At 42.7% G+C, this 70,183-nt stretch overlaps 6 protein-coding genes across 10 annotated transcripts; 3 read left to right on the forward strand and 3 right to left on the reverse strand.

Moving 5' to 3' along the window:
• Positions 1-1,082: 1,082 nt before the first annotated feature.
• LOC308135279 (purine nucleoside phosphorylase-like) lies at positions 1,083-8,873 on the forward strand. The gene is made up of 6 exons (XM_080503179.1): positions 1,083-1,181; positions 4,243-4,412; positions 4,648-4,751; positions 5,551-5,726; positions 6,522-6,712; positions 8,023-8,873. The coding sequence occupies exons 1-6, from the start codon at positions 1,153-1,155 to the stop codon at positions 8,238-8,240; spliced, it is 888 nt and encodes a 295-aa protein (XP_080359305.1). The 5' UTR covers positions 1,083-1,152; the 3' UTR covers positions 8,241-8,873.
• A 4,623-nt stretch (positions 8,874-13,496) lies between these two features.
• On the reverse strand, positions 13,497-15,993 carry LOC308135105 (uncharacterized protein; the record flags this gene model as incomplete). The annotated part of the gene is made up of 3 exons (XM_080502979.1): positions 13,497-14,735; positions 14,818-14,911; positions 15,763-15,993. The coding sequence occupies 3 exons, from the start codon at positions 15,991-15,993 to the stop codon at positions 13,669-13,671; spliced, it is 1,392 nt and encodes a 463-aa protein (XP_080359105.1). The 3' UTR covers positions 13,497-13,668.
• Positions 15,994-23,676: 7,683 nt separating this feature from the next.
• On the reverse strand, positions 23,677-25,836 carry LOC308135106 (uncharacterized protein). Its single transcript, XM_080502980.1, has 2 exons — positions 25,570-25,836; positions 23,677-24,684 (listed from the first exon to the last, which is right to left on the reverse strand). Exons 1-2 carry the CDS (start codon positions 25,784-25,786, stop codon positions 23,735-23,737), a joined length of 1,167 nt encoding a protein of 388 aa, XP_080359106.1. The 5' UTR covers positions 25,787-25,836; the 3' UTR covers positions 23,677-23,734.
• Positions 25,837-28,824: 2,988 nt separating this feature from the next.
• calr3b (calreticulin 3b) lies at positions 28,825-32,490 on the forward strand. The gene is made up of 9 exons (XM_080503242.1): positions 28,825-29,001; positions 29,383-29,484; positions 30,111-30,314; positions 30,407-30,501; positions 30,588-30,797; positions 30,890-31,003; positions 31,101-31,244; positions 31,333-31,425; positions 31,537-32,490. Exons 1-9 carry the CDS (start codon positions 28,905-28,907, stop codon positions 31,744-31,746), a joined length of 1,269 nt encoding a protein of 422 aa, XP_080359368.1. The 5' UTR covers positions 28,825-28,904; the 3' UTR covers positions 31,747-32,490.
• Positions 32,491-35,438: 2,948 nt separating this feature from the next.
• Positions 35,439-53,759, forward strand: LOC308135027 (epidermal growth factor receptor substrate 15-like 1). Of its 5 annotated transcripts, XM_080502892.1 has the most exons (24): positions 35,440-35,471; positions 36,318-36,359; positions 36,465-36,554; positions 36,644-36,691; positions 36,779-36,874; positions 37,027-37,092; positions 37,172-37,297; positions 37,404-37,463; positions 37,595-37,861; positions 40,146-40,303; positions 41,449-41,608; positions 41,828-41,893; positions 43,171-43,256; positions 43,653-43,725; positions 43,846-44,007; positions 44,397-44,594; positions 45,298-45,462; positions 45,682-45,790; positions 46,128-46,267; positions 46,600-46,660; positions 49,085-49,155; positions 49,435-49,498; positions 50,768-50,877; positions 52,059-53,759. In XM_080502892.1, the coding sequence occupies exons 1-24, from the start codon at positions 35,445-35,447 to the stop codon at positions 52,203-52,205; spliced, it is 2,592 nt and encodes an 863-aa protein (XP_080359018.1). In that variant the 5' UTR covers positions 35,440-35,444; the 3' UTR covers positions 52,206-53,759. The 5 variants fall into 5 exon arrangements, with proteins under 5 accessions (XP_080359020.1, XP_080359021.1, XP_080359018.1 ...); XM_080502894.1 differs by having other exon boundaries at positions 35,439-35,471; positions 50,768-52,194; XM_080502895.1 differs by having other exon boundaries at positions 35,439-35,471; positions 41,831-41,893; positions 50,768-52,194.
• A 994-nt stretch (positions 53,760-54,753) lies between these two features.
• On the reverse strand, positions 54,754-57,152 carry LOC308135880 (Krueppel-like factor 2). The gene is made up of 3 exons (XM_080504022.1): positions 56,795-57,152; positions 55,728-56,640; positions 54,754-55,603 (listed from the first exon to the last, which is right to left on the reverse strand). The coding sequence occupies exons 1-3, from the start codon at positions 56,864-56,866 to the stop codon at positions 55,428-55,430; spliced, it is 1,161 nt and encodes a 386-aa protein (XP_080360148.1). The 5' UTR covers positions 56,867-57,152; the 3' UTR covers positions 54,754-55,427.
• Positions 57,153-70,183: the final 13,031 nt, after the last annotated feature.

Genomic DNA, 70,183 nt, shown 5'->3' on the forward strand with positions numbered 1-70,183 from the left:
TTAAGATATATAATTGTTCACTATACAAAAATAATACATTAATTTAAAAAGTCCATTGGATGTTCCACCTCACTGAAAACCATGCAGTCGTAGAAATGTTCACCAGTTCTGGTTTTATTCCTCGTGCACATGAAGTCCACCACATGGTGCTGGTGCGGTGCAGGCCGATTGCATCAGCACCAGGAGCACCACGTTGTGAGGATTGGTGGACTCCCGCTGCCTTCAAGGCACGTTGGTAAAATCAAACTCCCAGATAGTGACGATCTGTTTAGCTAAAACATTATGATGGACGAATAATAATTTTGCTCATTTCGCTTTGGATTTTTGCTTTGTGCTGGTTGTGCACTGAAGCAACTGTACCTAATGTGGAGGAAACGGCTGAAAATTAGACGTGTTGTGGTAGGTTTCAGTTATAACTGTCAGGATTTGAAATGATCACAATACTCGATTTAAAACAAGAAAATATCTTAATTCACTCATGTGCTCATGCCATCATTATAGGGCAACTTACATGATATTTGAAGTAAATCTTTTTAATAATAAAATATAATAGAATGCTTTTATTGTCATTATACAAGTACAACGAAAGTAATAACCAAAACTTACATTTAATCTAACTTTGGGCATACACGTTTTCTAGTAAACTTTAAATGAATACAGATACAAAATTAATCTTAATATGGCGGTCCAGGTGGCTTATAACCAGGAATGGGTGATATAATTTAGTTGAAAACAGTGACTGAACCACAGTTTCCTTCATCCTTTCCCTCTGTTTCCTTTTTTTTTTTTTTTTTATTAAAAATACACAGATAGTTGATGAACTTGAAATAAAAGGCTTTATAATCTTAAAAACTCTAAAAACCGCATGTTCATCAGGCCAGTTCTTGGCGCGCTCCGGATGCTCGTGAACGCAGCGCTCGTTGTCGGGACAACCAGCGCATCAAAGGCTCATCTGAACAACGCCCGCGCCTCGACCAATCGCGGCCTCTCCTGGACTGTGACGTCAGGGGGTGGCCGCTGTACTGCAACAGCGGGGGTAGGTAAGGGGGGGGGGGGCGTGGGTCTAAAAAGCGCAGCCTCCATCCGGAAACCCAGATAAAGCAGATAGACTCATTAAAATACGCACAAACTCCATTTGGATCTGATCCCAGCATGCTCTCCATGTCCGACTCCGTCTCCGGGTGAGTTCAAGATCTTTTTTTTTTTATTATTTGTTTAATACCAGCAATGACACGGATTAATAAAAAGGCTTAAAAGAATACAACTAAATGTATTTACCGGCATAATCAGACACCTGCAGGAGGACAGCGAGGAGAGTTCATTATTCATTCTCCATCGCTTCTATTCGGAGGGGAAGTGCGCGTGGAGGCTGTTTCACATCGATCTCATAGACCGGTCCACACACACACACACACACACACACACACACACACACGCACACACACGCACACACACACACTTTTGATTGAAGTGATTTTAGTCGCGGGGAAGCGCGTGTTAGGTCACGCGCCCGAAGACGTGTCTCGATTAATCCAGTTCTTGTAAAACGCAGAGTGTGTGCGTTTGTGCGCGTGGAGCCACGGTTTCCCCACTGATGGGACGGAAAAACCCGCATGTGACGTCAAAGTGCACCCGCTGAACCCCCCTCCTCTACCGGTCGCCGGAGGATGATGATTTATTTTGTGGCGACTCGGATATTCACAGTGACTGGCGCTGGCGGTGGTGGTGAGGGGGACGCTTTTATGCGCCACAGCCACGTGTGAGATGTCCGGGAAGGACCCGCAGTGCGTGTGGTCCAGACTCCCTCAGCGCGCTTTTACGCACGTTGGATCAGTGGCGAAACGCACATAGTCAGGCAACGGGTGAAGAAAACTCTCATAGTACGGTGGGAATGCAAAATAAAAAGAACGAGATAATTTATAAATTGCATACAATGATCAAAGTATTCAGACTACAAAAGACACAGAAGATCGTGTAATCTAATTGACAATAGTTATGAATGATGAAGATTTATTGTGTGATGGGCTGGCGACCTGTTCCAAGGTGTGACAGTGAATTGTATTTCAAGTTAGAGTCAGATTACATAGGATTCATTCTGGTCATAAAGTAAGAGGAACTGAACTTCAGTGTTAAAGTAGTTTGGGGGCAAATTGCAGAGAGGCTTGACTGAGCCTTTTGTTGTGTGAAAAGAGAAATATGAGATCAGAGCTTGTGACACTGACATGGTTAAAACCAGTGACATGTGGCGAGGTTCATGTGTGGTGAGGCACTGACTCCTCTGGACTCAGATTTACAATTGTAAGGAGTGAAAAGAGCATCTTATTTCACTATTCATCCAACAGCATCAACTGGTAATGCTTCATATCCATCAGCATTCCTCTTTCAATCACACTGACACAAACACAAACATACACACAGGAACATGTTTGTCATACAAAGAAAGTTTCTTTTATAGAAATGGATAGAGCACCTTTCTTGTGTCCAAGCAATTCATATTTACTGTAAACAAATTAAAGTATAGAGATGTGTGCAGCACAAATTTAATTTTGACCTTCAGTAAAAACTTCTGTTATTTTTCAAACTTTAAATTCTGGTGCTTTAATCAATTTAATAAAGGTTGTCTATCAAAATTATGAGAAAAAATATATAATTTTAGGCCAAAAGTTTAGTTATCACATACTTGATTTTTTTCTACTTATACCAATCCCATTAAAAAATACTCCAAGTCTCTTATGGCCAAAGTTCAGTTCACATATGCCCCCTTGAGGTGAGGCTGGGTATCTACCTGCCTCAGTGGCTTTATTTTCTCTGTGCTTTATTGTACAATCAGCAGGAACAATTCTCCCACACATACATTATAGACATTACACAGACTGTAGAGAGTCATGCTGTATAACAAATATTTCTGTAAAGTTCATATTGGCGATATGCTGAGGAACAGAAACGGGCAGCGTCATGTGACCCAGTTTGTTTTGGCTCACATTGAGACGTGATGCACAGCTCTCCCCTGCCTCACCTGCGATTTTGGCCCTGAATTTGATCACCGAATACTCATATTCAGCGATTTGTACTTAATAAAATGTCAAAAATGTGTAGAGTCGTACTGAAAATGCATCTTTAACACAAATCAGTCAAAAATATTCAGATTTATTTCATGTACGTTTTTTTCTTTTTTTTTCTTATTTTTCCAGCTTAGCAAGTGAGACACTGCCTCACCTGCCACCCCTGACTGCACGTCACTGGTTAAAACTGTAGAGTATATAGACGCTTTCAATTAAATTGTTTGTTTTTCTTTTATATTCAATATCGGAACTCCTGTTTGAATCCAGGTTATGACAGATGTGGTGGGAAAGCTACCGCATGCCAAGTCTAAGGTACAAGTTGTAATCACAGCCGCCCAATAGAAAAATCAACCTTTTATATATCATCCCTATTGCAGGTGTGTTGTTTAATCTTTGGTGAGTGATTAACAGGTATTTATTGCTTCAATAGTCAGTCCTTTGAAATTTTTTTGAAGTAGGATAATGTTGAAGGAGAGTATAGTTCATTTATCCTCAGGGTTGTGTTGTTGAGTTGAGGCCTGACTGATTTATGTTCATTTAAAATTAATATCTAAAGAAAGGGAACAGGTTAGACATGTAGTGGGAATAAAAAAAAGACTTAGGTGAATGTGACCCAAAAGAATATGTACTCGTTGTCAAGGTGTGTTTTAGTCTCATGCTCATTCACCTGACACAATGTTTGCACAATAACACCTAAATCCAGACACCTGACAGGATGTGATGTCGGTTAGTGTAAACATGACTCAAGTCATGGAGGAACCTTCACTCCAGTCAGAGCGAGTGAACAGGAAGCCCACTGACGTACAAATTCCACCCGAGTGATTCAGATATTTCTGGTAATTTCCAGGACTGAATGCTGCACGTCGACCACGTTTGCACACTTCAGACTTTCAGGATGAGCAAACACTGAGCAGACGTTGGGCTCTCACTTCATGTTGGGTTTTTTTTTTTTAACGGTTCTACAAAAACAGGTTGAAAGAGACACATGTTTGGTTTTATTTTCATTAATGACACCTAAAATGACCGACTCTCCCAGCATAGTGGGTTTGTGTGAAACTTTAATGAACGAGAGAGCTGTTTTCCTCTGAGTTTTAATGATCCTGTGTGTTCAAAATACAAGTTGTTCATGTCAATGCATGTGTGACTGAACCGTTTCACACCCCTCCTCTCTCTTTCTCAGCGACAGCTTTGAGGAATGCCGTGCCGCAGCTGACTGGCTGCTGTCCCACACGCAGGTGCGGCCAACAGTGGGCATCGTATGCGGCTCTGGCCTGGGGGGGCTGGCTGAGATGCTCAAGGACCCCCAGGTCTTTAAGTACAGCGACATTCCTAACTTTCCACGAAGTACAGGTATGAACTGCCTGCAGCGGTCTGGGGTGAAAGCACACCTGCTCAGATGTGTTCATGCATGTTTGTGGAAGCTAATAATAATAATGTGTGTGGTGTATATACGTGTGTGTGTGTGTGTGTGTGTGTGTGTGTGTGTGTGTGTGTGTGTGTGTGTGTGTGTGTGTGTGTGTGTGTGTGTGTGTGTGTGTGTGTGTGTGTGTGTGTGTGTGTGTGTGTGTGTGTGTGTGTGTTGCAGTGCATGGGCATGCTGGCCAGCTGGTGTTTGGGACACTAAAAGGGAAGCCATGCATTTGCATGCAGGGCAGATTCCACCTGTACGAGGGCTACCCCATCCAGAAGGTGAGCAGAGTGAAAATGAGCACAAAATGAGATTCATTCACCTCCAGGATGTCTTTAGGTTTAACTACGACCACAAGATTTTTTCTGACGTGTTTAATAACCAAACACAACACTGACTGTGGCGTTGATGTATTCAGTACCTTAATGATAACATGTGAAAATCATCTTATTCTGTGTGGAGTATTTTGTATCGGCCAGTTTTGCTGCTGAGTGAAGAATAAAGTCTAATCTAATCTAGCTGGCCTGTAAGATACAGTATATTTGATTTCCCTTGTGCTACAAGTATGACTGCAAATCTTGTCGTCATCTGTGCTCAGCTTCAGCCCCTGAAATGGATAAACCGCTATTGAAAACAGAATGGATTATCGAGATACACACACACATATGAGAGTCTCTTTGACACCAAGTCGTCCATGAAAAGTTCTAACTGAATGCTAACTAATGGCAGAAGTTTTTTGTTATTGTATGGACAGAATTAAATAAAATGTAATAATATTTGATATTCAAAAAAGTAATTTACAATAAATGAAATGGCTTGAGTCACATTCTTACAATACTCTTTTTATCTAAGGGTAAGACAGGTTTTTTTTCCTTTAATATCATTATGATCAGAGAATGAGGAAGGCCATATATTTAGGAAGGTGTTCATATGAAAACAATTTAGATCTCTAAATGCCTCAGCCAAAAAAACTTTAGACACAGTTCATCCATCAGCGGTTCTCACATCAGGTGCCACCCAGATACTCTGAGTTATTACACTAATACGTGTAAATAAACCACGGGTCCCTGTGGTTTCCAGATCACGCTGCCCATGCGCGTCTTCAAGCTGATGGGCGTAGAAACGGTGTTCCTGACAAATGCAGCTGGAGGCCTCAACCAGGACTACAAAGTCGGGGACGTCATGGTCATCAAGGATCACATTAACATGCCGGGCTTCGCTGGAAACAACCCGCTGGCTGGACCCAACGATGAGAGGTGACTCGAGGCGGCAGGGTGGGGGGTTGGGGGGATCAGAGCACAAATAATAAAGAACACGCTCCTTGAATGACTTCCAGGCTGTTTCAAGAGCAGGTTTGTGCATTCTCACAGTTAGCAACGGAAAATGCTGCAAAACCGGTAGAAAACGGGATTTTTTTTTTTAGTCTTGTTTTGCTTCAAGCCTAACCTTGCCTATTTTTACATTGCTAAAAACCAGTTTCCATCCATCAGTGTTTTATATTCACTTGGAGCTTGAGCTAAAAAAAAAAAACACTACTTGGATCAATTCCCCAAAACAATCCAATAATAGCGAGTCATTGTGTGACTTTTTCAATAAAACAATTGTTGTGTTGTCACAGTGCAGATGACTCAGGCAGTCTCACCCTCTCCTCTACCACACTCGATTGTGGAATCTATGTACATATTTCTGCCTCCTCCTCCTCTTGCCACAGAGCCACAATAAGGATCTGATGTCAGGGTCAACAGAAACGCCTTTTTGTTTGTGCTGGCTACAAGCTGAAGGTGTTACATGACACTTGGTTGCTTGCATTCGATCAGAAACCCTTTAGTCTGAGGGTAAAATCAGCTTTTTTTTTCATACTTATCAAGTGCAGAATCATGTAATTTAGTTAATATTTATGTTCACACAATGAATCTCTCATGGTGATTATCACGATTTTCTCAATGGGACATTACCTAATCTCAGAAACTTGTCTTATTTCAGCATTGAGTGATTTCCAACTTTCCACCCAGGGGAACTGAATCAACACTGACTGTACGTCTTTCTTCCAGGTTTGGCGTCCGCTTTCCCTGCATGTCTGACGCCTACGACCGCGAGCTCCGGCAGCTGGCCCTCGACGTGGCAGCAGAGCTGGGATACTGTGAATTCATGCAGGAGGGGGTGTACTGCGTCCTCGGTGGGCCCTCGTTCGAAACCATCGCAGAGTGTCGCATGCTGCACAGCTTGGGAGCCGACGCTGTTGGTGAGTTTTCGAATCTCAATGATTCCACCTCACACACATAGGTTGGTCTGCACTGCAAATTATTTGGCACTTGCCAAGATTTAAAGTCTTATTTTTAGACATGCTAATTTGGCTTGTTTTTAAAAAATGTACAGTATAATCCTAAATCTAGAATTAAAAAATCATATTTCAGTATTTCTAATCAAATAAAATGTACTTGCAGTAGTTTTAACTGCAGTAGTTTAAGTACCTTTCTTGATATATTTAGTTTTTGCATCTTATGTTTGGGGTACCCTTTTTTGCAGTGTGATTAGAGAAGGAGCCATTAGGCCAGACACTGTAAACAAACACATAAAGCAACTTGCTTTATGAGAAGCACAGGGGAAAGAGTGAGCGAGAAATCACAGGAACACAACCAAACCGACACCCAGCAAAGCAACCCGAACACACAAAAAGATGCCCATTTTATACCCGAGCCACCAGATGAACACAATCACGCACAGGTGAAACACATCAGAGCAGCAGTCAGACATGAGGGCGGGAAGTCCAGTCGTCACAATTTGTAAACAACACAAGAAACTAAATGTCAACCATGACAATGTTGCCTTTAAGGGGATTCCGCTATTCTTAAAGTTCTTGTAACAATCTACAAGATGCATTGAAATGGTATTTTCACCACCAAATTACTCTGAGTCCTTCATTCTGTGAAAACAAAACTGGCACTCCGCTGAGGAGAGAACCGGCACACAACTCCTCTAAAAATCTTTTCTAAATGGTTTAATCAGATTACATAAGCTGCTCCAGGAGGACAAATCTCAATGTACCCAGTAGATAGATGACAGCTAATGATACTGTTGTCAGTTTCCAAGGTTTCTTTCTTGCCAAGAGAGGATTATTTACCAGGGTGCCAAAGTCTTGCTCGTGTTTTTGTTCAATGCAGCATCTCCCAGTTCAGATAATGAGATTTACACTGTCGCCAGTGTGTGGTTGATTTGTATTTTAGTCTGTCTGGTGAGTTAACCTCATAAAATCTGCAGATCAGTATCAGTTGGATCTACACTGTGGCTATAAATAGATTTATTAGAATTATTGCTATATGAACTTAGTTTTGCCAGTACGGGGGGGATACAAGCCGGCGGCGAGCGCTCAAAATTCCCTGCGAAATGTTTCGAGTTAACAATTCATCATTCTTTAAATTCATAAAACATGTGTGTAAATGCAGTGCAACACTGTGCAAGCTGAGTGGATGTAACACGGTATGTGATGACTGCATCGTATGTCGAGGTGTCTCAGCTGGACGTCTGACCGCTGCTCTTTGTGTTTGCTGGCAGGGATGAGCACGGTGCACGAGGTGATCGTTGCGCGACACGCCGGAATGCGCTGCTTCGCCCTGTCGCTGATCAGCAACCGGTCGGTGATGGACTATGACAGCCAGGAGAAGGCCAACCACGAAGAGGTCCTGGAGACGGGCCGGCAGCGGGCCGAGCAGCTGGAGAAGCTGGTGTCCACCATGGTGGCTCGGCTGGAGCACAACAACAACTCCTTCTGAGGGACTTTATCACAGCATCTTTGCAAGAAATCTAAAAAGAGTTGCTTCAGCTTCTACTTGATAAATAAGTACCGACGCAAAATATTTTTTTAAACTAACTGACTGTTACTTTAAATCTGGTCTTATGATCCTGGAAGCTGGACGGCTATTTTTTTTTGTACACTCCTCGATCAGCTTTGTTTACATTTATTGCGGTGTTCAGATGATTTATATTATTCCTGCTGTAGTATATTGTTACCTTTCCAATTGTCTAATGTTTCAGTGAAACGGCGCTGTATTGAAATAACTTTATTTATTAACTCGGCTCTCTCACATTCCCCACTAACAAGTCATAAGTAAGGTTACAACACGCTTAAGGAAAAAAGGGCATTCATCACGACTAATAATTATTCGGAGGAAGAGCTGTATAACGGTGAAATATTTATAAAAGATATATTTAAGTGGTGTTTTTAATTGTTTTAATATAAGGGTAATTGAAGCGTTTAAAGGGACGCTTGTTCCCAAAGTATGTAGATTTGAAGAAAATGTGCTCGCCATGTTTTTATCATTGTGACAACTCATAGATTGGGTGATTGTCGGTCTGTACGCTCAGAGGTACTGCACTAAAAACTGTACGGAACAACTTTTACAATAAACTCCGCAACATGAAAGTGAAGCGTTTGTGTGCTCCAATTCAAACTCCATGTATGTTTGAGTGCATTGGTTGCATGTGCTTCTAAAGCTCTTAACAATCTGCATCCATCATGTCGTAAAATGGTGCTCGTGCCACATTGTCCCGGAAAAAAACCAAAAAAAGTATAATAAAAATCCCACAGACACATTAAATGCTGTCTAATACAGTCTGGAAGGACAATGCCACACACAGACATGCACACAAACTGTTATTTGATCCCTCCCCGGAACTTTACTTTGACTCACATTCCTCTCCTGCAGGCTTTGAGACTCAGCTGTAAATATTTGCTTGCATAACACCCCAACTACTGTCGAAAATGACAGCTGGTCTAAACCAGAAACGTTTATTAAATTGCCAAATAGGATACCCAAAAAAAGACAAATGTGTAAAATTTTCCCCCCTGCTTTGAGTGTTACATGTCTATTTATGTACCTCCCCTCATACCAGTTCCGATCAGGAAAATTCCGATCTCGTTTCCCAAACATTTGTCTCTGTGAGAAACAGCAAAAAAAACAAAACGGTCTGAATCAGGATGGTTGATAGTTTGACTCTCAGCTCACTGTATCGGACATGTTTATCCTCTTATCTCACTCTCAGCTTTCTCTCATAAGATACTTCCCACTACTCTGCGCTGTTCTCATTCTCCTCCCCAAAACAAATCCACTGTCACTTGTCCTCTTCCTTCTTCCACACTGAGAAGAAAAAAAAAAAAAAAGTGTTTTCCATGACGTTGAGCCGCCCACCGTCTGAAGCCTTACAAGGTCATGAGAAATTTTCTTAGTGGTTGGTTGTTTTTTTTTTTTTTACACACACACCGCCGGACCATCTCCCATATTTACCGCCATGGGGGTCAACTCCAGTCTGCTGTGCATCCAAACCCGGAGCCCCACTGTCCCCCCCCCCAGATCCGGGAGCGAGGCAGACCCAGAGCACGGCAGCAGGGGCCAACCCTACCCCAGCGGGGGGAGGGAGGCAGAGGGAGGACCCACCTCCTTAGTGGTTGATTTTGAATGCAGCAACCAGGGGAGTTCCAGGTGTCAGCAGAGAGCACTGATTTAAGCCAAGACTGCAGAGACACACTGGCGCACTAAATGCTTTCACCTCCAGGCTCTGCTGGATGCATTTATGACTCAATACACCACATAAATACTTGCTCCTAGGCCTAATTAGCCTTTCATGCATAGACTGTAAATTATGGTGTTATTATGAGGTTTTTCTGTACATGAAAGCGGCACCCTGTAGTAAAACGTACACATGCTGGTACTTGTTCATCAAAAGCAGACCTTCATTCAGACGAAAAGTTGCAATCTAGTTTTTTCTGGCATGAAATAAGGAACATTAATGAGTTGAAGAAATATAACCTAATTTAAGTTAAAAAAAAAGTCAAAAAATCAATATGTAATTCAAATGACTTGCCCTCATCAATTGCGATGTGATATTTTTCATTTCAAAGCCCGTTTAGAGTCAAAAACCTAAGAAGGTCATAATGGAAGATGGCTATGTGGGACAAATCAAATAAATTATAAAGATTATTCACATGAATTGTAAAAAGCAAGGGCCCTCATAGGGCACCTTGATGAACGCCCTATAAAACAGGACCGGAGGAAAAGGGAAACCCAATATTTCCATTGAGTGTTTTAAAGGCTTCTTGCTAACGTTGTTTCACGGGCTGTTTACAATTCCCGTTTAATATTAAACTCACTTCCTCATGTGCATCAATGATTTACTTTATCACAGGAGTGTCAAGCACATTTAAGTTCAGTGGCCTTATACAGCCAAATTTCATCTTGAGTGAACCAAACCGTTACAATAGTGCCATAATGACCTTTAAATTGAAAATCTTACAATTTATTTGCTGTGGCGCAGAGTTTACATTAAGAAAATGTCCATATTTTCTTCAACTTCAACCAAAAATGACAAAGATTTCGACATAAGGCCAATTTTAATGAAACCATCTGGTGCAAAATAGTGAAATGTCCCAAAAACTTATTTTCTAGCTGTTGTATTATGCATATTTTTACAAACTCACCCTGACAACATTTTTGAAATTCTCCCAATTTGCTCGTTGGTTTGACCGGATTGGAGCCTCGTGAGGGACGGTTTTGGCCCACAGCCCTCATGGTTGACACCCCTGCTCCACCGCCTTCAGCTGATCATCAGAGGAGCCTCTGTGCAAAGTGTGCCGCAAAGCGTTCCAACCAGACAGCCTCTCTTTCACCTTGACTTACAAAACCGAGAGCTGGTGTGTGTGTGTGCGTGCGTGTGTGTGAGGAAGCGCGTCATTTCAACACTCGTGAAAAGGACATACAGTTCCCCAATGGTTTACACATTTTACAACCTGAAAAACCTGTGCACCACCGAGTCGAACAGCGTCCAGGCTGCACCATTTAGACATTCTCAAGGGATTAATATCCATTAAAGAGGAGACCGAGTCTAACCGGCTCTTGCTTTAGTGGAGGTACACAAATCATTTTTGCAACTTGAACTTAAAAATTTTTATGCTGGATACCCAAAAATGATGAAGATACCCAACTGTAACTGATTGGACTCGAAGTGTTAGAAAGTCATGGACCTAGATATTTTGAAAAAGGCAATGTCATGAGTGATCTGTGACGCTCAGCCAGTATATTGTTGAATCTTGTCAGGGGACACAGAAAAAGCTTGGTGGTAGTTACAATGTGCAATTCAGTGGTATCTTATGAAAAGATCACCATTCCAACCCATCATGAGAGGGGTGCACAGCAAGTGTAATCCCAATTTATCAAAAGAAATGATCAGTTACTTATATTCATCATCTGTTGCATATGCATTTCTAAAGAAAACCTGCACCAGTATGTCAAGTAGTTTAGAGATGTTTGAGCCAAAGACGACAGCAAATTGCATCAATTAGCTTTAAGACATTCATTTAGTCATATTTTACTGTTTTAGATAAACATGAAACTCCAAATTATGATATTATCGTTGGAAAATGGTGAAACGCCAAGCCGGGGGCCACAGGGAAGAAGTCGCAATTGGTATTTTTATGACTGTCAAGCCCCTGGAATTTACTGTACAGCCAGGTGGTTATCATTATGTCTTACTACAAAACAGGAACTTCAATGAACCAGCTTCCTCTTTCTGCAGTGGAAAAACTCCACTTCTATGTCTGCCTCTGTAACAGAGGAAAAGATGAGAGACGCTGCCCTCTGGTGCAAATTCTTCTCCCTGAAGGACGACTTGGAACCACAAGGCAGAGATGAATTTAATTCATACTTTAATGGTTTTATATCGTTAAGTCTTTCTTCTTCTCCGGTCTGTCGGACACAAATAGAAGATGAGGGTACTATCAAACTAGTCTCAAAGCCATGCTGTCAGGGGGAGTTTGTAAAAATGTCCATATAAAAATAAATATTTCACTGCATTTTGCACCAAAAGTTTTCACTAAAATTGGATTTATGTTGAGACTGTAGTCATTTGCAGTAGTGATTGTTTGGTTTTGTGAAAATATAGACATTTCTATCATGTATTCTCTGAGCCACAACAAAGAAAATCATTATTTTAATTGTTATTTTATCAGTATGTGCCACTCAAGATGAAATTGAGCCTCTGAACTAAAATGCGTTTGACACTCTTGATATATAAACCATTAAGACTAGAAGCAACACTTGTATCCTTCAGGACGATTTGATTGTATATGTGAATAAACATGTTTTGTTTACAAACATGTTTAAAAACATATTGTTCTCGAAGCAATACAAACTTGAAATTCTCACTACTATTGCCAAAGCAAATGTATCAGAAAATGATGTTTCTGTCAACACAGATCATTTTGCAGAAGTTCTTAACCGCTTCTTCGTACCACCGTTTTTCTCTACTTTCTGACTGTTCAATATCTTTGAAATCTCAGTAATTAGAGACATTAACAGTGTTTTCGTTTTATCTCATGAAAAACACTTTGAGTACCTGAGTTATTGTCAATTTGCGATTGCTCTGTTTTCCCCGTGATGGACCAACGATTCATCCGTAGCGAGCAGCCAATCCATGAAGTGATGTAGAAGATTCAAGTTTCAATCAAAAGTAACAAAAAACAAGTTTTTGTGGGATTTTTTTATATATATATATATATATATATATGAAAAATAATAACAAGCAAAAGTCAAGCAGGATTTGTTTTTTTCTTCTTTTTTTTCCGAACCAATGTTTACATTAAAACATGGACCTGAGAGGTACTTTGATGGAGATGAATGGAAAAAAAACCTCCAGCCACAGTTCAGGGTGAAGTGGTGGGGAGGTAATGGTACTTTGTGCTTCGACGGTTTCAGTACTGAGACGGAGTAAGGCTCGTTTCTACATAGCTCAGACATGACAGCTGATGAGTGACAATCTGGATGGAAGCAGGTTACCGTGAAAGGACAGCTCTTGTTTGAAGACTCCACGTTTTTGTTTTTTGTTTATTTTTTTGTGTGGGATTTTTTGGGGGGATCTCTAGCTTTGGAAGTGTCCCACGAGTACAGACTTGTGTGAATGATGGGCCAACTGAATGTCGCATGTTGATCTTTTGTTTTTGTTGTTTTTTGTTTTTAAAAAGAAGCAAAACATCTTTAAAATCCATCCAGATGGATTTTGCATAGGAAAATATGCATTAATTACAAAGGTCGGCAGCAACGCTTTACCGAGATAAATATCGCAACCAAAGAAAGCTGCCCGTCGGTCGCCGCCGTTTTCATTTGGTTTTTGTCAAGTGTCAAGCGTGTCCCCTCCGCGCGTCTCGGGCCCTCAGCTGTACGTGTGGATGATTCGGTGGCGCTTCAAGTGGTGCATGAGGATGAAGGTCTTTCCACACTGGGAGCAGCTGTACGGCCGCTCCCCGCTGTGCGTGCGCTGGTGGACCCTCAGGCTGCTCTGCTGCGTGAAGCGCTTGCCGCACTGGCCGCAGCCGAACGGCTTCTCGCCCGTGTGCGTGCGGTGGTGGATGCTCAGGTGGGACGAGCACTGGAAGCTCTTCCCGCACACCGTGCACCAGAACGCCCGCTTCCTCTTGTGGCTCTGCTGGTGCAGCTTGTACTGGTGCAGGCGGCTGAACGTCTTCCCGCACTGCGAGCAGGCGTAGCCCCGGGCCACGCCGGAGAAGGGCCGGTGCGGGTTGAGGTGGTGGAAGCTGCTCGGCGTGAAGGCGTTGTGCGAGTGGGTCACCGCCGGCCGGTCGCCGCCGGCGCCGTCGCACTCGGAGTCTTCGTCTGGCTGCCTCGCGTGAGCGACTTGCGAAGGATTCCTCTGCGGGTAAATTTGCCCCTTCATCTTTTCCCGCTGCGAGAGGCCGTCTTGTTGTCTGGACTGAAAGCAGGACGACTGCGGGGCGTCCTTCTGGTAGTCGCTGTTGTAAACGCCGTTGCACAGCCGCTGGGAGGGCGACTGCTGGACGCCCGCCGACTTTGTGGTGTTGGAAACCGCGTTTGCGTCCGAATTGTCTCCGAACGTGTTGGAATACTCCTCCACCACACTGGAAAAGTCCGGGAAACCGCTTTCAATGTCATTACCTTCAATTATGGACGACCACAACTGACTCTCCCGCTCGTCCATGGAGAAGTCGGCGGCGAGCTGAGTCTGTTTGCCCGCGTTGTGCTGGCACCGCTCCTGTCCGAAGGCCAGTCGGCTCTCCTCCTTCTCCATCTTGACTGTGAACTGAAGGCCACTGATGTCGACTGCGTGCTGGGAGGAGCCGAACGAGTCGCCGAAGTCCGAAGCCTTCTGCCTCGACGCCTCCGACCGGGACAGCTGCTGGTTCTCGTCAAACTGCTGGCTCTCGGGAGCACCGGCGGGATTCGGATATGGCACAGCGGGGCCTGCGAGCGAGCGAGAGGCGTCAGCAGACTGAAGGCCGGTGGACGGAAGTCAAACCGTGGAAAGACGAGTTCTTTAACTCACCAATTGTTCCAGAAGGTTCGCTGATCCATAGGGCCTCATCGGGACTCTCTTCTTTAATTGAGAAGGAAACAGTGGCATCTTCGATTTCTGGGAACTAGATAAAAAAAATAAAATAAAGATATTTACTTTGAGGAGCAAAATATCAGGTCTGGGACACGACCCCTCACCGTGACAATCTCCTTGCAAAAACATGCATTTGTGGTCAATTAGTGACTTTAAATGTCCTGTAATGTGTTATTGTGATGGAGCCAAGTGGTTTATGTTAGTTCTGGAGTTTGCATGTTCTCCCCATGTATGTGTGGGTTTCTTTCCGACAGTCCATAAACATACATGTGAGGTTAATTAGTGACCCTAAATGTGAGTGGACTTGTACCCTGCTTCCGCCCATAGTTTTGCTGGGATTGGCTCCAGAGCAACGCGACCGTGAACAGAATAATAGAAGACGGAGATATGAACCTTAAGGACTGCACTTTTTCCAATTCTGGATAAACTGGGATTACAGCTATTCTGAGCCTACATAGATATTTTTCCTTGATTATATTCTCTATTTAATAATTTTGAGTGATATATGTATATACAATCCAGAAGGGCGAATGAGAAGAAATTTAAATTCTACTGTGTGTCTTGTATGTACAGTAGAATTAACAATAAAGCTCACTTCGACTTGCCTTTGTCTTCCTTCACCTGAAACCATCCAGAATTGTATAAAGCTGGTATAAACATTTGGACGGTGGAAGATCATCATGTACTATAATGTAGTTGTTGTAAGTTTCACTGCTGGGTGAAGAGACACAGACCTTCATATCTCCTGCAGGATGTGGACAGCCGCTGCCTCCACCACTTCCTCGATCCATGTAGTTTCCTAAATAAAACATAGAGAGATCAATGATGATTTTTTTTTTTTTTTCTGTGCAGTTTAAAGCCTGGGCAGGGTGGTGGTGTTACCACACAGAGGACATAAAGCAGCATCTCACCCAGCTGCAGCTGAGCGCTTCTCCTCTCCATCATCAGCAGCTTCCTCTTCAGCATCTCGTTCTCGCTCTGCTTGCGGGAGATTTCCAGATGCAGAAACGCACATTTGTCATCGACCAGCTTGGAGATCTCTGCCACGGCTGCCTTCACCAGGACCTCCATGATGGAGGATAACTGTGTCTGGAAGGGGATGCACGTCGCCATGTTGACTCATACAGGAGAAGGGAAACACATAAAAGCTCCTTTTGACTGGATAGTTCCAAAAGAAAGGCGAGAGGAACCGACGCAGTGTGTGCGGGGGGGAAAAAAGAGGGTTTACATCCCTGCGTGTTTTCTAGCTAGCTGAGCCTTTCTTCCGTATGGCGGAGGCTTTTACCGTAAATACGGAAGCAGAGGCGCAGCGAGAATTCAGCCGCCGCGGTACAGACGCTCCAATAATAATACTAATAATAATAATAATTATTATTATTATTTAAATCTATCGGTTATTATTATTAATATTATTATTACCTTCAGCTTCCATCAGTTTAACATTTGCGGAAAATCTTTCAATAAAAAAATATTTAAAATTCCAAGAACAAACATAGCAAGTGAAGCCATTTGTACTCAGATATTAGCTGTTACTTTATTTTTTTAACTATTTCAATACTTTATAATATAGATGAAAAAATTCATTAAAATAACCGAAGTCATTAATATTTTATTAGTAGTAATAGAAGTCGTATTTGTAGTTGTATATTATTAATATTAATTATTAACTGATTTTATGTATTTCTTTGTAAACAGTGAATTGACTGAATGTTGCTCTATAACATAAATTTGCCTTGCATCAGCATCATCAGTAGTAGAAGTTTTTAATATGACTAATAGTAATATCATCATTAGTAGCAGTAGCAGGGGTAGTCGTGAGTAAAACATCTGATATTGTGAAATATTGTAATATTTCTCATGAAATGAACATTGAACTCACCACAATTCTAGACCCATCCCTCACTAATGTGAGTTTATTCCATTTAAAAAAATACATATTAAAAAAAAAACAATTTTTATTGTATTCATCTTTTCAAACATAATGCAAAATACAATAATAACAGTGAACTGTGCTACACTGACTGTGGCTATCAGATTGACAGTAAAACTTGTAAAGTAATACATCTGAATGAAAAATAAGGGGAGGAAATAATTCTATCTCACAGTTTTGAACGGCACCATGGGAAAACTTTCCCATGAGAAAAATGTAGGCACTCACACTGGATCGGATCGAATTACAAGGCAAGAAACACAAAGCTTTCTTCTCAGAATCTTAATTGACTCTTCAAGTGTACAGGAGAGAGACAGTGAGCAGTGTGATTAAGAGTGCTTCATTGACTTAACAGGGTGGAGGTTTTAGTTTTACAGTTGTCCACACTGGAAATAAACTGATTTATTAACCGTCATCAAACTAAAACAGCATTTACTAACTTGTAAATGCTTATAAAATAAATATCAGTAATTTAACTTTTGACAGTTTTGTGTCCAAAGGCATCCCTGAGGGACTATGTTTGAAATCTTGGCATGATACAGAAATGACAACTTACCAGCCTTTATAAAAAAACTAAACAAAACAATATGTGTTCCCCAGCAGCTCTGGGTCTATTCTTAGGTATATTACAGGATTATGTTCATTCAGTCTTCAACATTATTGTTCATCATATTTCTTTTGAATTTGAAACAGCCTTTGCATTAAACTCAAAGTATTGTCCCTAAAACAGTAATGCTATGTGATTTGTCTGCATAAGCACAATAATGACAATCCATTCAAATCGGACTATGTGATGGTGATCGAGTGCCGTTTAAAACGACACTCCACATATTTGGTTTCTCATTGTATTAGTTGTGTGACAAACACTCGTGTTCACAGTCCCTGCCAATAACACTCAATCATTCTGAACAAAATAACTTTTTAATTCCCCCCCAAAGTGGCAAATGGAGCAGATTCAAGTAGCAGGAAAACATTTCATTCTTGAGAACTTAAAAGTCAGACCGATTCATAATTTCTATGGAAAATAAGAAAGAAAAAAATACACCTAACCAATACTGCAAATTAAATAAATATTACATAACATAATATCTTCATATCTACTGTGGAAATAGTGTTGAAAGATCATTTGTCCTGCTCTGGATGGTACAAATGGTTTTTGTGGACGTGCAGTTTAAGGTGCAGCTTCAGGATGCCCATTTGATTGAAAGTCTTTCCACAGATCTCGCAGCTGAGCGACTGCTCTGCCACTTTCTCGCAATGGTGCCTTTGGAACATATCGAAGCTCACAAAGCTTTGGCCGCAGTTGGCACAGATGAAACTGTTGTGCATGTCGGTGTCACAGTTGCCCTGCTGGTCGCCGGTCTCGGTTAAATTAAAGCTGAAGATGTCTCCGTGCTGAGTCCTGTCACCCAGGGCGCCGTAATCGTCCACGGCCGCTACGTGGAGGACGTTCTGTGCGTGTGGCTCCGCTGCCAGATTCATGTCGGAGGAGCTCGGCTGCATCCCCATGACGGAATACTGATCCTGTTCCTTGACGTCCACGAAAGTCAGATCTTTGGTGGGCGACATGTATCCCAGCTGCTCATTAGGATGATATTTGACGTCTTGTAGAAGCACGCAGACGGGTTGTTCAGGGACGCCGTTACTCTTCTCAGTCCCGGACGTCCACAGCTGGCTTTGGATGGCTGCTCCCCCGCTGGCCTCCGCGCCCGCCTGAGTCTGAAAAGCCTCCTTTGGTTCCAGTTTGACCAGCACCGCTTCTTCCGGGATCGTTTCGCGGTACGAATGGCCCGGTAACTGCTCCTCTAACGCCGTCAGTCGGGTGGCCGGTGCCGCCAGGGGGTCCAGCTGCTTATTATCGGGTATCGTAAACATCATGTGGTGCGTCTCCAGGACATCTGTGGATTCACCTTGTGAGAGGAAAGGAAAAGCGTATCAAAAGAGAGTATTCACTTCTTTCAGTAAACACACGATGAAGCATGAAACTCTTCTATGCAACTTTATCTTCAACTCAAGATCACAGTCTTTGCATGTTTTGAACATTGGGGAAATAAACTCGGGCTGTTTGATAGACTATAATAATATGATTTACAATAAACAAAAACACATTAGTAGATGTTAATATCTTCTCTTGGGATTTCTTCTTCCAGAACATTGAAGCTGCATCAGGGTTTATATTTTATATTTTGTGTGCTTCTGTATTTGTCTCTGTTACCTCTGCCTGGTGGCCACCAGATATAATTTGATTTTCCACGTTTTTCTTTTCATTTTCCTTGCTTGTTTTTGTTTTTTTCTTCCTACATGATGCTCTGTATGCCCTCTCTCTCTCGACACACATAAACATCGACCTCATGGACTGACATCAGAGGCTTCATCTGAATGACTAAATATGTTGACAAAGCAGAATTAATCCATCGAAACCAAATGTATGGTGGTTCAGTCAGTCGTTTGCAATGCTGATTATTGTGACAACAAGCAGATTTTAATTCTTTGCGTTCGGTCATTGAACCTCGGTTTGCCTCTCACCGTTTCTGTGCGTCTTCATGTGGCTCTTGAGGCTGCTCTTCTGGTTGAAGCACTTCCCGCAGATGTGGCAGCCGTACGGCTTCTCACCTGTGTGGATTCGTAAATGTCTCTCCAGGTGGCCGGCCCGCTCGAACACCTTGCTGCAATACGAGCAAACGAAGCATTTCTTTGGTTTGATCCTGGGAAAGGACCAACTTCTCTGTTGGGGGTGATTCAGCGAGGACTCTCCGATGCCGCACAGGTTCGCTTCGCTTGGCATCATCAGAGTGTCCGGCGGTCTGTAAGGCGTCTGTGGGATCACGTTGTTTTTCAGTTCCCCGTACGGCTTTCCAGGGAAAGAGAAAGTGCTGCAGGATGCCTCGACTGGCGGCGGGAGCAACGGAGTGATCCCAGGATACGACGTCCGACTTTGGAGAAAGTCTGCGCCACTCAGCTCCGGGTTGTTCTGTAATCTGGACATCCACTGCTGGTTGTCCCGCTGGAATGCCGAGAAGTTCTCGCCCAGGTTGCCGGCTGCTTCCCTTGTCTGCTCATTTCCTCCGTGGAACACTGGTTGTGTTATATTTTCCTCGTCGGGCTCGGACTTTATCTGCACGGGTGATGGGAGGGAGTCTTCCTTCTTTGGTGGAACAGCGTCATCGGCTTTGGCCTCGGATTTGGCCTCAGCTTGAGCCTGGCTCTCCTGCGCCGGGAGATCTGTGCTGATGTGAGGATTCACCTCGGGGATCTGCTTGTGTTCGGGCCGGGACTGATTCTGTCTTGTGTGAATATTCATGTGCTCCTTGAGGGTCGACTTCTGATTGAAGCGCTTCTCGCAGATCTCGCAGCGGTAAGGCTTTTCGCCCGTGTGGATTCGTTTGTGCCTCTCGAGGTGTCCGATGCGCTCGAAATATTTGCCGCAGTACGGACAGAAGAAGCCCTTCTTGAAGATGAGCCTCTTCGCCGTCCTCCTCCGCACCATGTTACGATGCACGCTGTAGCCCAGCAGCCCTCGGCTGAAGGGACCCTGCTGGGGCCCGCCGGCGCTGCCGCCGGAAACGCTCAGCCCATTCGCCAGCGAGGACTCGGGGACACATGATAGCGGGCTCTCCCCGAGATTCAAGTAGTCCATGTTGCTGCCCCCAGTGTCATTCGTCGCTGCCCATTGGCCTCCCTCATACAGAGTCAGACCGCCGCCGAATTTGCCGGGCGACCTCGGGGTCTCCTTGCTTCCTCCTTCAGCAGGTTCACATTTCACCTGCCCGGCGCTGCTGCTCTCCTCAGGAGGCACCTTCTCCAACAAGTTCCTCTCATCACCTGTGCAACTCGGAATTTCTGTGGAAACACAATACAGTTGTGAAATTGTAAGTCATTTCTGACTAACTGTTGGAAGTTCTCACATTCTGATTCAGTTCTGTGTTTTATATCAATCGTCATGTTAATATAAATTCATATAAATTAATGTTATTGTCAAGACTTGGTAATTAGCATTTATCTGGGGATTTTTGGTTTTGCATATTTACATCCAGCAAAGCATCATTGTTGACAAAGCATATATGCCAGTTATTAAAAATGCATATTGGTGAGTGTTTGCTTTGTATGCTGGTTTGACTTAACATGTTAGGACATTTTTGTTATGATAACTTTGTGGTCCATTTGTTTGATTATTATTGTTTCTTGTTGTAGGGCCACATACAGAAACAAACCCAAACACCCACATGCAATCTGCCTGTACCTCCCCCGGCCACCGTAAGTAAAGTTGTAACATGGTAGTCCTGAGAGTCATTTCTATTTCCTGACTGACATTTGTTGTTCTTGAATTCTGTGATTTTCTGCTTCTGCAAAAACTGCTATGCAAGAATTAGGGAATAAAATTTATGAATTAATCACAATTTATTCTAGTTTTCTTTCAAATTATGTCATGTTGTATTTAGAGAGTTCATCTTTTCAACCATGTATATTATGCATATTGATATTGCAATAATAAATGTGTATAGAGTGTGTGAAATACTTTTTTGTGATATTAAGCCATTTACAGTAAGAATTCTGCCTTAATTTCACAAACCATATTTGAATACAATGGCTACAATTGACAGGTCAATCACTGAAATGCACCAAAAGGTGCTTTAAAGTCAGTAACTAACCTAAATCACATATCTTTGGACAGTGAAAAGGGAGGAAATCCATGCATGCACATGCAGAACTTTCAAACTGGACACAGTAAGGTGATCAAGCCAGAGTAGCTGACCAAAGACTAGCTTGTGCAGGATTTTAGACAGAAAATGAGGAAAGAAATTCTATCTCTGGCCTTGTTACTGATGGAAAACATATGCTAGGAGATGCTGTCTGTGCACCTTGATGCCATTTATCTGATTAATATTGTTTACTTCTTTATTTTCTTTTTCTTGGTTAAGCTGCTGAACTGGGTGGACTGGTTGGTATTAATGGGAAATATTACATTATTTGCAACACTTTGCACATTCACTGAATGCACTTTATAGATGAAGTCCTGCAGCTTTCGGAAATCAAAGCATCTGAAAGGTGCTCTGCTGCTGGAGGATTAATCCCAACCTGGCAACACAGACGTCGTTCTCCTCATGTGTGCGTCAGAGATGCCATGGAAAGCACCATTTAATCCTACAATAATCCCTCTAGGAAAACGCTATTGCTTTATGCAAACATCTGAGTCCTCCGTCAGTGTATGAATGAGGATGAGACCTGTGTGTTCAGAGCTTGTTGCCGTGTTAACAGGGCGGATCTGCAGTGTTTTGGTGTAGTTTTGAGGAGTGTTTTGACTCACCGTCCCTCCCGTGCTGTGGTCGCAGGCTCCCCACGTGCTGCGTCGCCCGCAGCTCTTCGTGAAGCACCTCGATGTTGCCCTTCAGCTTCTTGATCTCGTTGTCCCGCTGACACATTTCCAGCCGTAACACCACCATGCCATCCTCCACGACCTGGGCGATCTCGGCCACGGCTGCCTTGGACAGGGCATCAATCACGGAGGCGATCTGGGCTCGCAGGGCGACGGCGCTCAACATGGTCGCAAGGCTGGGGGTGTCGAAGCAGTCGACGGGGCTCCAGCCCCCGGGGAGCGGCACGAAACTGATCCGTCGGGCCGCGGGCTGCACCCCCGATGCGGCCAGGTGTTTCAGCTGGGTGGTGTTATCAACACTCAGCCAGCAGCAGCTAAATGATGCAGACCGCGAGGTCAACCTCGGTATAAACGAACACACCTGGGCGCTGTTCATACAAGAGCTGTTTTTTTTCAAAAGGACAAACGTTACACATTGATTGTGTTTTGGCTGTTCGGGATGTTTCCGTGTCAACAGGAAGACGCAACTTTCTGAATCAAGGAGTACCGTGCATGCGCAGTACGCCCACAGTCTCTAAACCTATGCGCTTGCGCAACACGACTGTTCTGGCTTCATCACGAAAACACAAAGAACAGCGTCATCTTGCGGCCTGGCATGAGAATTACAGCGTCTTCAACATTTCTCAACCCTGAACATCGACGTTGGCATAATAGCACACTTAAATGTCTACAAATATATTTAAATAAAGTTGAAAAAGAGACACATCTTCATTATTACACAAAAAAATCCCCAAGAGTACAAGAGTAGCCTTAATAGTTTAGTTCAACTGGGGGAAAGCTAATCATCCATCTATATCGCATTTTTTTTTTTTTTTTGGGGGGGGGGGGGGTAAAGTACTCACAGGAGAGTTTTCCAAAGTCCATTTAGAATGACTAATTTGCCTAAACTGCATGTTTTTTTTTGGGAGGTGGGACATAGGTATGGAAGGAAACTGCAGAAAAGACACATGGAGAACATGCACATTTCAAATAGACCATCCTTCAGTTCTCTTGTTTCTGTCTGCCCAATGTAAGCTGTCAAGATTATAAAAAGTCATCAAGAACAAGGGAGCATGTTTATTGGTTTATTATATATATAAAAAAGACAATGCAAGATTCTTTCTCCATCAACAAACAATTCATTGGGAAATCTCCAGTGCATAAAGTGCACTGCAAAATAAATACAGAGACTGGAAGTGGACTGCAGCTCGTCTGCACAAAACAAGAAGCAGCAGGCACACAATAATGGGGAAAGTGTAGTTAGAGAGCATGAGCAAACCGACTATGTATACATTAAATAATCAAAACATGTAATTTTTATTAGCCACTTTATGGTTTTAGCAAAATATTCCTTTTTCATCATGTATACTCTGCACCACAACAAAGAAATTTTTTAAAATTTGAAGGTCTTTTGGGCACTATTTTACCGGTCCATCCCACTCAAGATTAAATTGGGACGCATGTGTCCTCTGAAATAAAATGTGTTTGACACCCCTGCTTCAGAGCAACGTGATCAAACAATATTTTCCATCAACAAGTTCAATGACTACAAGTGGAAAATCAATCGATATCTAATACCCCTGCAGGTGAATCTCCTGGTGTATTTTGAGGTTTCCCTGCACGGTGAAGCTCTTCCCACACTGCTTGCAGCTGTACGGCTTGGTGCCGCTGTGGAACCGCTCGTGTCTCAGGCAATTGTCCTGCCTGGAAAACATCTTGCCGCAGATCTTGCAGCTGAATGGCCTCTCCCCCGTGTGCACGCTCTGGTGCGTCTTCAGCCGCGTCTTCTGCGTGAAGGACTTCCCGCACTCCAGGCACCGGAAGGGTTTGACAGCCTGGTGGGAGGCCTTGTGTTCCTCCAGCTGAGACAAGCGGAGGAAACCCTTGTTGCACACAGAGCACAGAAAGAGTTTGTGACTGGATCGCCACACGCTTGTCGGCCTTTTCGCCCGCAGGTTGTTCCTGTGATGGCGGTAATCCTCGGTGTGAAAACTCAGTCTCTGTGCAGGAGGCATCGCTGGCGACGGGCCAGCCTGCTGCAACACAGACTGCAGGCACTTGTCCGGACTGAAGTGAGGATGCGAAACGTGTCTGAAAGGTTCATTTTGAGCCGACTCCGATGTGACGCTTTTCATGCACGGAGAGGAACTTCCCATTTCTAATTTGACAGGCACACTTAAGCAGTCGGCGATGATCTCCTGCGCTGTAATGGCCTGAGGGTCGAAGGAGCTGTCCGCGTTACCGGGAGCAGGGTACTGCCCGGCGTGAGAGGGGAACATCTGAACGTGCTGCGGCATCGCGGCCGAGGCAGCCCAGAGCGAGTCCTCCTGCTGGGCCGCTCCGAAGTCTGCCGTCACCGCGCAGTCTTTATTGGTTTCCATGGCGGCAACTTCGTCCGCCGGCTCGGGTTTTACCACCAGCCGGATGTTGACGCTCTCGTTTGATCCGTCCGGAGGCGGCCAGAGCGGATCAGCACTTCTGTGTTCGAAGTACATGGTGTTTGTCTCCTGGTCTACTTTTTCTGCAAAAGAAAGGAAAAAGAAACAGACAGAAGTCGTCAACACTGTTTACTGCTGGTTGGTTTCAAGCCTGAGAAGAAGGAGTTGCATATAACTTAAATTTATACATGGACCCACATCTGAACTGTAATGATGAAAGTATTTGATTTTTTTTAATCGTCAAAAAACTAACTAACTCACGTTGAAAGTCAGTGTTAAAGTATTTCTACTGGTTCAAAGAGGCAAGTGGATTACTTTTGTGAATGACTGATTTACACTGAGACTGATCCATGTGTGCTCATAAAAATCAGTTAATGTTCATCCCCAGACCAAAGAACACAGTTGATAGTCAATTATTATCACATACCAGCAGTGACTCAATTTACGGTTTTGTGAGAAATCGGGGACACAGAACTGCTTTGCACTCAGTCACCGAGGGCACATACTGCAATGTTCAGATGATATAAAAGGGCAGTGCTCTTCTGTACATGCTCTTATGACTGTAATCACATGCTGTGCATGATTCAGCAGTGAAATTTCATATATTGTTTGCATAAATCAGCCGATTTACAAGAGGAAACATGGTAGTCCCGGTGGCTCTGACTGTAATAAAAGACTGATTGCAGCTGTTAAAGAAGCTTTACCAAAACTACTTTATCTGAGTGGAAAAGTGCAAACAGTCCCAGTATTTGACTGAAGTGAAGATCCCAATTATCTATGGCTGCTGGAGTGACAGACACAGATTCCTTTATGAAAATGAGGTTATTGGATTCCGCTGGAGAAATGTCCTGAACAGATTCAAACCCGGTATTGTGTTAGTGTGAGGTGAGAGTGCTCACCACTCCTCTACTGTATCCCAAACACCCTGACCCTCAGTGTTGTTGGCTGGGCTTCCCGCTGGTCCTCACCTTTCTGCAGGATCTCGTCCTGAGCTTTGCAGAGTTCCTCCTCCACCATCTTCAGACTCCTCCTGAGCTCCTGGATCTCGCCGTCCCTCCGACAGATCTCCTTCCTCAGCACCAGCCCGCCATCCTCCACCAGCTTGGTGATTTCGACCACCGCGGCTTTTGCCAGCACGTCCATGATGGCAGCGAGATGCGAGCCGAAGGAGCCCGGGAAAGACATCCTGAGTCCGGTCAAACACTCCACGATCCGCCGCTGCTGGTGGCTCTGCGGCTCCGCGACGGTTTGTTTTAGAGTCACTTCTGTTAAAAGTCTTCTCTTAACGCTGTCATCCCAGCCAGGCCTTCTTCTTTGTGAAAAGCGATCATCTGAGCATAAACAACCTGCCTGGAAAAATTAAGCTTGACAAAACGGAAGTGACGTTGGGCCGTAAAACTCCTAATAAGCAGGAAACAAGATTTCTGTTGTAAACATCCGCCCATGAGCAAAAACAGCTACAACCATAATTCTACTCGCGAGTGCTGTGCTTTAATTGATCTTTTTCTTATTTTTGACTGGAAAGGGACCCAACTGCTCTGGCTTTTTTATTCGTTCGCTCCTTCCTCATTCGTTCGCTCCCTCCGTCCGCTAATTACACATTCATTACTTTTGATATGTTTCTTAATGCTTCACATTCTATATTTTAATTCAAATAGCATTAGTTGATCTTCGGTACTGAGCTCTCCAACCAAGAGTTTGTTTGTTTGTCTCTTGGTTAACAAGTATGTAGCATAAAACAATGTGACGTTTATTTATTTGTTTGTTTGTTTGTTTGTTTGTGTGGGTGCCACTTTGTCTGTCTGCCTGTCTGTCTGTCCTATCTATCTATTTGCATTGCAATACTTGTCCCTAATAATTTTCACGAGTGCTTTCCTTATTACTGATGAAGTAAAACATTACGAGGATGGATTAATAGTACTTAATCATTTAATATAAAAAAATCCTTTAATTGTGGAATACATTGGATTTTTACAGTGATTATAACTTAAGTGGTTTGTTTTACTAATTTCAAAAGTCACAATTTAATGAATTGACAACAATTGAGGCCCAAGAAATCTAAGAACCATCGAGTTTGTAAAATGTTGCATATAAAATTATGTTTTATGAAAGCAAGTAAGGAGCTTGTCAATTTGCTATCATCATAAAGGTTATTTTGAAGATGAATGGAGACTGTAAAATGGCGACCTTTGAAGATCGGATTGTGGCTGGAAGAATAAGAAATCTGGAGATGAAGACATTAATACATTTTTGACGGATGCAGGTTGTTATTCTTTACATGCACATCATGAAGTGACCTGAAGGGATGGAAACCGTAGGAATGACCGGTTTTATTTTGTCCGGAGAGCGTCCAAAAAACGTCAGCACAACATGTAAATAGGCAGTTTATTTATTGAGCACACTGAACACTGCCCTTTGCATACAGGGCAAAGAGGCAGAGAGCCCATTTTTGTGTGCACATCTCAGCTGACCTCACCTTAACGACAAACATCTCCCACCGAGTGAAGTAAAGCCAAAAGAGATTATCCAAGCTTCTGTTGGTCAGTCAGAGGGTCTTCTGATCAGCTCCTCCATTGTGAGGCAGTGGACGACATGATGGACCTGTAGCATCCAAACAAGACCTTTGCTACACCGACCCACTTCAGTGTCCAGCTGTGTATTGAGGAGATGCCTACCAGGGTGGGTGGGAGCGAATCTGATTTGTGCTTCTTCAATCATCATTGTTTCTTTCTGATGTTTAATCCATTAGTAAACTTCTCTCATTTTATGGTATTCCACAGACAAAAAGAGCAATCGAGCCCTGAAAGTAATCTAAGTGGAAATTCTAACGTTTGTATTTCTTTTTGTTTGTATATGTTAAAAAAAAAAAGAATAAATGGTCCATTAGGATAATTGTTTTCCTTATCTGACTCATCTTGTTGTTCAAACCCTGATCTGCCTACCCATAGTAACTTTGCACTCTTGCAGTATTGACATTTAAATGTCTCAAAGGTCAGGAAAAGATGTTCCGCCAGTGTTAATCTCTCTCACTTTAGGCATCAGATGAACCTGTTTTGTCAACTTCTTTAAACTAAAGCTGAAGAACCTCCTCCCTGTGCCACTTAATTTTCATACTGTGTTCATTATCATTTTCTTTTATGTCCTTGATGTTGTTAAGCTGGTTTTAGATATAAGGATAAACAGATATGAGTACCATCATTACTAATCAAAAAAAGCATTGTAAAAAGGTCAAAGTGTTTCTGTTTTCTGTCATTTAAGCTGATAATGTTTAATAGTCTGAAGTTAACTGAAGTAGTTTGAGTAAATGTTGAGTATAATTTAAAAGATTATGAGATTGCAGCTCTTTTATTTGAGGCGATTCTTATAACACACAAAAAGAGGCTCCCATGAAGATCCTCTGATATTTTTTTTTAATTTCTTAAATATTACATAACATATTTTCTCTATTGTGCTTCTGTCACATGGCTCAATATGCTCAACATGCATCAATACACACAGTTTTAAGACAAAAAAATGCCTATCTCCATTTGATTAAAAAAAACCATCACACATCTGATTCTATGTAAAATATCAACTTTTTACAGGGAAACTAAATATGAAGCTTTGAGAATCAATCAAGTATAAATTAGACTGTGTAAATTAAATATATTACAGATACTGTCATAACTTCTCACAGATGGTGAATTTGGTCTTGCTGGCAGGATTGGACTCTCTGGCAGGCCACTACGGGCTGGACGTTTGACACTCCTGAATTACACTTACAGGGAGGGCTTTTGGGTGTTTTATAATGTTTCTGTAATAGAATCCATGTATGTTCCTTCAAGCAGGATGCTATCATAACAATCAAATCAGGTCGATGAGGCTTGGCCAGACTTCTTCCAGTCGACCTGCTATAGTTTAAATATATTCTATGAGCAACGAATTTACATATAGTTTATCTGTATACACATATGATCTAAACTATGAGGTAAAGAGGGGAAATCCTGGGTGAACAGGGGTCAGATGGGTGGGCTGAACCGGCTGAACAGTGACTGGTGGGTGCACTCTGCTCTGCTGACTTTGACGGCCCCTGCTGGTCAGTCTGATGAACTGCTCTTGAAGGAAAGGCTCTGGAACTGACGAGTGTCTCGTGGTCCACTCTGATTGGTCCAGGCACGCGCTGCGCCCAGCCAATGGTGGGCAGACATCTGTTCGCCGGAGCCTCTCTGAAATATCGCCCCTCCGCTTCCGTCCGGGGATCATCGCAGTCCGTTTCTCTGCGTAGCATCGACCTCCTTGAGCCCCGCGACTTCCAAGGTGGGAAATGGGAAAAATGCAAGTTTTGGCCGTGCTGGCGGTGACACTGGCCGCGTGCTGTGTGCACGCGACGGTCTATTTTCGGGAGGAGTTCACGGACGGGGGTGAGTTTTTTTTTTTTTTTTCCTTTGGATGAGAAACGTTGAAGGGAGCACGAGGTTAGCGTTGATTCATTTGGCTGGTTACATCGACGTTTCTGTCACTTATGCATCATTTAAACAGGTTATTCGATGGTAAACATGATTGTTTTCGAGTTATGAACTTATTAGCCTCAAAGCTAACCTGTGATATGTCCGTGTCATCCTTCAGGTTAGTAATTGCGGCCCAAGTTGCAAGGGAAAAAAAAAAAAAAAAAACCTCAGCCAATCAAGCTAATTTAACCCTCCTCAGGATTAAGATAATGGTGGAATTGTCATTTCTCTTTCGATGATTGTGGTTAATCTATCAATTCTCTGCTCATTAAACATGTCATTTTCTTTTTAAAGATGCATGGAAAAGTCGCTGGGTGAACTCCAAACACAAATCTGACTATGGAGAGTGGAAACTCACTGCTGGGGATTTCTATGGAGATGCGGAGAAAGATAAAGGTACATTTACTAAACCCGTATAATGAAGTGCATATCTCAAACGTTGATCAATACCAGGAGTAAGTCATTCAAACTGTGTTCTTTCAGATAATACTGTCAGTGCGTAAAAGCACTTGACCTGAAAAGCTACTTCCTCATTGGTTTTCTTAAATATTAGTTAAAATGAAAGGGAAACTACCAACAGTCATTTGCATTTGCAATACAAAGAAAAACCCATCAGGCGAAAGTTTAAATTTGTATTCAAGTAGCCAAGGTCTTGACTGTAAAGATCTAGTATTTTTAGAAATTTCCCACTTTTGCCATGTGTTGCCATTTCCAGGTCTGAAGTACCAGTGTTAAGGTGGCCATTGATATTGCCTCATAACAAGGAAGTAAGAATCTTTTAAAACCTGAACAGCGACCTCCCCTTGGCGGGATTGGCCAGTTTCCCCTAGTATTCTGCAATACCCATTCAGCATACCAGGGCACTAAAACATATTTTTGGAATCTACCTGTTAATTCAGAAACTCTTAACATTGCCACCTTCAAAACTCATGTCTCTTATTCAGCGCTTTAAATGGACATTAAGAAATATTAGATACACAGTTCTCTGTGTAATCTAAATCTATTTTGTTCTTTCTCTTCAGGTCTGCAGACAAGCCAAGATGCTCGTTTCTACGCTACCTCTGCTCGTTTTGAGCCTTTCAGCAACGAGGGCAAGTCGGTGGTCATTCAGTTTACAGTCAAACACGAGCAGAAGATCGACTGCGGCGGTGGCTACGTGAAAATCTTCCCCTCAGACTTGGATCAGACTGGCATGCATGGAGAATCCAGCTACTACATGATGTTTGGTGAGTCATGGGTGTGCACATGAAGTCCAATTACAGCCAGACCTGGTTCCTGATATTTAGTACAGATTAAAATTAACAATGTTTCCCCGTAGGCCCGGACATCTGCGGCTACAGCACCAAAAAAGTCCACGTCATCTTTAACTACAAGGGCAAGAATCACCTCATTAAGAAAGAGATCAAGTGCAAGGTAATTCTAATGTTTATCCTGAAATGCAAACTTTATTTCTCCTCCATTTGAACTGGACCTAATCCAAATATCAAATTCTCTTTTAGGACGATGAGCTGACCCATCTCTACACACTGATCCTGAATCCAGACCAGACCTATGAAGTGAAGATTGACAACGAGAAGGTAGAATCGGGCAGTCTTGAGGAGGACTGGGATTTCCTGCCACCAAAGCAAATCAAGGACCCTGAAGCCAAGAAGCCTGAGGACTGGGACGACCGCTCCAAAATCGACGATGCTACCGACGCTAAGCCTGAGGTGAATAGTTTTAGTAATGGATTTCTGCTGTGTAACATTCATTGGAAATGTAGGTTTTCAGAGAACTCATTTTAACTTTCGCTCCGCTTTAGGATTGGGACAAACCTGAAAATATTCCAGATCCTGATGCCAAAAAGCCTGAGGACTGGGACGAGGATATGGACGGAGAGTGGGAGCCGCCGATGATCCCCAACCCAGAGTACAAGGTAAACCAAAACTTGACAATCATGCAAAGAGCTTTAATCAGCTCCTATTTGAGGACCATTTAGATTTTTACTGCCTCTTTCCCTTGCTGTATCACAGGGAGAATGGAAGCCCAAACAGATTGACAACCCCGACTACAAGGGCCAGTGGGTGCATCCTGAGATCGACAATCCCGAGTACAGTGCCGATTCCAACATCTACAAGTTCGACAGCATCAGCGTTTTGGGTCTTGACCTCTGGCAGGTGAGAGGGAAAAAAATGTACATCTTTGAATGGTGACGCTGTGGTCGTTTCCACGCTTCATTTACTCGGCAACATGTCACTATCACAGGTGAAATCTGGTACCATCTTTGACAATTTCCTGATTACTGACGATGTGAAGGAGGCGGAAGACATTGGAAAGGAGACCTGGGGCGTGACAAAGGTGTGGTATTATTATTTTTAAGTGATGTGACTTATCTTTTGTGAAACATCACATGCCCATTATCTGTGACGTGAAATGTTTAAAATGTGGTGGTTGTGTGAATGTTTCCAGGAGCCCGAGAGGAAAATGAAGCAGGAGCAGGATGACTTGAAACGAAAAGAGGAGGAGGAGAAGAACAAAGAGCAGGAGACTGAAGGTGACGAAGAAGAGGAAGATCCGGAGGAGGAGGAAGAGGAGGAGGAGGATGAGGACGCAAAAGAAGACGCTGAGGAAGCAAATACTTTGGAGGAGGAAGCCACGAAAAAAAAAGATGAGCTTTGAGGAGGTGTGGCCAGAGAATTTTCTTTCCTGCCCCTCCTTCAGAAACTCTGTCCTGCACTTCCCAGGGGTATTGTGGCTGCTGTGCATCCTTTCCCTGCGATCTGGACACAACACAACACGGGAGTCTAATGTAGTAATTAGGGGAAAGGGGGTGTCCATGGACACGGTGTCTTTCATTCTTACCCCAGAACTACTGGATTGATTCGAAAGGGTTTCTGACTAAAGTTCATTCCTCATTTTGTAATTACAGAGCTGTCACCTGCTGTTTTTTGCATTTTTCTTTCTCCCCCTTTCTATCTTCATGTGTGCTATTTTTCTGATTCTCTTTGGAAAGTGGTTGTCTGTTAGTGTTTAGACGGTAGATCTTTTTGAGACGATGCTAAACAGGACACATCGGGGCGGGGGGGGGGCGTTTATAAATATCCATTCAGCTTTAAATCCATTGCTTGAGATTGAGTTTCTCCTCTGAGCCCTGTTAAACACAGCACATACAACACGTGAATCGAAATGACATAAATCCAGACTAATGTATGTAACTTATTTTGGTTTTCTGTGGCACTGACTTTTTTTTTTTTCCATCTCCATACACTTTAAAGGAATATTTGAAATGATTCAGACATGAATGACTTGTCCATACAATCACAGATCTGGAGAGCCCCTGTTGTGATTCGAGAGGGTCACAGGTATTTTAATTGGACAGAGTGATATTGATACCAAACTTTTAATAAAAAGAACAGAAGTCCATTGTGTGGTTATATTGTGTACTACCTATGCAAAGTGTGGTTTATAATGGAAATCTTTAGGGTTCATTCTCACTCGGGGGGGGGGGGGGGGGGGGGGAACAAAAAATGTAAGTCACTTTAAAATGCAGACTTCCAAGGCTGGAACCTCATTCAAAACTTCTACCTGTGTATTGTGGGGAAATTAAAAGATCCAGTTGCTTCACAGGACAGAATTTTTAAAGAGTAGACATGCATGGAAATAAGGGGGGACAGCATAACTGACTTGTAGCACAGTAAAAAAAAATCCTTTTCTCCCCATGTAGGCACTTAAACTCCATGAAACTATGTCTTATCATGCAATGCATTTCAAGGCTTGAGTTTAGAACGTCCCAAGAAATATTTTAATGCAATAATTATTGCAATTTTTCATAAATCTCAAATCTTAAGGGGTGTGTTTAGAAGTGATTTACCTAGTTACTTTGAGGCATGTAACCAGTAGTTACATGTTTGCTGGTACAAATCTGCCTCCATACCTTCCACAAATAAAAGAAAATCCAGCACAGCTTTTGGGTTTTCCTCTGGCATTAAATGTTTGGTGCACCTTGTCACATATCAGAGATTTGAGGACATCAAATTCAGATAATGTTCCACGTCATAAAATTAAGCCTCTTTCATTGATTGGTTGCAGATTTACTCAAATCATCCAGTCACAGAAGATACAGTGAGAAAAAGCAACATGCACCATAATAAAGACATGAATAATGAAAAGATGAACCTGTATTTTTGGTTGAATTAACTAACATTTATAATACATCTGTTTGGTGGCTCCCAGTGGTGACATTTGTGCCACGGTCTTTGGATCCTGTATGTTTCTCGGGCCATTTTAGCCACGTTATGTTCAAAACACAAACTTCTTCTTGAAACCAACCAGTATTTGTGCACCTGGTAACAATGCAAGCTGACACTTAGACACAATGCGTCATTAAATATGTGTTAAAAGTGTCTATATTTTAGTCACAATTGGGATACAGGTTTACAGCGATTGCGGTTCGTTATGCAGAAGAACCTGGTGGCAGTGTTCATTATTCCTGGTTTGATGGTTTGGATGTCTTCCTGCTCTGACACACCTTATTCAAATGGCTCAAAAAACCCTCTGCTGCTCAGCTTCACGGCAGTTTAAACATGTTAAACGGGCTAATGTTTCTGGAGACATGGTGTGAAGCCCAGCTTTTGCCTGTTTTTTCAAGATAGAAAAATAACCTTTCTGCTTGTTTATTAAAGCAGTCATGAAACTGAGTGGTATGTACAAAAAATACAAAACACAATTTGCAATGTGTTGAGTGTAAAAGCTGTGTGTTAAATATATTTCACCATGATGTGGATTATTAAGGTCATTAAGAGAGTTTGACCTTCTCAGTTTTGCTTTCCGTATTGATTTGTCTGGCCTGATTTGTCCTCTTCCACACAAACTGATTGTCAGATGTGCTTGAAAAAGTAGACATGTGGACAAAAGTAAGACTCCTATAAAACGCAGCACCAATGGACTGATGACTGAGAGACTGTTTTTGCAGCTTGAATGATTTATTGACTTTACGACACTATGGTATCAGATTTCTATTGCCTTGGGGAACTGATCCAAGGATAAATATTTATGCCGCATTGGATAGGTTGCAAGTCCATTGTCACACCATTCATACCTGCAGGCAATTTAGAGTCACAAATTGACTCCAACTGCTGAGAAAACCACATGCTCACTTCACCCAGAAAGCCGTGGATATTAGGACTGTGGAGCCTGAACTGCCCCAATGATAATGAAATTCCTTCTATATTCCCTCCAAACAATTTCATTTATGCTGTTTCTATTTGAAATAAGTTATAATTAGTTGAAGCAGACTGATCTGCAGTGAGCAGTTGTGAGAATGAGGCATATTATAAACATCAGGCTTCAGTTATCATAAATCATCAAAGTGACAGTATTTCAAGAAACCCTATATTAATGAAATATTTTCCAAAAGGCCGAATTGAAGATAAAAGGCTTAAATACAAAGATGTGCACAGTAGGTTTTATTAAATATCTACAATGAAAAATACTAAAATATCTTCACAAATCATTTAAACACATCTTGTCCTTCAATCGCCACTGAAATTACATCCAGGGTTGAGTAGTTCCTCATAATAAATACAATGACGGGCGGCGACTTCACACAATGATTGACAGCCCTTTGAACCAATCGTAACTGTGAGGATAACATCGCGTGTCCAATCAGATTATGCCACCATTGAGGCATAGAGCTCCTGCATACAGGCTGTTTATTATATACAAAATAAGGAAAGCACTGCAAGTACAAATTTTTGTGCCTGTGTTAACTGAATAAACAGCTGAACTGTACTGATTTCTCATCATGCATTGGTGAAGCAGTTGAACTCCCTCAATTGCTTCATAACTTGTGTTAGTTTGCTATCAGAAAGTCAGATTTTATAGGAATTTTATTTGCTGAAGACCTGTATATCCAGATTATTATACAGCATTGATCATTGAGCCATCACATCATAAAATGGCCATTTGCCTGGATATTCGTGTTTTAATCTCGATCAGATGCAATCCTGTTCATAATTACCTTATACATCGTCTTATGTGTTCAGTCGTGCACCATTTTCCATTTTCTATTCATATATTTAGATCATATGTACACTTAATTTGTTTTGTTTTGTACATTTTATTTATATTAAAGCACAAAGGGAACAGCCCCTTTAATTTCATTTTAAGAGACATATGATGGCAATAAAGCTATTCTATTGTATTCTATTGTATTCTATTGTATTCTATTGTATTCTATTGTGTTCATTAAAAGCGGAAGCATAATGACTGACAGCTGGAGGCCGCGCCCACAGGAACTCTTTACCCCCCCTCTGTCGCCGCTCGTGTCCGTTCGCTGCTTTCCGGGCGTGTGCGCGCACCCGCTAATACCAGGAAATATGGCGGCGCTCATGACGCTCAGTCAGGTAACAACTTACAACCATCCGAGAAAAGTCTCCGTTTTTTATTACGGGTCGTATTCCGGCGACGTTGACAGTCGCCCTCGTGGGCTCGTTAATCCGCGGCGTGATAAAATGTGGTGAATGTAGGTCAGGGGAGCGTGTTAACGAGCTTTCGCTGTCCACAAAGTTGCCATGGTTAGCTAGGTTAAGTAAGGATGGCGAAGTTTCCCTGTGTTTTTCTTGAATATCCCAAACTCCCTTTCGTGAGGGAAGCTTAAAAAAAGTGACGGTTTGTTTGAAAATGTCACTGACTCGAAGCTTGAACCGGGAAAATGTAAGTTAATGTGACATTACGATGAGGGCTGGCTATGTGCTTGTTGTTGATCCACTGTGTGTGTGATGCCCAGTTTACTCGAGTTTCTCTTTAATCTTGTTTTTTTGATTTCACCTTTATGTTTACCACGTAGGTCAATTAAGAATCTGTGTTTATTTACAATGCCGACCTGGCCAAGAGGCACACACACAAAAACAACATAGAATCCAATATGCGTAAACATACAATAAAGCACTGTCACATAATCTTATATCCAAGAAAGCAGTGATTATAGTAATCTATATTAAGAAACAAATTGATTAAAACCAAATTAATTGTGCAGTGATCATTATTGGGCTGTGCTTTATTTGTGGAATAAACGTAGAACGTTTTCAGGTTTGATGCAGACGATTTAAGTCATTTTGCTGCAGAAAACTGAAATGAGGAGCAACCAAAGGAGGCACAAGCTTTGAGTATGACCAGACTGATGATTCTACTAGAATGTAGACTTCAATATGTGTTGTAAATATTGAGTTGATATCTCTTGTCTTCTTCAGCTATCGAGCGGAATCCCAGTCTATGAAAACTATTACAGGCAGGTGAGTTAGAATTTTGACTCCAGCTCTCAGTTTTTCTGCCTGCACGAAAAATAACAGGCTGGGGGGACAAAAATGGTAATTTATAGATTGTTTGTATGTTTGTAGCTCGATCCAGGAAATACGGGAAAAATCTCAGCTGGCGATGCGGCTCAGTTCCTTAAGAAGTCGGGTTTGTCTGACAGTACACTGCGAAAGGTGAGTTAGAAACACAGCTGAATGTAAACATAAAGCATATACTCATTCAGTGCCACCTCAACTGTTTTATGTCCTCCTTTTCTTTTTAGGTTTGGGATTTGGCAGATTCGGAAAGAAAAGGCTACTTGGATAAGCGGGTAAGTCATTTAGTCTTTCCCGTCAATGACAATGCTGATGTTTGCAGAAAATGTGGGATTTCACCCCGCCCACTTCCTCTTTTGCAGGGTTTCTTCATCGCTATGAGACTGGTGGCCTCAGCACAGGGTGGAAATGACATCAGCCTTAACAACCTTAACCAGAACTTGGCAGCACCCAACTTTGTAAGTTTCACATGGCATCACATGATGTTTGTGGTTTTTCTGAAGAAATTAGTAGACATTTACTGTTGCCTTTGCAGCAGCTGTTTTTCATCTATACATTCATCTGTTTGTTTGCACCTCATTGACACCTTTTTTTTTTTCTTTCTCAACAGAGAGATACAAGCAGCCCATTATTAACTGTTTCATCACCACCACCTGACTCACGATGGGCAATACGAGTGAGCGGATACTTTTTCCAAGAGTTCTCTTAGATATAAGTAGAACACATGAACATGTTTTCATCTTTTTTATCCCCAGCCTGATGAAAAAGGAAAGTTCGAGGGGATTTTTGAGAGTCTGTCTCCTGTCAATGGCCTTCTACCCGGTGAAAAAGTCAGGCCGGTTTTGATCAACTCCAAGCTACCTCTGGATATGTTAGGAAAGGTGATGTATGATGTTGGGGTGTTGTGCTACTTTAAAAAGAAACAAACTCTGTGCCATTTCAAAGCCACAAGCCTATGTGTTTACCTTCTACTTTATTTGTCTATAGATTTGGGATCTAAGTGATGTGGACAAAGATGGATACTTGGACAAAGAGGAATTCACAGTGGTAAGCAGAGACTTTATGTTCACTTAAAAAGGTTCCTGACAATCCAGAGCAGTCCTGTTATGTTATTATTGTTATTTATTATAGTTTTTTTTTGTTATATCAAATTATTATCTGATTTCTTGTCTCCCAAGGCCATGCATCTTGTCTATCGCGCCATGGAGAAGGAGCCTGTCCCCGTCAGCCTACCCGCTTCCCTTATCCCTCCGTCCAAAAGGAAAAAGTCTGCGGTTGGTCTTCCTGGTGCCGTGGCCGTTCTCCCTGCTTTGTCCGGTCTTGCGTCCGGCTCAACTCCCCTCAAAGAGACCCTCCGAAGCACTCCTCCTCTGAGCAGCAACACTCCTCTCATCGCCAGTGCTATCAACCTTTCTCCACAACACTCCTTTAAATCCACCTCACAGGTATGATCTTCACACTGCATTTCTCTCTAACTATTGGTTGTTATGGCATCATGATCTGTACATAGGGGATGACGTGTCCTTTGTGGGGCTTCTTGACATTGAACTATCAGTATTCTGCTTTGATTTGCTTATCTATATTACACCAGACAATAAATTCTTCATGTCCAAACTTTTAGGGTATTTTGTATATTATTTGAACTGAGTTTTGAAAGCATGCAGGCTTGATATGTTGCTGCGAATGTGGGGTCATAATTCTGAATATCCTTCCTGTGTGATGTTGGTTAACTTTCCTATAGAGTGACGTCATAACATATTTTGGATGTTTCTTTTGTTGATAGATCAATATAATTAGTTATTTGGTAAGTATGTTACCCCCCCAAAAATAATCTTCTGATTCAAGATAAAAATAGATTCTGTACAAACTAATAGTGAAGAGTTTGTAATGGTCTAGTTGTATGTCTTTCTGCACCATGGCATTGACTGAAGCAGAGAGCATCAGAATACAGTGAAAACATTTATCACGCTTCTTTCCATTGCAGCAGTTTTAGCTGCACACAATTACCGCCTGGGTTATTTGCCCATCAAACTTTATGGAAGCCTGGATAAGCATCTGTATTGAATTACTGATATTCAAGGTTATCAATGTACTTCGACTTGTTTTGAGGCTTCTAGCAGATTCCATTATCCACTGGATAAAGTTATTTTGGCTTAATGGGATCAAAATCGAGTTTTCTTTCCATCACACTAAACAACAAATATTCAAATACAGGCACAAAATGTTCATCTCCACCACAAAGCATTGAGGTGACAGCATTAGTACTCAGCATTAGTTTCCCCTCAACTAATGCTTTCAAGATGCATCACTAATTTTCAATGGTTTGCTTTTCCAGCTAAATTTGGAAAATCGTATAAAAGGTGATGGAACCTGACAATGAGCGTGACAATTAGCCAAAGAATAGAGCGAAACTGAACACAGATATTATTTAAATCATTTTAGTTCATTGGCTAAAGTGGGAATGAAGTTAGTGTGAAGTGTCTCACTCCACTAAAACTAGTTTTGAAGTGAAATCAGCCGATAAGATTACGGTATATGTGAAGAAGTGGTTTGATTGCAGTGTTTGGGCAGATTAATGTGAACTGTGCTTGATGAGATGACTATAAATGTCAAGGTTTTTTTTTTTTTTTTTAATGCTATCAGAATTTTTTGTTGTTGTTGAGATGAAAAACAGTTGACTGAAATCAAGTGTTTCTCCCTGAAATTATAGTGTGATAAGATAATATAGATAGACAACTCCAGCTGTTTACTGTTGTGAAAATATTCACATTTAACTGACTGGTTTTTTTTTGTTTGTTTTTTTCCAAACCAATAATAATGAACAGAAGGAGATGAAAGTTTATCCAAATCTCTGTTATATGCATCTTTATTAAACTCAGGGTCGCGGTGCGCAAGAGTTCATCCGGTCTAATTGTGAAAGCAGATTAAACCCTGCACATGGCAAACACACAGAGAAAGGCAGTCAAACACATTCACATACACACCTAGGGGCAATTTGGAGACACTAAATTACACATGTTTTTTTGGATTGTGGGATGAAACCCTGGTTCATGTCCAGGCACAATACATGTAAACACCACACAGTTTTGTTTAAAAAGCAAAAACAAGGAAATCATGCGAATGATGACTAATTTTGACATCCCCGAACTCGTCAACAAAAATTTCCTGGATTCAAATCTGGAAAGTTCTTCCCGTGCTCCTCCCTAAGCGAGTTTCACTCGGGGCGAGTCTCTGGAGCATTTCTAGTCATAACTCTCTGTTGCTAACGGGTGGACTCGTTTTGCCACATTGTTCTGAGTGTTGTGCACAGGCTGCCGCGTTGCTCTCTATGGGGATGTAGCTGCAGGGATTTTTCAGCCATGACTCTTGGAAAAACAGGTTCCTCTGTGAGGGAAGAGAAACAATGCCGCTGACAAGCTTGCACATTATTCACATGACTGACATAAATTGACTTTTCCTTTCTTTCTAAATTATTTACTTCAGTGTCTCTAAGGTTAAATTGTCTGTACCTTTCCCCTTAACTAATTCTCCAAATTCTTGATTGAAAGAATTAAAAATAGGAAAATGTAGAGAATCTGCCCTGGTATACGATTCTTCAGATTTTATGATGCCGTGATGAATTTGTAAACCAAAGGTGTTGTTTGACTTACAACTTACATGTGAGTTTGCAGCAGATTTTGTGTCGCGTTCATCCTCTGGAATCCTAAAATGAGGATTTATTCCCTCTAGCCTGCAGTGAACTGGGCAGTCCCGGTGGCTGACAGAGAGCGATACGACGACATCTTCAAGCAAACCGACAGCGACAACGACGGCCTCGTCACAGGCGGCGAGGTCATCGAGATCTTCATGCAGTCCTCTCTCACCCAGACGATGCTCGCGCAGATATGGTGAGAGCACAATTTGGTCCCCCATTCCCCTTCTCACAGAGACATAATTACATGAGAACTCAATGCACTGAAACTGAATAAAAATAGAACTGTATTAGGACATACATAAAGCAGGTTGACTACACATGTACAGTGTTAAAAAAAAAAAAAAAGACAATTCTATTAAATAAATTAAAGTAAACAGTGCTGGACATGCTTCCGATCACTGCAGAAGGGTTGATACATTTGTGTCTCACCAGTATGTCTGTTCTTTCACAGTACATTTCGTAATGGTTCAACTATGTCTATGTTTTGTCTATTTAGTTGCAGTGAATAAATCTCGTACTCCACCAGTTCCTATATTAAATCAATAAAAATGTCTCTTTCCATCAAGTTGCACACTACGACTATATTCTTTGTACACATGATGATGCTCTTTAGCACCATCTTGTGAACACTTCCGACTATTGCCTGAAGAGGAGATTAAACAGGATTCCTCATCCAGGTTAAAGCCTGAAATCAGACTAATTTGACTTTATCTGGTTGATGTCTTGCGAGTTCAATGGCTCTTAAATATTGTGAGTCTGAAATAAAACAGCAGCCCCTGGATGGAGATTTATTTTAAACTCATTTCAGATGGGTTTTATTGGAAAGTTTTGACTTAAAACAATATCCAAACATCTGGTCAGCAAATAATAATGTTATCAAAATAACACTGATTGAAGCACAACCAAAGATACCATTAATGTAAGTGATTACATGTTGCTATATACGTGTCATCATGTGAGGCATGCCACTACTGTAGGATTACATTTAATTTTGTTACATTTTTTCATTACCAAGAGTGACAAGGATGCAGTTTGTTTTTTCTTAAAAACAATAATGTATATTTATAAGGGGTGGTTTATATTGCCAACACTTGTATTGATGTGATCTGATCTGCTTCTAAAGTACTTTCATGCACTTTATTCATACAGCGCTTTTATAAACATTGTTCAAATGTATCTTACAACCATGATACAACAAACGTATATTTGGTTTGATATGAAAATCACAGTATGATTTAGGGCCTCTAGCTTTCAAAGGTAAGCTCTTGGTTCTTCTGTGAACTTGGTACTGTTTACATAGCGTAGTCTTGGATGAAAGCACTCTCCTCTCTTCCACAGGGGACTCGCTGACACCAAACAGACGGGAAAGCTGTCCCGGGAGCAGTTTTCTGTGGCCATGTATCTAATTCAGCAGAAGGTCACTAAAGGCATTGACCCTCCCTCCACCCTTCCTCCAGATTTGATCCCTCCATCAGAAAGGACAGCAGCGTCGGGTCTTGTAAGTCCTGAATATTTCCCAACCGCAGCTCTTAATTCGTCTTGCAATATCCTTATTAATTGAAACTCTTCCAGAATATTTCTTGCATCCTTAAGATTGTGTTTTCTTGCTACAAAATGCAGTTTATGTGGTGAATTCTGCTTTCTTGCTTTTTTTGTCTTCTGCCAAACTGTTTTTCTTTCTTTTGCCTGTTTGAGCTTTTCTCTATATTCTATCTAGCAGAGCTATGTGGGACTCATGTCCTCTGTGAGACCAGAAGTTGCGGCACTAGCTAATATGCGCAGAGTGAGTAGTGGTGATTTTTGTCACAAGGTGGCGCCCTTGCTCTTCTCTTCCTCACTGTCTCAGTTTGAGAAGGTTGAATAAGGAATATGCACTTCTCACAAGAGTCTGTGTGTGTGTGTGTGTGTGTGTGTGTGTGTGTGTGTGTGTGTGTGTGTGTGTGTGTGTGTGTGTGTGTGTGTGTGTGTGTGTGTGTGTGTGTGTGTGTGTGTGTGTGTGTGTGTGCGTGTGCGTGCGCGTGCGTGCAACATACTCCACCAATGGCCAGTCACAGCCAATAATCTTCATTATGTTTACTTAAAACTGTGTGTCATCCTTTCTAATCCAGCAGTTGTCATCTGTTCATTTTAGACTAGTACAAATATTTCGCAAGCGATTAAAGAAAAAAACCCCGTAAGGCAGATTTGTATCAGACCAGTGGTTTAAAACCTGAGCTTCAGGGGCACAAGAGATCAAGGAGGGTAGGCCCGAGCCTCTGCCTGCTCTGAGGATGTCAAAATAATATTTGTACACGTCAAAGAAAGCCATAATAAACGACCCATTGCTTTTATTTCAAAAGCTCCCGCTTTGGTGTGATGGTGGGAAGAAGCGAGTCCGCCGGCGTCTGGCTTCACTCAGAATCGGAGATCAGAGTTGGGGGTCCACAACTTTCTATAGAGGTCATCTGGATGGACTGTTAAGTTAAAAAAAAAAAAAAAAAAGGCTGTTAGCCACTTGGCTAGACAAGAAAATCTCCTACAACAAAGGATATCAAAACTATTGAGTTTCTGCAGTCATGAGAAAGTTGAGTGTATCATCGGTATGATGCCGCTCGGAGTATTTACACATGGAAAGCTGATAATCCCACAAGACTTCCTGATCTGCTGTAGGCCTGTCAAAAAATGAACCACGAGCCAAACGTTCCTGTACTGTTGGATTCTTTTGTCTTGTCTCTGTGCATTTCTTGTCATTCATGTAGCGTCTGGCCGCCATGCTCCTTCCCCTTGCTGTGCGAGATGTTTTTGTTTCCTTCCTGCGACTTTTGTTTTGTCAGACTCAGCAGCGGGGAGCACCCCTCTCCCTCTCTCTCTGTAACACTCACATCCCCTCTAGTTCTCCTTCATGTCTCAGTTTGTCTTTTAGACCCGTGTCTTTTCGTGCACCCTTTCTGAATCCCCCCGTCGGTGACACTCCTTTCTCCGTCCGTCCACATCTCATAACCCCGCCTGCATCCATCATTCTGTCCTACCCAGCTTGTCTCCCCTGCACTCACTCGTCCCCCTCTATGTCTCTGGCCTCAGGACAGTACCAGCTCCACGGGGTCGGTGGAACTGACGGGCATCAAAGAACTGGATGACCTCAGCCAGGAAATAGCTCAGCTGCAGAGGTGAGCCTTTACTCCCCGAGTAGCAGGAGGACGGCTTTGTTTCCCTTCCTCTAAGAAAAATGAAGAGGAGGTTACAGCAAAGTGATGTTGAGGATCAAAGTGGTGTTTTTTTTAAGATATTCCAAAACTTGCAGAAAGCAGCTGTCACTGTGATTCTCACTGTTCAGAAACTTCCTAACAAACTGTGGAGAATCTGGCTAAATTGAATCAAATATTGCATTTAAACAATCCTTTTCACATTATTTGGACTACTAGATAAATAAGTTCACCTCTTCAGAACACTTTGATGCAGGTTTTATTGAATGAGGTAATTGCAAATTATGAATTTTATATTCATTTCCATATTCGATGCAGAATTAATTGATTATTTTTCTCATCCATGTTGTTCACATGTAGAGAGAAATTCATCCTCGACCAGGAGATAAAGGAAAAGGAAGAAAGCATCAGACAAAAGAACAGTGATGTTCTGGTAAGGCTGAGCTAAATTCATTCATTTGAATTGAGTTTCTAACAATCCAACACCAAATGACACAAGTGGGACATGAACCCAGAATATACATGTATATGTGTGTGTTTGGTGCCTCCACAGGACATGCAGAATGACTTGGACAGGGAGAGCAGCAGTCTGCAGGACCTGGAGTCACAGAAGCAGGATGCCCAGGAACGTTTGGAGGAGATGGACCAGCAGCGCTCCAAGCTCGAGGGAATGCTCAACGACATGAAGCAGAAGTGCCAAGAAGAGTCCCAGATGGTGAGAGAACAAAATGAGTAGTTGCTTCATCAATCATTTACTATAATTTTTTTAGTGAACCAAAGATTGTATTCAGAGTTTATTGCCCCAAATCCAACTTTTCCTTGATTTTCATCCATTTCAATATTGGATCATATGAGCTGCATTCAGAATCTGCTGTGTCTGTGCAAGCTGGACTGGCTCTGCCCACACATGCCCATTTTGGGAAGAGCAGAAAGAACTTCCCCTCGTGGTGAAAGTAACTTTTGCACAATATTGTGCTCCTTTAAAAGTGCCATATTATATCTTCCTGTGAACAAACTGTAGAGTATTTCCGCTCTAAATGAGCAATTGTGCTCCAACAAATATTTATTTTGTCTTTTTCTTCTTTTTCTTCTTCTTCTTTTCAGATTTCGTCGCTTCAGAGCCAGATCCGTTCTCAGGAGACCGACCTCCGCAGCCAGGAAGATGACCTGAGCCGTACCAAGGCCGACCTGAGTCGGCTGCAGGAGGAGGAGGCCCAGCTCGAGCAGAACTTGCTCTCGGGTCGCGTCCAGCTGGACAGCATCGTTAAATCCCTTAAAACCACGCAGGAGGAGATCAACCAGGTGAGTGCAGAAAGAGAACACAGGTTACACGAGGATGCCTCCTTAGGATCTCCGAGCAACTCAAAGATGGTTGTGTAGCGTCAATATAAGGTGAGGAAGATTGAATTCAAGTGAAATGAAGCTGTGAAGATCACATCATACAGACATTTTTTTCTTCCAAATAAATGGCAAAACATGTTTTCACTTATAGCATTAGTTTTAGTTGCTTGTGCTTACAACAAAAAACAGCCTTCCGTTTGAACAGTGCAGCTCACTTTTGTCATTTATTGCAAAGTAAATCAGGAAAACTCCTTCAACTAATTACTCTATTGAAGCAATTCTCAAAGCATCTTATGTGTATCGAAAAGCAGCAAAATCAAAACATTTGTCAATAAGAAAAAAAATATTTTTAATTGATTGCTTAGCTAAGAACTACATCTCGTGATTTTGATAGCAAACATAAATAAAGCTGTTTTGTCTCATTGGTTATTTACCAACATTTATAAAGTAATTCAATTTATTCAGGTAAATATCAGGTGCAGAATTCAGTTTTGAGCTCTTCATCTGATAACTGGAGTTTATTTTTTACTGATAGCAGGTATAAATCTTGGTGGGGAATTTCCCAACCCTGAAAACAACTGGCAGAAAATAATAAATCAAGTCTGGTCGCATGTTTTATTGAATGAGATAATGTTTTACAATAAACGGTCTTGTTGGTCTCCAGGCTCGCAGTAAGCTGTCTCTGATCCAGGACAGTCAAAAAGAGATGAGCAAAACCATCGAGCAGTACAACAGCGCTCTGAGTGACATCAACGGGGGGAATTTCAGCACCCTGCCAGACTTAAGTGAGGGCTTCGCTCATAAAGAGAACGGAGGATTCAGAAGTGCGGTGAGGACACGATGAATGGATCTCAATCTTAATCCATCCAGTTTTCTTTTCCACCAACTGATCACCAAAAACCCAGAAACATCTTTCACCAATCTTGGTTTATAATGTCTCAATAACCACTGAGCTGTCATATTAATGCTCCCATTGAGTTGTCTGTGGCTAACTGCATACATGCACTGATAGGGTTTTTTTTTTTTTTTTTTTAATGGAATTCACCAGGATGACTCTTTTAAATCGAGGATAGCCATGTTTAACAACAACAGCGTAAAGGAGGCTCCAGCAGACCCCTTCAAGACAGAAGACCCCTTCAAATCAGATCTCTTCCAAGGTTTGTTTCCCTTGTTTCATATTTATCCCCACAAATTGGTCAAATCTTCCTCTTTTAGTGTGGGAAAACCGGGTTTGAATCCTGGTTGCGGTTGGGAAGGCATGTGACGTATAAACTGGCCAAATCTACGGTGCCAGTTACAATACTTGTTGTGGCGACCTCTGCGAAAGGAGCGGCTGAAAAGGCTGTCATTATCTTTTTGTTATATTTGTGTAACGCTGTGAGAACTCCAGCTATGCGCCGCTCAATCAGCCAATGCTTTTCTCCCGGTGTTTAATGAGTCGGAGCAGGTACTTCTTGTCTGATGGTGGAACTGTCGGTCTCGTTCTCTTCGCAGACCCATTTGGAGGAGACCCTTTCAAAGAAAGCGATCCCTTCAAAGGCACCTCATCAGAAGACTTCTTTAAGAAGACTGACAAGTCAGACTTGTTTGGATCTGCAGACCCCTTTGGGAGAAAACCCACGCCGCCAGTCAAGGTATCAAACCATTGTTTTGTCAGCACTGCGCTGATGCTTGTTTGGAGTGCTAATCATGCTACTTTTGTGACTGCGAGTGAGCCAAAGCACTGTCATTAAACTGAATTTCTCTATTCAGTGCTAAATGACTTATTGTTGCTGGTGCAGATAGAAACGAGCTCTTACATGTCTTCATGGCTTCTATATAACCGGCGAAGCAAACCAGAGACAGATTTCTTGTGGCTCTTGCTGACGTGGCCACCGTATGCATGTGTCTTTATTCAAATTGCCCACTCACGCAACTTTTTTTTTTGTGCTTTTCTTTCCCCCTCCTTCCTTTTCGATTCCCTCAGCCCAGTGCCTTCAGCAGCAGTGACCCTTTCTCATCCAACAGCACAAAACAGAAAGATTCAGGTATGTTTCTGCTGACGAGGATCATGACATGTCAACAGATGTAAAGTCACAGGGAAGGTTTTAATATAGGAAGACTGCACATAAAGAGCAGCAAACTGCATGCTTGTGCAAATAGATTGCACTTTTAGTTTGTATGCGTTTGCAGGTGGTCAATTCCGAATAGAAAGATGATTAACAACAAGATGGGTATTTAAATGAGGCTTTTGCATGCGTTTCAATGTGTGTCCGCCACATAAAGAATGGATAAAGAGCTCAGTGCCCACAAAATGACTTTTTTTTATAACGTAGAGCCAGAAGTTCTGGTGGAGCAAGTAAACAAACATGCAGCAGTCACTGCAAAAAGAAGATCTGACGTTAGTGGGTAAAAACAACAAGAATTGCAGAAGGAATGAAGAAAAGATGGCAAGACTTAAGAAGAAGAACATAAAAGAGAATATAATAAAACTCGCAGGGGCCAACTGAGGAAAATCTTCTCGCCACAATAACAGTAACCATCTCTGTTATTTTTTTTAAAGCGTCTTAAATACAGATGCAATCACGAACAATGCTTTTTCTTCCAGGAGTTTTAGATCACATAACATTTGGTCAATTATTAGTCAAAACTCTTCACAATATTAGCACTTTTAAAAAAAAATAATTTCCAATATTTAGTGAGGAAAAAACAAACAAACAATAAATGCACAATCTGATAGTTTGCATGATTTTTATTTTGCTTGCACAAAAAGCTTTTGTAGATCAGCTCTGTAGCCTTCGAGGAAGAAAACCAGGTCTGCAGTGATATTTGATCTGTTTTAGGTTTTGGTCTCATGATTGCATATCATTTTTAAAAAGACCATCTTTCTTCACTTTGCACTTTTCTGACAAATACAGTGTGCCACAACATGATTTACATGATAAAAGCAAACAGTCGTCTCCCACAGACCTGCATGAACACATTTGACATTTTTTAGGAACAAAAAGTGAGGAAAGGCTTTCTCACATCTGCATTGAGGAAACACTAGAGCCAGTGGGAGGCATTAAAGCTAGAAAAAAACAAACAAAGAAATAGTAGATAAAATTAAATACATGTGAAGCTAAATGTTAAAAAAAAACAACCTCCAGCTTAAGATGTAATATAACATTTCTAAAGAGTTTCTGAACACATAACGTCTTATATACAGCTGCTGTGTCTTAGCCCCTTTGCAAAACAAACTTTTAGGGATTTTGCTGGGTTGACTGTAGCAGTGCTTCCTTCTGAGGTCGCCACAGTCTGGACAGTGGATGGCACAGCAGCGGCGGGATTCAAACCAGCAAAGTTTTTCCGTTCGAAGCTCGTTTCCGTTTCCTCTCGGTGTCCGATCTTCTCCGCTTCATTCGGTGATGATGCATCGTGCCGCGCCACTTTGAATAAAAGTACAAACGCACAGTCATCTCGGAGCTAACGCGCTCAGAAGGTGACTATACGAGAGACGTGTGATCTGAGAGAAGCTTCCAGTTCATCAAACCTCCCTGAAAGAGGCCTTGACTTCTCCAGGTGACGTGTGAGATTTAGGTTTTATTTTGAGGGGCATCAGGGGCAAACAATTTTTACTCGCTGCGGCTTCACTTTTTCCTGTGGTGTCGAGCTATTTTTAGGCAAGTACCTACGCATTTAACTACTGGCCAACTAAAAATACAACCCCCCCCCCCCCCACCACCCCCCTTACCCTGGAAAAACAGGAGGTCTGCAGGAGCCAAGCATAACAGAAACTCTGTGACTGCTGGTCCTTCTCCACTAGAATACACCGCCACTCCTTTAAACCGTTCACTCCTGCCTCTGTCCCGTCTTTATATCTGCTGCTATTGAACTGCTGAGCCTCACTCGGGGCGGAAGTTGATTTAAGTTAGTGGCCGCTGCTGGTCGATGCTCTGCTGCGCTACGCATGCTTAAAAAGAACACAGTGGCAACTGTCGACCTGAGCCGGGTTACTGTGCGTGAAGGAAAACACGGCGCACTTGCACATGAATGGACTCTCTTTGTGGCGGCACACTCACAACAAACATATTCTCTTACAATGTTTTGTTTTTGCACTGTAACCATCTGTTTTTTTTTCATTAAGTGGCATGCCACCGGGCTTAAAAAACAGCCCAGGCACAGTTCTGGTTAACAGTACACCAACTGACGGCTTTAATTAGCCGATCAGATGCATACGTCACGTTTAACAAAACCTCCGCTTTACAGGTTTTTGCGAAATGTCACGGAAAATAAAACAGTCATGACACATTCGATGCTCTGAAAATAGCATGCAGGCCTTTTTTTTTTTTTTTTTTTTTTTTCTCAGAACAAGCAAGATGCAGAGATGACTTTGAATGTGTGGTTTGGGCCTGAACATCATTATAGTTTCTAGCTCTTTCTGAAAGCGTATTCAAATGTTCCAAATGCAATTCAATGTCCTCTTGTCGCAGATTTGTTTGGGAAAGGGGACCCCTTCGGAGGCAAGGGGGGCGGATTCGCCGACTTCAGTCAGATGTCAAAGGTAAGCCCTGGAAACTCCTGAACGTTATGAATCAGTTGCACCACAAAGCACAACTTTCCACATAAACCATTGAGAGCCGTGCTGCTAATTTCACTTGCATCATGAGAGACTTTGTATTTTTCTTACAATCAATTACATTTAAGGAAAACGTCTCTCTTGTGAGTCCAGAAGCTTTATATCCCCGCTGACATTTATCCCTGGGTTATTGTTTTGCTTGATAGCTAAGATGTTTTCTGTCCCCCCCCCCCCCCCCCCCCCCGCCCCTCCGTGTGTGAACAGAAGCCTGACAATCCTGTGCTCCCATCAAAGAAAAATGTGCCTAACCGGCCTGCGCCACCCTACGGTAACTTTTTACTTTCTATGCGTTTTGTTTGAACATGACTGTGCTTGCAAACTTGACATTAATTGCTCGTAAATGGCATGTAAACGCTGGTTCAAAGTGGCTGACATCAATGCTCATCAGTACGGCAGTGTTGTCATCACAAGTTTTATGCACTTCATACAACTTAGTAACACGACACGCAGTAGTAATTACAGCTAAAAGTCTATTTCATGCTTTAATGGTGTGTGGAGGGAGGAGGAAAAAAACCAACTCCATTGAGCTGTGAGAATATAGAGAGAGTAGTTTCTTCTTTTGATGTTGTAAACAGCTAAACAGAGGTACAACAGACCCTGTTGGTCTTATTAGCAATGGGTGCATGGAGACGGTCAACCTGCCCGTGACGAGACCGACAACTGTTTCTTTCTTTTTTATTTTCTTCACATGTAGCCTTGTTTGTGTTCTGTTTTTTTTGGTTGTTTTTTTTGTGTGCATGTAGTATGTGAAGTCACACGTTTCCCAAGGACCATGCCCAGCACATGCCCTTCCGCTGTGACCTTGCACTCAGCCTTTTAGCAGAAGCCACAGCCTGAGAAAGTTGGTCTTCCCCTTTGCTACAACACACAGAATGGGTAGAGTTGAGTGGCCACAGTCGGTCGGCGTTCTCGTTCTAGAGATGTGCCTCACTCGCGATGGGGAAGTGAGAAGTTTTGGGTTGGTCTGAGTAGCTGCTTCACAAGGTTGCACAACTTAATACCTTTCCATATGGTGTGTATGAAGGGGGGGGGGTGTTTGCATTTTAGATTTTTTTTTTTTTTTTTGCTTTTTGTATTGGTGTGTTGCACTTAAAACCCTATTACACCTAAAGAGGCAAATTACAGTCTTTCCAGGTTAGAATGGAGCCTCTGCTGCATTGACATGAATATCTATTGTACCATCATGAGAGGAAATGCATATAAAGTTTACCGTCAAGGGCAGATCATTATCTTCACAATGACATCTTCAAACAACAACCCCCCCAAAAAAAAGCAACCCTGTGAATGTTTAGGCTTCAATGCATCACTGAGCTTTACTCAAAAAATGTGGTTAACACCTTTTTTGAGCCAATATTGCTTTCCACCGCCTGACTGCGCTGCGCACATCAGCTTTACAGCTGCCGGCTTCCTGTAAATATTTCGAGGCTTACTACTACACGTCGGCATTTTTTAAAGTGTGAACTTATTTTCCCATCGGACTCCCTGCTGTCAGCGTCTTCACTTTGATTGATTGATTGTATTAAATGTCATCCAATAGGTACGCTCGCTGTGGGTGCAGCAGAGCCGCCCCAGAGTGTTTGCTCCACAGACTCGTTTGTTTCGAAAGCATCCAGAGACTGCCCTGTGGGTTTTGCAGATTTTGGCTCTGTAAGTTTAGCGTTGCTTACAGTCTTCTGCCGGGGGTCGAGTAGCTTCTGTGTGCATGAGCTGCTGATCTCGCTGGTGGGCTTGACGGCTCCGAGTTGCCGGCTCTCAGATAACCCTCTCAGACGGCGGCATCATCGAGCCACCCGCCGGACCATCCAGTCTCGTTTTTTTTTTTGTTTTGTTTTTTTTGTTGGTAGACTAACAACCGTCTGGGTTCGAGAAACAACATGTGTGCATGTCTGACGTCCACAGTGTCCGTGTCTCTCTAGTCGTAGTCGCCTCTGTCGGGGGTTTGCATGTGTGCTGTCATTTCTGGCTTCAGCTTTTGACAGGAAGTGGGGATTTTACAAGCATTTAGCAAGTCAGCGAGCTTGCCTGGTCAGGTAGCACTCCAGGAGCATTTTTTTTTTTTTTTTTTTTCCCAAACCTTCAAGTGTAAGCTAAAGGCTTATTCGCTGTCAGAGCATGATGTGCCTCCAAGCAGGACACAACAGCGCAAATCTGCCTCTTTTGTCTCCCGTCTTCCGCTTCTCCGCCACCTCGCCGAGGCCGACGGCTGAGCGTGCTCTCAAGTGGAGAGATGATGCATGGCCGCTTTCGTGTGTTTGGTTTGTAGAGTTTGACATGACGTGAATTTATGCTGTCCCTCATGCTCGTACGAGTGTTGTGAAAGGGATTTGTGGTTTTCTTCCGTGTCGAGCTCTTGTGTTGTAACCTTTGTTTTTCCTGCCAGGACCCGAACACGTCGAGGTAAGACTGTACGAGGGTGTGGTGGTCAGTCCTCTGCATGCGGAAAAGCCCGTTCGCACTGCGTAATCCCAATACTGTGATTTATGAGCATGGTTATTTTTCTTTAAAGATCTCTGAGCGACACCAATTCAAGCAATGTGGGGAAACACATGACTATGACTATACTACTGCAATGTGTATCATAACTTTTTTTTTTTTTTTCAAGCTTCTACTCTTGCTTTCTAAGCTTTATTGTGATGATATTTGTATATTCAATTTTTATTCCCACTTCACTACTCCACATTGGATCACTTCACCATTTTTAATTTGAAAAAATTAATTTTACATCTGAACATCTTTTTGCCCAGTGATTGGACCCTTTTTTCTCTTTCCTGTGACTTTTTTTTTTTTTTTGGGTCCACATCTAATGTGTGTGCGTGTCTCTGCTCCAGTTTGGAAGTGAGAATCAGCAGCTGGAGTGGGCGAAGCGGGAGAGCGAGCGCGAGGAGCAGGAGAGGCTGAGGAGGCTGCGGCTCCAGGAGCAGCAGGACCTGGAGCTGGCCATCGCTCTCAGCCGAGCCGACATGCCCAACGCCTGAGCCGGGCGCATCATCCCCCCCCACACACAGCCTTCCGTCCTCTCCCTTTGTGTTGCCCCCCTCACACCCCCTCGGTTACCATTTGTGTAAGAGAGCAGCGACAGGAGCTCTGACTGGACCCCGTGGCACACGACTTCACATTTAGCAACCGGTCAAGGTTGATTGCTCCCAAACTACACGGCAACTATAATCAAGGACAATACGGAGCCACTTAATTTGAGCCTGCGCTTCATCCTGCAAGAACATGGTGATTCAGCACAGCCCAATCCAGCAGGGTTTACTTTACTGCAACCTTTATCCAGCTACTTGTTATCTAATCAACCTGCCTTATCCCATCGCATGATTGTTGGAGTTGGAAAACTTTTAAGAATGTTTTACAGTTTTAATTTATAAACACAAGCAGTGAGTTGGTAGCGTATGGAGTAAAATGCACTGCAAAACTTTTATATACAGTCTTCAATTACTCCCGAAAATTCAAAATGAAAGTCCCAACTGCGCAGACTAACTACTGTGTTGGCGTAAGATTGAGTTTGTATCATAATAAATGTGTCTGTGTTTCTTTTTAAAACAAACACGCGCTGTAGATATTTCTAGATGATGTTTTTACGTACAAGATTTAGAGTCTGGTGAAGTCTGTCGTTAGAAACAAACCTGTCATAAAGGACTGGAGCGTAGTGATCAGATCATCGATAGCATGATTTAGATTCTTATCTCAAAATGTAACAAGTGCTTTTGGACATTTATGCCTTATTATCTACCGTTTTATGCCATTTGCCGTGCATGGGTCGAGGGAATATGGGAAAATAGTCAAAGCCCGACGTTGCTCGCGATAATCATTCAGGTCTTCCTCCCTCTGGAGCTGAAGTTGTGTCCTCCCAGGGTGCAGTTTACCACCCTCTGATGTCAGCAGCTTGTGTTTGGTTCATGATTGGTAGCCTTCTCATAACACCCACTTGGACTCCTGCACAAGTGAAGCCTCTAAAAATGGAGAAAAACATGTAAACCTACATTTACACTGGTGCTGTTACACTCTGCTTACCCCTCTCTTACTCTACCAGTGGTGCACAGCTACGTGTGCTTCCAGCTTTTTGCTTTTCTCTTGACTTCAATCAAGCATTGGATCATTTTTTTCTAATTCTTCTCCCTCTTTTCATATATTCCTGTGGACTTGTGTCTTATGATCCAGTAGGAAGACATTTCACAAGCCTTAAAATATTGCATTTGTGTAATTATTCAACACTAATCAGGTTTATTTGGCACATAGGATATGAACTCTATTTTCCAGAGCTTGGAGGACAATGTGCAGAATGACAAGCTACTTATTTATCAACATATCAATACTGTAACATGTTATACTGCACAGTATGTGTCTGTACTTCTAATAAAATTGTGAGTTTTGTGCTCTCAAAGCTAACAAGGTAAATAAAATGTTTTTTGTTTTTTTTAGCATTCCTGGAACAAGGTAATTCTCATGTCTTTAATGTTCTGAGCAAAACGGAAAGAAGTGGATCAGTGTTTTTGTTTGATTGCAGAATAAAAACAGTGCTCAAGGCCTTTCTGTGTGGAGTTTGCATGATCTCCCTGCACATGAGCTCCAGTTTCATCCCAGTGTCCTGGATTATGCAGGTGTACAATATATCAGGGGAAAAAAGGATGAAGATAGTGTTGTTAGGCTATCACATACTTTTTGTGTGGGAATATCTTGTAACAAAGTGGGGTTTTTTAATCTGTTGCTGTTCTGCATTGATATTGGAACAAAAAAAGTGAAATGAGAGTGATATATTTGCATCTACCAGGGCAGATATTTTTGACCTGATGTACACTTCCTTTTTTTAAAAAAAATGAAGAGAAAGAAATCTCTTGTTTATCAACACTTTCGAAGTTTGATGTAAAAAAAAAAAAGGGCAAAAATTGTATTTTCTGAAGTTAAATGTATATATATCTATATCTATATATAGATATAGATATATATATTTTTTTTTTTTTCAGAAATGCCATCTGGCTTTGATACATGTGCTCAATGCAGCCTTTGATGCAGGAGAAACAAATACTCACTGACACCATGCAGGCATAATATGCACGGACTTGGCTACTTTGAAACTGTAGTGCACAGTGACTCTGTGTAATTGTAGTATTAAGGCCCTTTGATGTCCTACTATAATTTCTACCCATCAGAAATGGAGTCTAAGGGCTCCCTGATGAGGGTTTGCTGTGCCCCTCTGTCCAGACGTCTCCTGGCTCACTCTGTAATTATGGAAATGGAGTGTTTGTATTTATAGGCTAAGCCCACAAGTGGCTGCCCTCCTCTGTCTTGCAGCTGCAAAACATCACAGTGGAAATCAAGTGTTTCAGAATCTGAGGATAAAACTTGAGGGATGGAGAACATATTTAGTGGAATTGATCTGCTGCCGTTTTATGTTTTGCTTTTGTTTTTTTAAAAACCCAGTTGAGAAACTTCTGACTGGGTGGATGTGGTCAATTAAACAATGTGTGAACAATAATCCAAAATGACTAAGCACATGAAAACAATGACTTCCCACTGCCAGTATTGAGTTCACTTCTTTTTAATATTTACAATAAATACACATTTTACAGTATAAAATCCATGTACTTATTTATATAAATTTAAGTAAAAAATAATGCACAGGACATCAAGCCCTGATAGTGTACAGAGGGGCTGGATCCAAAGAGTTTCACACCAAGAAAAAAGAAACAGTTCCAAATGGGAGAAAGTGTCCAAAAAAAAAAAGGATGGAAAGAGCCGTTCAGACACTGAGGCAGTTTAAATAAAACATTGTCTTTGCACATGTTAGGCAACTGTATGTGCATTTCACTCCTGTCATCGAGAACATGTACAGTTTTCTGGCCACGTAGTTCTGTCACACAAAGAGTTTTACAGTAGCACAGTCATAGAAAGGCACTTTTGTGTCAAACACAGCATTCCAGTTCTGTCAAGGAAGAGTAGTATATACAGGGCCAGCCCCTTCTTGGTCTGCCTGCTGTAAAGCAAACAAAGCTTTTCTAAAGCTTTCAGAGAACCAAAGTAGTACCAGCTACATTATTAAAGGAAAATAATAACACTAATTTTTTGTTTCAATATTATATATATATAAAAAAAGACTTTGGTCATGTGGAGAACATTTTAAATAAAAAATACACTGGAATCAAAATAAAAACAACACAACCCCACCCATGAACCCCCAAGTCCTTCTTTGGGCTCCTTCACATGTGTCTCTTCATGTGAAGCGCCAGGTGGTCAGACCTGGAGAAGGCGCGCTCGCACAAGTGGCACTGGAACGGCCTGTGTCCGGTGTGTTTTCGGAAATGGCGGGTCAATTCGTCGGACCTGGCGAATTTCCATCCACAGCCTTCCCAGCTGCAGTGGTACGGCTTCTCACCTGCAAGGACAAAACATGCAGTTGGTTAGCTTCGCGCTGAAAGAGGTGCGGCGGTTTTTGAAACGGCGTGCGTAATCGTGCGCGGACGCAGCTTTTTCGTTGCGGGTTTTAATCGTGAACTTACCGGTGTGAGTTCGGAGATGTGCCTTCAGGTGGGAACTCTTCGTGTACGTCTTCCCGCAACCGGCGAAGGTGCAGGTGTGCGTGGCTGTGCGCTTCCGTGGCCACGTGCGCCGACCCCTCTTCGGCTTGGTCTCCAGCAGCTCCAGAGGCGACGAGGGCGGCGTGAGCATCACCCTCTGCGCGCCCGGCTGCAGGCTGAGACTCTCGTCATACATGCCGAAGCCGGGATGCGGAGCGTGGTAAGGCATCTGCATCTGGTGGGCCTGGGGGTGGTGCTGGAAAGCCGCCTGCGTGTGGTACTTCTGCTGAAAGTTCATGGGCTGGCACAGCTGTGTCTGGCAGTCCGAGGCTCCCTGGTCGTCGGGGCTGAGTGGGGGCGTCATGCTGCTGGCAGCTCGGGGAGAGATGGCCACGCGTGGCTGCTCGAAGGACATCATGCACGAGACGTTTCCCTCTTGCTTGATTTTGCTACAACTCTGCGGCACCATACCCATAACCGGGCCGTAACTGTCCATGGGTGGCTCCACTTTGATGTTGTCCGGGCGGGGGAAAGGCGTCGTGTTGACATAAAACCTCCCCTGAATGCCAGGGTTGCGCGTAATGCCATAGTTGCAGGTTCCTTCTGAGCGCAGGAGCTCTGTCATAAGACTGGCGCCGTATGGGGGCGGCGGGGAGCGGTGGTCGTCTGCCGGGTACGATGGCACCGAGCTTCCGGTCGGGTACATGTTGGGATCGGTTGTGCCGACGAACTCCGCCGTGCTGTCCGACCCGGTCGTGTTTGAGAGAATAAAATCCAGATCCAGGTAGTTACTGAGATCCTCGTCGTCCTTTCTGCTGTGGCTGTCCAGGTTTTGTACCATCTCCAGCATGGAGCAGTTGGTGGAAACCAGTTTGTCCATCTCCCCTTTCCATCTCTGTAAAAGTGAGGATATAACCCATTAAGACATGATATAAGCTTCAAAAAAAAGTTTGGCATTGTAGAGGAACCAGCTTGACAACTCATGCACTTCTAATGAAAATATAATAAATCACGTTTCACATCAAAGTTTGAAGAAAAGTAGAACTTACGTTTTCCCAAGTCTTTTCTCTTTGGTTTGAGAATGTCGAAAATGACGGTAGCATCACTCCGGATAAGGCCATCGTTGGATTTAACACAAAATAATTAAAATATGACAACTGTCTGTGGTCAAAGTCGCGTCGTGTTGAGCGGCAGCCGCGCAGAGTCCGTGCGCCTATCTCACTGTCTCCTCTCCACAGCTGCGCTCCGAGTACATGAACAAACTTTTTAGAGGGGTAGGAGGTCCTCCAAACCTTATAACCCGAGAGCCCGAGCGCGCCCGACCAATTGTGAGAGCTCAGGAAACAACGTAAATTTGGTAAATTTAGCCCTTTATAAAGCCACTACCTCAGGTTTGCCGGCTCAGTGTAGCTGTGTGACTGGCGAGGGAGCGCAAGAGCAGCCTATAAAGTGTGGTTCCTCCCCCACTCCTGACGCACGGCGCAGCGCAAGACCGGCCCATTTGGCACAAGAGGCACATTTGGAAAAAAAAAAAAAAAAAAAAAGTTGAATATTCAAATCACAAACACACGGGCAATAGCAACCATCCATACTTACGTAATTCACTGAAAAGAACAAGCCTTAATGACAGAAACCGCTGGAGGCCGAGCCGCACCAACAAATCCATGTAAAGGACTGTCACTACTTCACTTAATCACGGCGACAAAAAAAAGAGATATGTCTTTTTTTGATGAGTGGTAATAAAATATAATTAGATTCAGAGCAGTGGGTTAAAAAGAAACACACAGGAATTTAATGAGAGGATGGTCATGGCACACACTTCTGACAGAATGTGAACCCAAAATGTCCAAAAATATAAAAATCAACTGTATATTTGATGTGGCATTGCTTTTTCCCCCTTTCATTCTTCTTCGTGGTTACAGTATTTATTTGAATCCCTAATAATAAATCAGGAATCCAAAACTTTGATGTCAAATGATTAATGGAGTAAGAATGATTGTGTGTTCGTGCGTGCGTGCGTGTGGGTGTGTGCGTGCGTGTGTGTGTGTGTGTGTGTGTGTGTGTGTGTGTGTGTGTGTGTGTGTGTGTGCGAACGAGCGCTGCATCCACCTGCTTGGTGCGTTTCGCTCTGGGCTCATTATTACCAGTAATGAACATTGAGGGTTTTCTTCCCTCACAGCAGGCTTGTCCAAACAGGCGCCGTGGTCGTCTTAAACAATCTCACGGCTCCTTTAGTGCGTCCTAACCGCTCGTGACTGGAAGGTAACATCCCATTCACATGTATTCAATGGACATGGGGGGGCTGCTGCGCGTAAACAGGGGTCACATTTGCATTACAAGTCTTGCCACGGTTCTGCAGGGAGATCTGGTTTCGGACATGTCGATGTGCTGCATTGTTTTTTTTTTTTTTTGTGGACAGGAATGCTCCCAGAGCATTTCAGAGGATTTCCTCTGAGGTCATTAAGCAGGGCTTCTGTATAACTCTGCACTCTGAGCCACTTTGTGCTCCTGGAAATGTGAAATCAGTCTAAAACCAAACAAAAGAAAAATGACAAACAAAAACAGTGATTTCTGAAGATGTATGTATTACATTAGATGTTATCCAAGTTGTCGTTATGGATGCTCCAAATGTTTCCCATCAGACAGGCCAGTTTAGTACTTCTTTAGCTGTATGTAGAATTAGTAGTATCTTGTCAAAATATGCTACATTTGTTGTTCTCTTCACTGCAGGGGAACCATCCATCAATCTGTGAGCCTGCAGGGAGTGACTGTAGGACCGCAGGGAGCTGGAGCCATCCTGGATTACATGAGTGAAAGGTATGGTACAGCAACACCCCCCCCCCCCCCCCCCCCCCCCAAAAAAAAAAAAAAAACCCAAAATTGGGATTCACAGGATATTTAAGCCCATTTCAATCAGGAAAAATATTGAAAATCACTTAAACATTGCATCACTGTATACGTGCATGTCAATAAAGGTAAGCTGCCATCATTTTCATAAAATCTCGTGGTCGATGTGATCCATTAGAATTTGGCCTTCAGGTATTGTGGCAGACTCTCATTACCATCTATGAGACAAAAGTACCCCAATCTGATAACAGGTTACTGGTGTTCAACGGGTTTCTGGCCGTTTTACTGGTTCCGTCAACGAAATGACTCAGAGTTTCAATGTTCTCCCTGTGCCTGCAGAGGTTTTTTTCTTCTTCTAGGAAACAAGCATTTCAGGTTATGTGGTGACTACTTAATTGATTGTATAGAAGTACAAGAGTAAGTGTCTACCTCTCTGTGTTTGCTCGTCCTTCAACTATAGAAGATGGATGGACAGATTACATAAACATAGAGAACAATCATTCACATTATTGACTTTGTTTTGGTCTTATTCCAGACGGAATCAAAAGTGTTCCCGAAATCATGAAAATCCTCTTTGTTGATCGGAACCAGCTCATCAGATTTCTATCTGATTCTTTATGCGTCACTAGTTTTAAGACATTTAGTGCTCGATATTACTGAGATGTTTGAATGTAAGCATTTTAATGAGCTGTTTGTGATGTGGACATAATCAGATGAAGAATATTCCCCTAAAAGTATATTTCAATCCAACGACATCGTTACTTTTCAGTATCAATGCATGTCATGACCCCCACACCATCAGCAGTAAAACTCTCCAAGTGCAGCTGTGAGCTTTCCACATCCTGATCTCTGATCGGCACCACTTGTGTGTTCAGTGGAAAGTGCGTCACACAGTAGGAGAGTGGTACGGCCGGCGAGGAAATGTGTTTTTAGTGGCTGCCGAGCAGCCGGCCTGATGTCCAACACCCCTGACCCCGCTCACTCTGACCCCGACGTGCCGCAGGGCCTCGCTGTTACAGTGAAAGTCAGCGCCAACTCACTTCCCCCGTTGTTCAGCCGCATTTGACGCCTTTGCAATGCAATGAAGTTGACATTTAGGGAACTTAATCCACTGCTGAACTCACTGACTGTCATATCTCATAATTTACCCACAAAGCGATTTTTGCCTAATATCGGAAGGTTTTGGTTGTACTTTTTTTTTTTTTTTTTACACGTCTTGGAAATGATCAACAAACTGTTTCAGTCAATGTGTTAATGATTTTAATGAACTTTTCACAAACTCACTGTGTTCAAGATTGTGTCCACAACATTTCGCTGTACAATTGTTTGATGAAATAGTTCTTCTTTTAATTAATCATCTTTAAACACAGATTTTATAAGGTACCCATTGCCAGCTCTACTCGTCGAGGTGCTTAATTCAACCAATAATATAATAATGACCAATAATGTGAAAACTGCTCAAAATAACCAATCAGCTTCACATACATGTTTTATTTTTTTCCTCACTATGTGGATAAAACCAGTGCATGTCCAGGGAAAACATGCAACCATAAACCAGGTACTTCTACCTGCAAAGTAAAACTTTTGTAGTGCTTCAATATTCCCTAACAACACGAAGGTTTGTTTCTCATCAGTTGATCTACATGTGAACAGAACCAGAGCATCTTTGGTTTTCTCTCCTAACCTCTTTTTGGAAATACCCTAAATAGTATTCCCACTTTATCCGAACATGTTGTGAGACCCCGAAATACTACAAACCAAACACGCCTGTCCCGCCAACAGCGCTGACGGTGGAAAGTTGTCATATTTTCAGCCCGTCATGTTTGTTCATCGACTGTCGCGATACGGCCGTTTCCTGGTCGGCAGGAAAATTTAAGGAGACCTTTAAAAAAAGATTTCGGTAAACAACCCTGCACCTGGTGGAATCAAATGTCAGCCAGACATGACTGAAACATTTCTGCTGGCGGAGGCCAGGATGATGTGAACTTGCTGTGTGCTCTGCAAAGGGATAAGAAAGGCAAGAAAAGAGAGAGAGAGAGAGAGAGAAGGCAGTTGGCAGGTCTGGTGGGAGCACTCGGTAATTCGCATGACGTTTAAGAGACAGGTTTGTATTTCACTCTGATCCGTCACTTCCTGTGGAGAAGTGTACATACCCAGTGAGGGAATTTCACTTGAGAAAACGTTCTGGTGGACTTACATATGATGGGTGGGGCGCTGTTCTGACTGCAACATCAAAACACTATAACAACAACTATATTCTGTATTCCTCAAGGTTGATCTCTTTTCCCCCCTCATCCCTCCCAAATTCTTGACCTTTCACTCTCACTTTTACAATCTGCATATTAGAAGAGGAACCACTGAACTCGCCATTTGAAAACAAGTAGCACATGTGGATTAGCAACATTTCCAAAGAAGCATCTTCAAATCTCCTTCCCTGAAATCGCGATTTGCACAATCGCGTTACCATTGGGCAACAAGGTCCTCGTTTCACAACCGCGAGGTGTTCATAGTGGTGTCGCTGTCTTATCTGCTCGCTTAGATTTGCCTGTTTATCAACAGGTTGTCAAGTTGTTAACAGGTCAAGAAGTTGTTGACATGCTATTTGACGTAAAATTCTTTACATTAGTCTGTTTTCTTAATGCACCTGCCTTTACAACAACTTTCCCACGAGTGGCTCCATGAACAATGTAGGGAATTTGAGATATTCTCTTCTATTGTTTTTGTCCAAATGTCATCTGAGGCTTTCTTTTTTTAATGACTCCATGTACCGCTATATCTATTTGAAACGAAGTGACAAAAAAAAATGAAACTTGGTTTTAAACCGTTTGTATAAATCAAAGTGAGTAGTGTTTTTCTGCTTTATTCTTTCAATTACTTATAAGTTATGAGCCAATAGGCATAAAGTCTGTCCCTTTCTGCTCAAACATCAACTGTCAGGGGACGAATGTCTCATGCTACAGATGTAAGTCTCATGTTTTCCATGACGGAACCTCATGTTGCCATTCCGGACTTGTTATTGGGCCGTTGGAGTGTGCGACATTAATGCAGACATGCATCATGCCCGTTTCAGATCAGTAAGTGCCTCATCACTGCGGTGAGGATTTGGAGGTGCGAGCTTTGCCTCGTGTGGCGTTATTTATTTATTTTTTTTTTTCATGGAAAAAACAGTGTGTACGTGCGAGAGGCAGCGGCCGGCCCGCACGGAACGTCCCGACTGAGCGAGAGTCAGGGAGAGTTTTGAGAGTGAGTGGGATCCTGCTCCCAGCTTATATAGCCCGGTTATTTTTAACCACCCGCCCCTCGCTTATTACAGCGTTTCCCCCCTCAGAATACTCAGGAAGCACGTTTGGCTCCTTTTCCTGCTCACATGCAGCCAGTTTCAAACAGAATCAAAGAAAGATAGCATTGAGGCTCTCCATCCCCTCCTCCCTCCCTGTTGGAAAAAGAAAAGGGGGGGGGGGGGGGGGGCTAGGGGGAGGGAGGGGGGCCGGGGGGTGTTTAGCAGAACCGGCTGGCACGCGCCAACGGTCTTGACAGGCACAGAGCTGGCTCTGGTCCCGCTCCAGTTTCAGAAAAAACCTCAAACTTTTGTTTAAAGGAGCGAGCCCAACGCAGGTAGAATCCTGGACACGACTCACAAAACGCCACCCGCCGAGGTTTCTGTCATGAGTCAGCGTAACCAAACGGAGCTCGAGACCCTTCGGTTAAAGATAACTGTCGCCAAACACAGCTGCCGTCGCTTAATTGCATTGAATTTGAATGCTGAGTTTTCATGACACTGCCTTGCTGTTTACATTACATTGGAGATCACAGAGGACATGGTTTTTTTTATTGCTCAGTCCAGCATAACAGCATTCAAGAATTACATGGTACAAAAACTCTTAATATTCTGCTCAAATGTTATTGCGGATGTCAAAAACATGACTCGGCGTAATGCAATACCACGTATCAGCGCCGCAGACGCGGCCACAAAATTTAATCAACACCTCTTTAAAGTGGCGCTAACAAAAGCTTGAACCTTCAATAAAAACTTTTGTGAATGGATTCAGCAAGCGGCTGCCATGGCTGGCCACATCGGCTAGGTGTTTTTAATGAACTTCTTTGTTAGTCACGGTGTTGAAAGCACGTAGACAATAGTGTTAAAAATATCTGGATAACCAACTCCTCGTGGAGGAAGGTGGAAAAAAGAAAAATGAAAAAGAAAACGAACTTATGCAGGTAATAAACCTGTTTATCGTCTCTACACACATCACAGAGGTGATACTTTTGAAAACAAAAGAGCATATACGTGGGCCCCCGCTGTGTCCCCCAGCACCTCTGCGTTAAAAAACAGCCAGCGTCTGGCTTCCACACAGCCCAAACATGTGTCCTGACAACCGGCGTAGCTTTCACCAAGTGTTATGGAAACCCACCTTTTAAAAATATGCAGCTCACTCATGCTAACATAATGGCTACATGTGGATATAATTGAGCCGGTAGAGCACCGAGGGGATGGGCCCCAATTTATTAGCTGTTAACACCAGGAATCATACCAGTCCCACTCATCACACCACACACGCACACGCACACGCACACACACACACACACACACACACACACACACACACACACACACACACACACACACTCTCAAAATGTTGTTTTTTTCACTCTCTTTCTCTCTCTCTCTCGCCAAAGTGCAAAGAAAGGTGCTTTTTATTTGATGAATGAGAATAGGCACCCTCTCAGGGACTTGGAGTGGACCACTCAGAAAGCACTGGAACTTTTTTCAGACCACCTCTGGGACGATTGGCAAGTCAAAACAAAGGCCAGGCTTGATGCACGTTAGGAAATACTACGAATGTTTCGCACTACTTAAAACTTTTGCGAAAGTATTTTTGTGCTTAAGCGCTGGGTTGAGATATGGTTACAGTGGTCGGTTTATCTCGCCTCACAAGGAGAAGGCCCCAGGTTGTGGGTGCATGTTCTCCCTGTGTATGTGGGCTTTTGTCTGGGTGGTCTCATGTCGTCAGGGTAATTTGCGACTGTAAATTTGTGGTAGGTGGGAATTGTCTATTTGAGCTCACCCAGTGATGGAGGTCCATCCAGCGTGCAGCTGTAGCACTATTAACCCTTAAGTTGAACTGATAAAAGAAGTTGGCCATGTTTAATGAAGTAATGTGTAAGAAATGTAACTTTCTAACTGTGAAGGTCGTTCTCTAAAGCTGACTGGCTAAAGACTGAGGGTCTGATTCATTAATATCCTGGATAAAGTGTGTAGGATTTCATGCTCACGCAAAGAGATTGCAGATTTGGTTTGCATCAACTGAGAATAACGTCATCAGTGACATCAAGCGCAATGAAATGAGATCAGGATGGAGTGATTGGGTGGAGCTCTGAACCCCAACGAGCACAAAATGAAATGTGACCATGTTGGTGGTGTTGGTGGAGAAAATTATCAAAAAGTATCGGAGCGTTACAACAAATAAATGTACTTCTGGCAACAAAAAAAAGAAAATAAATAGAAATCTAGGAGATGATCTGTAGCAAAAATCAAAGCTGTGGGAAAATGTAGAACAACAGAAGAGGTTTAACAGAAACATCTTAAAGTGTTTCCCACAATAACAGCAGCATCTCTGCTAAAGGCTAAGCAGATTTGCTCCACAAATGTATTAAAAACAATATGTGCATTTAGCAGAAACTCCTCCCAGTACTTTGCAGATCTGGTAGATTTTCGAGATCCTATACCCATGAAGCTAAATGAATGTTAGAATGTGATTATCAGTGTGTCCTGTCAGTAGATCAGCTTCCAGATCAGATCCAAACAAAAAATCAGAATCGAGCATCAGGACCTGCAGTGTGAACGTCGCCTTAGAGGGACCAACTGTGCCTGTTGTGGATAAATGTGTGCAAGTAGGTCAGTATTTCAGACTATTATGCTTTTTTTTTTCCCGCTCCGTTGGCACAGATTTCTCCCTCATCTGGTGTCAACAGGTCAAGTCAGCGGCACGTTTGAGTGTGATGGCACTGTATAAAGTGCAGTCTATGCTGCTGAAAACTGGGGGAGGCCTTGTGTTTTTTTCGCCTGTGCAGTACGACAGCCTCAGACTTGTGCACATTTGAACATGCCGAACTAAACTGTGCCAGCTGTTCAAATAACATAACCCCAGCTTCGACACAGGTTCCCCATTGAAGCCACGCTCTGCTTGATTGAGTGATCCAGCCTGCCGTGCACTTTATAGTGTACACACCTCGAAAATGGCGACATTTGTAAAAAGAAAAAGAAAAAGAAAAAAAAAAGAGAAAGCTAATAAAAACATTCCTGCAGCAAGGAATGCTCCAGGTATTTCCTCCCCTACACCTGGTTACCATTCCTTAAGTGCACTCGTCTGTTTTCACAGAACCGCCGTCTTTCAGAGGGAGGATATTGATCCTGTACGTGTGAATGGTGTTGTGTTTTGGTAAATGGATGACATTGAGAACGCGACTCCCTTTAAAAAGGCCGGAGCTTTCCCCAGCCAGGCGATCGGGAGACCTAATTGGCGCACGGTTTGTGAAAACGAGTGGAAAACAAATCAAACCGTGTTTGAAGTGTCATCGTGTGTGCGGTCCTGCGGGAAGCACTCGAATGTCATCATCCGAAGTGTCAAAAGGTCAGAGGGAGTCTTTGAATGTGACATGGGGCCTACGTGACAAATATAAAGATTTCCCAATACGCTCGTTTACTCACAACTTTACTCATCCCGCATTATTGGCAGCATTTCTCATTCTGCAAAAACAAGCTCCAGTATATCCAGGATGGCAGGGAAATACTTCAGAAAGTCGTTTCTCAGGGTTCAGAGCAACATTATCATTCATGTAGTGTTTTGTTTGCGTTCGTCTTGAAGGATGTTACCTAAATTCTTTCCTGTATTTTTTGTTCTTGGCTCTTTTGGCTGCTAAATGTTTACAGAACTTCTTCACTGGAAGAAACATTCCTGCTGCAGTCAAAAATCTGAGCTCTAAGAGCAGAAGCAGCACTCTCACATTGACATTAGATATCTTGTTTTATTTAGATAGAATTTATTTGGTTTACAGGCAGAGAAATTCCTGTTAATCAGTAGATATTACTGCACTGTTTCACTCATTAAGGTAGAAGGTGAGCTGCTCTTTATCTCGGTTACTGTCAGTAGAAGTCAAATTCGATTACATCCAGCGAAAACATGAACTTCTTGTGACCCCTGTTTGTGTGACATCAGTCAATGTGTGATTCATTTGAACAGACTGTGCTTCAGTCGATTCATTTCGATGGCTGTTTTCTTCTTTCTCACAACCTTGTGAAAATAGGCTGACATTGAACAATAAAAAAAAAAAAAGATCAAATCAAAATGCGAATTGTATGGAGCTATGGATGATTAGCTGCAGATGTCACGTCTTGATTTAGTAAATGAATTGACAGTTCAAACCAATCTAAACTAAAACCTCTTCCAGATGATGGGAAAAGCTGTGATTGCGTCGCAACTAAAAAGTAAATCAGAGGTTTGTAAAAGCCTAAGAGCATTTAGTGCTTTAGGCCCCGTTTACACATTTCAAGTGAAAACGCTTGTTGGGTTTCTCTCTGTTAAAAGCACCTAGAAATGACTGTGTTGTATGAGGTGACATGTAAATAAATTAGAATTTACTTGAACTTATAGATCTTTTTTTTCTGTGTTTTCATTTTGCGTTTACATGGTAATGTTTGGAAAATGGTGTCCGTTAACATGGAAATGGCAGAAACGCAGAAAATGATGTATTTAGCCTGATAGGCCACTAATTGTTTGTTTTTGTAATGAAACCACACACACACATATGCGCAGAGAACGATACGCTGTAAACATTAACAATGGGAGAACACGGACATTCGAGTGGACAGATGACCAAGTTGGATTGTTATTACGGTGACTGTCAAAATAAAACTACTAAGTCCCAGGAGAACTAGTTAGGACAGTTGTGGTGCACATGTGCAGTAGCGGCGTGTCCTCCACCTACGGGAAAATGTAGCCCGTGTGTTTTTGAAAAGTTCCACCTTCTGAGTTGTTTTCAGAAAGTTGCGTTTTCATCCCAAATGTAACAGAAGTTTTGTGTTTTAACTTAAAAACGCCATATAAACCAGGCCCAGTATGTGGACAAGTAACATCAACAAAGCTGTGAACTTGTAAAGACCCCATTACAAGAATAGATTATATTTGCAGGTTTTAGAGGAAGTGAGTTCATTGGCTTTATCTCAGATTATCTACCAAGGTTGAGCAGCGTAGTTTTAAACCTGGAGACGCCAGATTCAGACGATTTGGACGAGGAGCGACAGTGGATGTATTAGATGTTTGAAGTGGAGCTGCGAAGCAAGAGGAGATGAGGAAAACCCCTAGAGAGCACTCAAACATTATTTCTTACCCCCTATCTTAAAAATCTATTGACAGACATCACAAGATTTCCTTTTGTCAGACGGATTCCTCAACACGAAGTCAGCCATAACCCCAGGTCAAACTGCCATAAAACATTTGACTTGAAGTGGGTGATTACCCTCGATAATATGCAAACTCAAAGCCATGTGTATATATATATATTTCTAGTTCACTTCATTTTGTCATGCTCGGCGTACCGTGGAAAACGTGTTAATGTTTGACTGTTAAATTTCTGTTTGCGGCAGCACTGCACCAAGTCAGAAAAACCCCCACGATTCAGTAAATTCTGGGTGCAAGAATCTGATTTTTACAGTTACAACAGTTAAAGGGAGTGTTCAGGTGTGGAGGGCGGATCAACAACTGAGTAATTTAGATTTTGGGGTTTGGTTGCAAAAAGGCTGACAAGACAACAACCTGTGGTCGTCGAATAAACGATATCCGGTGTGTGCTGACATTCTGGCACGCGTAGAATTCATATTCTGATGTGTCCCTCTTTCACTCTTAGGCTGTTGACAGGAACTGGTGTTTGTAGTGTGGTTTTTGAGAGCTAACCAGGTGGCTCCAGCGTGCACAGAGCGATTCCACACCGATGCAAAATATTCAGTTCAGTTCATGATCTGTGTGAAGTGTGCTACCTCAACGGAGAGAGTGGTTTGCACAGCCGCATGTCGGTTTCCTCTCAACTTTCAACAGTTTCTCTTGTGGCTATTTGAAATCCACTGATGGAGCCTGATTTTTCCCCCCAAAAAATTAAATTACAAATTCCCATCTGGTTTGAAGATGCTTGTATTCCTACTACCGAAACGACCCACGCAGTTATCAACATTAAAGACTGTGATCATTAAAAGAAAAATCCCCCAAAGGAGTGAAGTGAGTCAAATTACTTCAGGAGCTGCATACCTAATTGATTTATTTACTACACCTGGCTTCAATAAATGGAACCAAAGCGCAGGTTACTGGTCTATTTAACACTTCAGCTAAGGTATAATTAACCTACAGTAATAGCTCGGGGGGCCTCAGCCAACTGGTTAACTTCAAACTCCCCTCCTCCCCGCGGTGCTTTAATATCTCCAGTATGATCTGCGCCTCCTCACTCACTTCCTGAAGGGGACCCACCATTGATCAGCTTGTAATTTATTTGCTTTTTATGAGGTGAAAACAGTTGAGGGCTGGTTCTTATCAAAGCTAAGGAGTGGGGGGGAGGGGGCTTTTAATCTGAAAGCAGTGGAGACATTTGACAGCGCGACCTCAGGTGACATTAGTATGACGGCGATTACAGAACTATATAATTAGCGCGAAGTCCATTTTCAGGCGTCACTGCATTTCTGAGTGATGTGTCAAGGCAGGGTCAGGTCTGCTGTGAATGACTGAAGTTATGACTACAGGGGAGGACTGCTGACATAACTGCGCCGAGGTGCTTTATGACTGAGGCTCTTATTCATCAACCAACAGTTCCCAAAATATGGGATCATCTTGCTCTCCTGATGAAAATTCAGTGTAACTCGCTGTGCGTATCATTACACACACACACACGGGCAGTGCTTAGCAACGGCATGTGCAGAGACGGCGGGGTTTAAAGCAGACTCGAAGCAACTCTCACTCCTGGACATTTGAGCCCGAGACCACTTCTCAGAGGCTTCTTTAAGGGTCAGAGGTTAAAGTGGCTGCTACTCTGAGGCGTCTGTGACCTCTGGAGGGCTCGGGGTTCCCCGCCCTGTCAACCTTGACTGACTGCTTTAGACTCAGCCGAGCTCTGCCTTGAGCACTTATCGGGCCCGTCTTGTTTGCGGCTCAGCCGAGCTGTCAGAACCTGTTCTCACACCAGCTCATCACACGACCTGTTGCCTGCGTCGTGCTCTTTGACTAATGGCTCAGAAAATGACTCCCGGCGCAATTAAATTTCACCCCGGCGTTTGTTCTCCTCTAAGCTCTGCCAATCAGTCAGCGTGCCCGGGCGCTTCTCTGCAGCGGGACAGGTCGCGGACTTCAAAACCCGCGCTGGGTTCAGGGGGTAAACGTGCTTGATCCATAAATGCATCTGTGGCGTGGAAGCGGAGCCCTGCAGCCCAGGGTGACATTCTCAAATGCAGCTGCGCTATTTGACCCGAGGCACAGACTCCGCTAATCTACCTGCTCGGCATATTATGCAATTCAGACATTCTTTTGTTGAAGGTGGGGGAAATCTTTTCAACATGGGAGAGGGCACAACTTTCTAGGACCGTGTTAGTGTTTGTTTGAAGGAACCGCATTCCAGCATGACGACGATCACCCACGGTCGTACGTGTCCACACAAGCATCTATCAATCACGTGAATAAAGAGAGAAATTAAATAATCCCGCGAAGGCGTTGGAAACATTTTTCTTCAAGTTCTGTTTAAATGTTTTTCAGCGGTTGCAGGCTGTCGGTGTATTTGAGTTTGTATTACGGAGGTGTTCTCTGGTTAACTGCAGCTGGTAACCACTTCCTGTTTTTCGAACAGTGAATCTTCTCACAGTTTGGCCATAATTTCCTGAAGTGTGTGTTTCATGTGTGTAAGCGCACACATCTGTGCGGGTAAACGCAAGCTGAGACGGCTTGCATGCTTGCAGCGAGCAATCACAGTTCCTCTCTACTCACCGCCGTGCACCTTTTCTGAACGGCTGAAGAAAACAAAATGTGATGACTAAAACGTTTGTAAATGCAAACCATCTGCCCCTTGTGTTTTTTGGCTCCACGGGCGCCTCTGCAAGCGTGCGCGCTCAGCATCGCTTCTTCTGCGAGTGCAGATTCGGCCTTTCTTCGCGATATCAGGAAACTGCTGCTCCCCTGAACTGTGCTGTAACTTTCCAACTTAAGTAGCGACATGCGAGCTCTTGCTTCACATTGTCGCTTGATCTGCGCGCCTCTGTCTTTTTAATGCTTTGTTTATGATCAGCTCGGTGGTGCAGACCTCACGCAGGCTCACGACGGAAGATACCACACTCTTTTCTTTTCCGAGGGCCCAATTGGAGTGTTGTCTTTCAAATCAGAGATTACCAGGAACACATGTACAGTACTTGTGTATAGAATATGTGTTTGTGAGCGAGCCAAGAAGACTGTCATGCCTTAATTTGTTTCAATTGAGGTGCTGAGATTTATACTCATCTGCAATTTTTTTTTTTTTCTTTTGCAAATGACTTTCAGATCTGCTTTTGACCTTTAGATACCAAGGCC

The sequence above is a fragment of the Blennius ocellaris genome (assembly GCF_963422515.1).
Source record: "Blennius ocellaris genome assembly, chromosome: 10".
NCBI lineage: Eukaryota > Metazoa > Chordata > Actinopteri > Blenniiformes > Blenniidae > Blennius > Blennius ocellaris.

Bases quoted from the DNA above. Each gene is read 5' to 3' on its own strand.
- LOC308135279 (XM_080503179.1), top strand. From the start codon at position 1,153: ATGCTCTCCATGTCCGACTCCGTCTCCGG. The intron at 4,413-4,647 runs GTATGAACTGCC...TGTGTGTTGCAG, and splicing joins TAACTTTCCACGAAGTACAG to TGCATGGGCATGCTGGCCAG. The intron at 5,727-6,521 runs GTGACTCGAGGC...TCTTTCTTCCAG, and splicing joins GCTGGACCCAACGATGAGAG to GTTTGGCGTCCGCTTTCCCT.
- LOC308135106 (XM_080502980.1), bottom strand. From the start codon at position 25,786: ATGTCTTTCCCGGGCTCCTTCGGCTCGCATCTCGCTGCCATCATGGAC. The intron at 24,685-25,569 runs GTGAGGACCAGC...TTTCTTTTGCAG, and splicing joins GGACGAGATCCTGCAGAAAG to AAAAAGTAGACCAGGAGACA.
- calr3b (XM_080503242.1), top strand. From the start codon at position 28,905: ATGGGAAAAATGCAAGTTTTGGCCGTGCTGGCGGTGACACTGGCCGCG. The intron at 29,002-29,382 runs GTGAGTTTTTTT...TTCTTTTTAAAG, and splicing joins GGAGGAGTTCACGGACGGGG to ATGCATGGAAAAGTCGCTGG. The intron at 29,485-30,110 runs GTACATTTACTA...CTTTCTCTTCAG, and splicing joins AGATGCGGAGAAAGATAAAG to GTCTGCAGACAAGCCAAGAT.
- LOC308135027 (XM_080502894.1), top strand. From the start codon at position 35,445: ATGGCGGCGCTCATGACGCTCAGTCAG. The intron at 45,463-45,681 runs GTGAGGACACGA...GGAATTCACCAG, and splicing joins ACGGAGGATTCAGAAGTGCG to GATGACTCTTTTAAATCGAG. The intron at 46,661-49,084 runs GTATGTTTCTGC...CTCTTGTCGCAG, and splicing joins CACAAAACAGAAAGATTCAG to ATTTGTTTGGGAAAGGGGAC.
- LOC308135880 (XM_080504022.1), bottom strand. From the start codon at position 56,866: ATGGCCTTATCCGGAGTGATGCTACCGTCATTTTCGACATTCTCAAAC. The intron at 56,641-56,794 runs GTAAGTTCTACT...TCACTTTTACAG, and splicing joins GAGAAAAGACTTGGGAAAAC to AGATGGAAAGGGGAGATGGA. The intron at 55,604-55,727 runs GTAAGTTCACGA...TTGTCCTTGCAG, and splicing joins ACATCTCCGAACTCACACCG to GTGAGAAGCCGTACCACTGC.